Source organism: Scyliorhinus torazame, chromosome 24 (assembly GCF_047496885.1).
Source record: "Scyliorhinus torazame isolate Kashiwa2021f chromosome 24, sScyTor2.1, whole genome shotgun sequence".
Lineage (NCBI taxonomy): Eukaryota > Metazoa > Chordata > Chondrichthyes > Carcharhiniformes > Scyliorhinidae > Scyliorhinus > Scyliorhinus torazame.
Window position 1 is genome coordinate 50,975,536 of NC_092730.1, and position 71,706 is coordinate 51,047,241.

At 45.5% G+C, this 71,706-nt stretch overlaps 9 non-coding genes across 9 annotated transcripts; 2 read left to right on the forward strand and 7 right to left on the reverse strand.

The window, feature by feature from the left end:
• Nucleotides 1-21,477: 21,477 nt before the first annotated feature.
• trnal-cag (transfer RNA leucine (anticodon CAG)) lies at nucleotides 21,478-21,560 on the reverse strand. Its single transcript has one exon. It is a non-coding gene; the product is annotated as a tRNA-Leu (tRNA).
• A 580-nt stretch (nucleotides 21,561-22,140) lies between these two features.
• trnam-cau (transfer RNA methionine (anticodon CAU)) lies at nucleotides 22,141-22,212 on the reverse strand. Its single transcript has one exon. It is a non-coding gene; the product is annotated as a tRNA-Met (tRNA).
• A 1,090-nt stretch (nucleotides 22,213-23,302) lies between these two features.
• trnal-caa (transfer RNA leucine (anticodon CAA)) lies at nucleotides 23,303-23,385 on the reverse strand. Its single transcript has one exon. It is a non-coding gene; the product is annotated as a tRNA-Leu (tRNA).
• Nucleotides 23,386-26,924: 3,539 nt separating this feature from the next.
• Nucleotides 26,925-27,007, reverse strand: trnal-cag (transfer RNA leucine (anticodon CAG)). Its single transcript has one exon. It is a non-coding gene; the product is annotated as a tRNA-Leu (tRNA).
• A 580-nt stretch (nucleotides 27,008-27,587) lies between these two features.
• trnam-cau (transfer RNA methionine (anticodon CAU)) lies at nucleotides 27,588-27,659 on the reverse strand. Its single transcript has one exon. It is a non-coding gene; the product is annotated as a tRNA-Met (tRNA).
• Nucleotides 27,660-28,749: 1,090 nt separating this feature from the next.
• Nucleotides 28,750-28,832, reverse strand: trnal-cag (transfer RNA leucine (anticodon CAG)). The gene has a single exon. It is a non-coding gene; the product is annotated as a tRNA-Leu (tRNA).
• Nucleotides 28,833-29,411: 579 nt separating this feature from the next.
• On the reverse strand, nucleotides 29,412-29,483 carry trnam-cau (transfer RNA methionine (anticodon CAU)). Its single transcript has one exon. It is a non-coding gene; the product is annotated as a tRNA-Met (tRNA).
• Nucleotides 29,484-37,743: 8,260 nt separating this feature from the next.
• Nucleotides 37,744-37,816, forward strand: trnak-cuu (transfer RNA lysine (anticodon CUU)). The gene has a single exon. It is a non-coding gene; the product is annotated as a tRNA-Lys (tRNA).
• A 25,613-nt stretch (nucleotides 37,817-63,429) lies between these two features.
• On the forward strand, nucleotides 63,430-63,521 carry trnar-ucu (transfer RNA arginine (anticodon UCU)). Its single transcript is given in 2 exon segments — nucleotides 63,430-63,466; nucleotides 63,486-63,521. It is a non-coding gene; the product is annotated as a tRNA-Arg (tRNA).
• The last annotated feature ends 8,185 nt before the right edge of the window (nucleotides 63,522-71,706 follow it).

Genomic DNA, 71,706 nt, shown 5'->3' on the forward strand with positions numbered 1-71,706 from the left:
TTCTGATCGACAGCTGCAAACAAGGATGTGAATCTTCACCATTCAATGCTAACACCAACACGTTTATCACAGCTGTAATGAACAGCTCATGACAGTGGAGGTTTATTACAGGCGCTATGTTAAACTGCATGTTGCTTCAGACAGGTTTCCGACTGGACACATGGAATGAGCGGCTGTGTGAACGTCAGTAGTTCAGGGGGAAATTTCTCACTTCCCAGACTGGAGTTCCGTTTCCATTCCCAGACATTTCTCTTTCTCTTTCTGAATCCATCCCTCTCCTCTTGCTCAGTTACACTTTCATTTCTCCGCCAATGGCGGCCACGATTCAAGTTGTCTCAGCATATAGATCTTCAATTCATTTTCGAAACATCTCCAAATACCTCTCCGCCGTCCAACTGAAAAGGGAAGGAATGCAATATGATTCAATAAACTATTGAACTCGATGTTGTGTCCCGAATTCTCTGGCGTACTGAGTTACAGACGACGTAACCTTCCTCGAGGTTACGTTGATCTCTATTGGAACACTGTAACAGATCAAGGACAGAAAGGTCAGAGTAGGAGCAATGGAGATTTGAAATGACAAGTGGGAGGAAGTTCGGAGTCAGGCTGACGGACTAAACTAAGATGTCTCCAAGCGGGCAGCCAGTCTGCGATTTGGTGTGCTGAAGTAGATGAGACCAAAATGTAGGAGCAAATACAGTGGTTAAACTGAAAAAGAACTAGTGTGTTACTGTTTCACTAGGGAAGAGTGTTTGGGGCCTTGGATATTGAGAAGGGAGGAGGTACAAAGACGGTGACGGCCGAGTGGGTAAGGTGTTCCACTCAAGGTCGCACCGGGTTTCCCTGTGCAGCTTCGAACCCCCCTCGCAGTGGCTCTGTTCCAGAATATGAACTCAGTTCCATAAACAAACCACTGACCACGGTTCTCCTTTTGCCTCTCATTGATAGTTTTCAACCAATTTGGCTGTTTGGGGAATGAAAGAAAAAAATTCTCCTGTATTAGAATTATCATTTTTTAAATAAACTAAATTAAATATCGCAAAGAATTATTGATAACTGATATTTAATCAATATTAATAAGGTGAGCCGCAACGTTTGGAAGGAAAACCCCATCCCATCAGGTGAGGGAATGTTGGGAATGGACCGGTGTGAAACATTCCCAGACCATGTCCAACATGTTTCTTCTCAGCATGAAAACTCCCCGCGGAAAGACTGAAACAGACTCTCATTTGATCACATCATGATTAATATCACTCACACCTTAACCATGAGGCCACTGGTGAAGTCATGATGACTTCGAATTTCTCCTAAAATGACAACTGAACCCACTGACTGGCAGAATTACATAAACACGATATTGCCGACGCACAACCACAGGCCGACTTGTCGAGTTGTGCAAACTGACATCACTGCTTCTGATCAGCTCCAGTACAAAGAGATAAATGTCACATTGTTCATTCACATTTCTGATTTATAATTGTGTGGGGAACATATGGGCGTTAGCCTTTGGGAGGCAATCATAATTTGCATGGAGTGAAATTCAACCACCGAGTAGATCGTTGGTCTCGGGGTGTGACTCTCGCGTCGAAGATTTCATTTCTCTACAGAGCGAGATGTCCCGGATTCAAATCCCGGGCAAGCTTCGCAAAGCACCATTTAACAAATCTGTGCGATCGAGATGGAGACATTGACTTAAATTGGGAGGCGTTTGGAGCTCCAGAGAAATTCTTTCAGAGATTATCTCACTACAGCGCACGTGAACAAAGAACAAAGAATTGTACAGCACAGGAACAGGCCCTTCGGCCCTCCAGGCCCGTGCCGACCATGCTGCCCGACCAAACTACAATCTTCTACAATTCCTGGGTCCGTATCCCTCTATTCCCATCCTATTCATGTATTTGTCAAGATGCCCCTTAAATGTCACTATCGTCCCTGCTTCCACCAGCTCCTCCGGTAGAGAGTTCCAGGCACCCACTACACTCTGCGTAAAAAACTTGCCTCGTACATCTACTCTAAACCTTGAACCTCTCACCTTAAACCTATGCCCCCTAGTAATTGACCCCTCTACCCTGGGGAAAAGCCTGTGACTATCCACTCTGTCTATGCCCCTCATAATTTTGTAGACCTCTATCAGGTCTCCCCACAACCTCCTTCGTTCCAGTGAGAACGATCCGAGTTTATTCAACCGCTCCTCATAGCTAATGCCCTCCATACCAGGCAACATTCTGGTAAATCTCTTCTGCACCCTCTCTAAAGGCTCCACATCCTTCTGGTAGTGCGGCGACCAGAATTGAACACTATACCCCAAGTGTGGCCTAACTAAGGTTCTATACAGCTGCAACATGACTTGCCAATACTTATACATAATGCCCCGGCCAATGAAGGCAAGCATGCCGTATGCCTTCTTGACTACCTTCTCCACCTGTGTTGCCCCTTTCAATGACCTGTGGGCCTGTACTCCTAGATCTCTTTGACTTTCAATACTCTTGAGGGTTCTACCATTCACTGTATATTCCCTACCTGCATTAGTCCTTCCAAAATGCATTACCTCACATTTGTCCGGATTAAACTTCACCTGCCATCTCTCCGCCCAAGTCTCCAAACAATCTAAATCCTGCTGTATCCTCTGACAGTCCTCATCGCTATCCGCAATTCCACCAACCTTTGTGTCGTCTGCAAACTTACTAATCAGACCAGTTACATTTTCCTCCAAATCATTTATATATACTACAAAGAGCAAAGGTCCCAGCACTGATCCCGGTGGAACACCACTGGTCACAGCCCTCCAATTAGAAAAGCATCCTTCCATTGCTACTCTCTGCCTGCTATGACCTAGCCAGTTCTGTATCCACCTTGCCAGCTCACCCCTGATCCCGTGTGACTTCACCTTTTGTACTAGTCTACCATGAGGGACCTTGTCAAAGGCCTTACTGAAGTCCATATAGACAACATCCACTGCCCTACCTGCATCAATCATCTTAGTGACCTCCTCGAAAAACTCTATCAAGTTAGTGAGACACGACCTCCCCTTCACAAAGCCATGCTGCCTCTCACTAATACGTCCATTTGCTTCCAAATAGGAGTAGATCCTGTCTCGAAGAAGTCTCTCCAGTAATTTCCCTACCACTGCAGTAAGGCTCACCGGCCTGTAGTTCCCTGGATTATCCTTGCTACCCTTCTTAAACAGAGGAACAACATTGGCTATTCTCCAGTCCTCCGAGACATCCCCTGAAGACAGTGAGGATCCAAAGATTTCTGTCAAGGCCTCATCAATTTCCTCTCCAGCCTCCTTCAGTATTCTGGGGTAGATCCCATCAGGCCCTGGGGACTTATCTACCTTAATACTTTTTAAGACGCCCAACACCTCGTCTTCTTGGATCTCAATGTGACCCAGGCTATCTACACACCCTTCTCCAGACTCAACATCTACCAATTTCTTCTCTTTGGTGAATACTGATGCAAAGTATTCATTTGGTACCTCGCCCATTTCCTCTGGCTCCACACATAGATTCCCTTCCCTATCCTTCAGTGGGCCAACCCTTTCCCTGGCTATCCTCTAGCTTTTTATGTACGTGTAAAAAGCCGTGGGATTTTCCTTAACCCTATTTGCCAATGACTTTTCGTGACCCCTTCTAGCCCTCCTGACTCCTTGCTTAAGTTCCTTCCTACTTTCCTTATATTCCACGCAGGCTTCATCTGTTCCCAGCCTTTTAGCCCAGACAAATGCCTCCTTTTTCTTTTTGACGAGGCCTACAATATCTCTCGTTATCCAAGGTTCCCGAAAATTGCCATATTTATCCTTCTTCCTCACAGGAACATGCCGGTCCTGAATTCCTTTCAACTGACACTTGAAAGCCTCCCACATGTCAGATGTTGATTTGCCCTCAAACATCCGCCCCCACCCTATGTTCTTCAGTTCCCGCCTAATATTGTTTTAATTAGCCTTCCCCCAATTTAGCACATTCATCCTAGGACCACTCTTATCCTTGTCCACCAGTACTTTAAAACTTACTGAATTGTGGTCACTGTTACCGAAATACTCCCCTACTGAAACATCTACCACCTGGCCGGGCTCATTCCCCAATACCAGGTCCAGTACCGCCCCTTCCCTAGTTGGACTGTCTACATATTGTTTTAAGAAGCCTTCCTGGATGCTCCTTACAAGCACCGCCCCGTCTAAGCCCCTGGCACTAAGTGTGTCCCAGTCAATATTGGGGAAGTTGAAGTCTCCCATCACCACAACCCTGTTGTTTTTACTCTTTTCCAAAATCTGTCTACCTATCTGCTCCTCTATCTCCTGCTGGCTGTTGGGAGGCCTGTAGTAAACCCCCAACATTGTGATTGCACCTTCTTATTCCTGATCTCTACCCCGATAGCCTCACTGCCCTCTGAGGTGTCCTCCCGCAGTACAGCTGTGATATTCTCCCGAACCAGTAGCGCAACTCCGCCTTCCCTTTTACATCCCCCTCTATCCCGCCTGAAACATCTAAATCCTGGAACGTTTAGCTGTCAATCCTGCCCTTCCCTCAACCCGGTCTCTGTAATGGCAACAACATCATAGTTCCAAGTACTAATCCAAGCTCTAAGTTCATCTGCCTTACCTGTAATACTTCTTGCATTAAAACATATGCACTTCAGGCCACCAGACCCGCTGTGTTCAGCAACTTCTCCATGTCTGCTCTGCCTCAGAGCCCCACTGTCCCTATTCCCTAGTTCTCCCTCAATGCTCTCACCTTCTGACCTATTGCTCCCGTGCCCACCCACCTGCCATACTAGTTTAAACCCTCCCGTGTGACACTAGCAAACCTCGCGGCCAGGATAGTTATGCCTCTCCTGTTTAGATGCAACGCGTCCTTCTTATATAGGTCACACATGCCCCGGAAGAGCTCCCAGTGGTCCAGATAACGGAAACTCTCCCTCCTACACCAGCTGTTTAGCCACGTGTTTAGCTGCTCTATCTTCCTATTTCTAGAGTCACTGGCATGTAATCCCGAGATTACAACCCTAGAGGTCCTGTCTTTTAACTTTCTGACTAGCTCCCTGAACTCCTGCTGCAGGACCTCATGCCCCTTCCTGCCTATGTCGTTAGTACCAATATGTACAACGACCTCTGCCTGTTTGCCCTCCCCCTTCAAGATGCCCTCTACCCGTTCGGAGACATCCTGTACGTTGGCACCAGGGAGGCAACATACCATCCTGGAGTCTCTTTCACGTCCACAGAAGCGCCTATCTGTGCCCCTGACTATAGAGTCCCCTATTACTATTGCTCTTCTGCGCTTTGACCCTCCCTTCTGAACATCAGAGCCAGCCGTGGTGCCACTGCTCTGGCTGCTGCTGTTTTCCACTGATAGGCTATCCCCCCGACAGTATCCAAAGGGGTATACCTGTTCGAGAGGCGGGCAACCATAAGGGATTCCTGCACTGACTGCCTGCCCTTTCTGGTGGTCACCCATTTCTCTGCCTGCACCTTGGGTGTGACCACATTTACATAACTGCGATCTATGACGCTTTCCGCCACCTGCATGCTCCTAAGTGCATCCAATTGCTGCTCCAACCGAACCATGTGGTCTGTGAGGAGCTCCAGTTGGGTGCACTTTCTGCAGATGAAGCCATCCGGGACGCTGGAAGCCTCCCGGACCTGCCACATCTCACAGTCAGAGCACTGCACCCCTCTAACTGACATTGCGTCATATAATAAAAATGAAAATTAAAAAAAAAACATTTTTTAATATATATATTTTTTAATTTCAAAGTTACTGTTAACTATCTGTTTCCTAGCAGTAGATTTCTAATAGAAAGGCGAAAGCTAAATATAGTACTCTCCGATCTCTGGCTTAGATACCCCTCTAAATTATAATTAAGTAATTATGTTTAATTAGTTACCAATGCTTAATTTTTTTTAATTTAGTGTAGATTCCCAACCAGCCACTCAGGCCACAGCTTTTCTGTGATGTCACTTCAGTCCCCCCCCCCCCCCCCCCCCCCCCCCCCCCCGACACACACAATTTGAAAAAGGTATAAAAGTAAAAATGTGTAAAAATCGCTTACTTACCTTCTTACCTTCTGAGTGTCTTAGATGTTCTCAGGTTCTCTCCCTGACAGAGACTGCTCTCCACCTCCGAACCTTGACCTGCACAATGCTAATAATATAATATAATAATAATATAATATGGCACTTACCTCACACCAATGGGTCTTATTATTAGGTTAGAGGAGGAGGGCGGGTGGGAGACGCTACTCGGGTTTCCTCTCCACCAGAATTTATTGGTTAGGGGCGGGGGGGGGGGGGGGGGGGGAGGGGGGCTTCCCTGAAGTCCGCGGGTGGAAAAAAATAAAACAGAAAAGAAGTGTTTTTAAAGGATAAACTTACCTCCCAGAAATCGCTTGCGCACCGCTCCCGCTGAAAGCGACTGGACTGTTCCTGTGAAGGTAAGTGTTTTTAAAGGATAAACTTACCTCCCAGAAATCACTTGCGCACTGCTCCCGCTGAAATCGACTGGCCTGTTCCTGTGAAGGTAAGTGTTTTTAAAGGATAAACGTACCTCCCAGAAATCACTTGCGCACCGCTCCCGCTGAAATCGACTGGCCTGCTCCTGTGAAGATAAGTGTTTTTAAAGGATAAACTTACCTCCCAGAAATCACTTGCGCACCGCTCCCGCTGAAATCGACTGGCCTGGTCCTGTGAAGGTAAGTGTTTTTAAAGGATAAACCTACCTCCCAGAAATCACTTGTGCACCGCTCCCGCTGAAATCGACTGGCCTGGTCCTGTGAAGGTAAGTGTTTTTAAAGGATAAACTTACCTCCCAGAAATCACTTGCGCACCGCTCCCGCTGCGGTGAACGAAACGAACACGAGATTGAAAGATTGTTTGACCGTGCCGTGTGTCTCTGAATTTATCATACACCAAATAAAGCAACCTTAAATTCACAGAGAGCACCAGGGTGAGATTCACAGAATGATACAACACAGCCACACACAGCAACAGAGACTGCAGATAGAGAATTGATCCAATATTCACATGTCACACCAGAGACTGACAGTTAAAGATTTATTTACACCCAAACGCCGAAATGCACCCTCTCCTCCACACACAGACAATGCACAATGCCACTGAAACCTTTGTGTTGATTCTGACATGCAGACATTTTAACGGACACTGGCAGACAACTGACACACACATACAATGCCCCAATCTCAGCTATTGTTATTGAGTGGATCAAATCATTATGTTGTTTCACAGTTTCGTTTAAAACGTCTGCATATCAGAATCATCACAAAGCTTTCAGTGACCTCCGGGGTCGGATGTGAGGCAAAGTTTGAAGGAATCAGTAACAGGTTGATCAATGTCCCCAGAGAGGTGAAACTGCCGCCCCGAACTTCCTTCTATAAAGGTGATTCCAGTCACTCCCCACTTTTCCATCAGAATAACGTCACAGAAGAAATCACATCACCTTCACAGAACAACCATTCAGCACGAAAGTAAAGTATCTGAACTACGCTGACCTGAATCAGTGTGCTCAAACGTGTGTTGTTGTTGAAAGAAAAAACGAGGAAGTGAATAGTTTTCTGGCTACCGCAGGGCAGTAATGTTGTAGCTCCTGGTTTAAGGAGCAGAATGCCGCAGCGGAAGCGTGCTGGGCCATTAGCCCGAGGTCGAGGAATCGAGGGTATTCTCTGCTATTTACTTTCTCCCACACACCAAAAGTAAACATAACGCACCTTCCTGTTTTTGCAGCAAATACCTATCAGGATCTTTCTTGCAGTTTCATCCCGACATTTGTCCCAGGATTGAAGGAGACAGCATGACACATTACAACATTGTACAGCTCACACATAGGGAACCACAGAGAAAATGCTGTAAAATCTCAACAGGCGTGACAGCATCTGTAGGGAGAGAAAAGAGCTAAAGTTTCGAGTCCAGAAGGCCTTTCTCAAAGCTGGACTGGAAACGTTATCCAGCAGTACCCCACAGAGGGGCAATATAGATATATAACGATATCCATAATAACTCACAGGGGCCAATAAGGAAATAAAGCTTTATCGAGCAATGGATCACAATAGAAAACGAGTTCCCAACTTCCCCTCTCGGCCGGATGTGAACCATCCAACCAGCCAGACTATTTACAACAAGATAAGACGAATGTTCCCCGGAGCCCTGGGATCAATATTAATTCCTCAACCAGAGTCACTGAAGCAGATTATCGAGTCATTAACTGGGCTTTTGCCTGTGGGGACTTGCTGTGCGTTTATAAGCAGGAATCACCTGTCCTTGAGCCCAACGCTTTTACATTGAATATTAGATATTGGATCTTCCTCCGGTTGAAAATCTTGCTGCAGAAATTTAACCTCGTGGAGGAAAAGTTACTATCAGGAGTGGAAATCGAACCCACGCCTGCAGAGGAGACTACAAAGCTTAGCGCAGCACCTTGGACCGCTCAGCCACCCTAACGCGTTGGCGTGGAAAAAAAGCTCCCTGCACAAATCGACTTAAATTGTATCTTGATCGTCATTTCATTTCAAACAAGATGTGCTTTGTCTATTTTCAAACCCCAGCCAGAGTCCTGTACCTGAGTGCTATCCCTCTCCGAGCCTCTGGGGGTTAAGGAGCTTCTCGTTGCTGCATTTATCCGTTTGCTCCAATCAAGGAGGACCGAATTCCCGATCTACCTGTTCCTCACACGAAGATATTGAGAGTCTAAGATCTGAGCGATCTGAAAACCTCATCACTATTCTTAGAATTCCCCTTATACCAGAAAAGGGTCAAGATATTCTAACAGGTGAACAGGGATTCTCACTCTCTGAATCCTGTGCAGACTTAGCTGGGTGTTATTCGGGTCAAACTAGTGTTTCAAGTCATCCGCCGGTATAACACATGTCTTCATAGAAGATTCTGTTTACTTTCCATTCAGTAGCTTCACTCACGGGTCCGGCTTTTCTAAGTGGAGTAAAGTAACCTTTTTAATAACCACTCTTTCACGTTCTCAATTTAAGTTCGTTTTAATTTCAAATTAAAAGATATAATCACTGTTTTACAGAAAAGTAATAAGACCTTTTCTTTGGACCGTCCTGGTCAGTTGTTAGGCCTTCAGGACTGCCTTGACAATCTTTCTTCTTTAACATTTGGTTTTCTCCTGATGGAGTCGCTGTTCTGCTCGGTTTCCGTGTTCAGTCCTTTCCATGACCGAGGGCAGCTATGAGATCTGACTCGCTGGATGCTGAATTATTACCATTCATAGAGCCCTTTGCGCAGCCTAACTTTCTACATGACCTTTATTGAAATGTAACTGCTGCTTGCCGACTGTAGCTAATGTAAGCTCCCAGTCTTATTTTGCTTGACAGGTAATACATTTGTTTGGCAGCTAATAAATTTATTTGTTGCTTGGTCAGCAATTTTTCTGATATCTGCCTCTAGTGATGTTTTTCTCAGTGTCAATACTGGATATGATCTCGTGTTCAACGAAGCAGTTCGCCTCTGCACTTTTACGGTTCAGCTAGTGTCGAAGCCCTCTGTAATTCTAACCTTATCTGTCTTGGACCTATACCCTATGGGCTGATTACTTTCTAAAAGTTTTTTAACGTCAAAAATGTGTAAATTATGTTATAAACGTGCCACCTCATGTGTTTTGCTGGAAAGCAGTTGTCTCATATTTAACTGGCGTCAGCAGGGTTTCACGCCTAACCTTTATCCCTCAATTTAAACCGAAGATCCTGGCTGTTCCTTTTTGAATTGTTCTATAAAATAATGCACTTCTAAAGACGTGTGAAGTACTGTTCCCTTTTATATAACTTAAACATTTAAATTGATTGAATGTCTTTTTAACTTGAAAAACAGGATGAGTTGGCTCTAGCTCTGTTCTTTAATGCCTGTGAAGCTATCTGTATTTCAAACACGCTGCGGCTGTTAACCCTTTGTGGGACCTTTCGCTTTCTTTTAAAATCTCAGGCTTTTCCAGGCTTACTTTCATGGTTCAAATGACATATTGTTCAACTTTTGCATTACACCCCCTCTTGGCATTTGAAACATGGCCCCATTCTTTTAATTCTTATCCCCCTACTCATTTTATACCATCGTATCCCATATCTGTGCTTTCAATATTCAATTTTCCTGTTTTCAAATCGTGTCCCAACCCCATCGTGTGATTTTATCCATCGCTTATACCACAGGTGACAGACAGGTCATTCTTTAATTATAATCACCGTGGACTATAGTGGCAGCTGTTCATAAAGGTAACCCAATAGCTATTTTTCGTGTGTTCCACTATCTCCAAAGCATTTTATCTCCTTGGGATAGCAGTACCGTACTAGCTGCCTCGTGTCCCTTAGGATCAGTAAGCCACTCAATACATCAGTAACCAAAAAGTTTGTTTACCTGTCACTGGCAGTCGAGTGTCCCATTCCTGTTGCATCCAAATTGCCTTATGTTCCTCATTGGTATCGTAAACGACTTTATCATGTATTAACCACTTACTCCCGTGCATCATCAATTTAAAAGGTGTCTTTGACCCCACTTCCAACCCTGATTTTCTCTCATGGGTAACTAAAATGTCCCTGAACCAAGTACGTCCGGAACCATTTGATATAGATGCTATTGTAACTGACTGCCATTTCTCTTCAAGATCCCTTTCCTCCGTTATCATCTCTTGAAACACATGACGCGTATATTTGCCCTTATAACAGTCGCCACATAACCAACCAAAAATGGTTGACAACCCTGTTTCTATTGCAAGGAGCAATACATTTAATACATCCAACTGGTGGGGGTCCAACTCAATTGAGCCCACTTTCTTCACATCGAATCATCACTTTATCGTCTTCCATATAAACATTATTCCTCCCTGTTGTCAAGTACAAAGTTACAAAAGTAAGCCTTATCTTAACACTTTGCTATGCAACTAATCACACAAACAGTTTGTGTGTTACATCTTCACATATTTTTTAGCAATCACAATCTGTAAGACAAAATTTAATATCAACACATCGTTTCCTGGTCTTAACAGAGTGATTTTTAAGCCAGAACTTGTGCCCAATAATGAGAGTATATAAATCACACATGGTATTAACAACATCAATATTCCCCGTGATATGATATGTGCTGGTACTTTGGTAAATTACCCACGAGATTACCCATACTACTCTTTAAGTGAACCCTTGTTTAACCCCTTTGTATTAAAACAGTCCCATTTTACAGAAAACTCACACCCTTTGTGGATGTTGAGTAAACTAAATTTGTTCAAACTGTTGAGCAGCTTTAGCTCCGTCATCATCAGACAGACTGAGATTCCCTGCTGGTTTTCGCTATTGTATGACAAGTTGTGCTCCTGTCTCAAGTTCTAATTAACTCTGTCAGATTCTGTGCTGTTGCGTTTAGTTCTAAGCATGTCAATTGTATCTGTAGATGTCACTTGTTCTTTAGAATAATTCATGCTTTTGACAGCATCCAATGCTATCCTAGTTCCAATTGTTCTATTGCCCAGCTATCTGCCGCCCATTGTAGTTTAGTGCTGTAAGGCTCCCTCTAACTAAAATCAACTACCAAAGTCCTGCATTTGTTCCTTGTCAGTTGGCATCTGTTATCTCAAGCCATGTCAAATTATTTTTCATACATACATAACAATTCTTAATAAGATGCACGACATTTAAAAAAAAATAATTATCATAATGCCTCAAGGAAACTTCGTTTAAAACATTGGTTGTAAATTTCGCACTGCAACATCAAGCTCAAACAAACAAAAATGTCTTAATACTATTGTCTCGTAAACTGTGGGGGTTCCTCGTCAGTCGCTGCTGTCTGTCGCGACCCTTAAAAAATCCATCATGTAGTACACGTCCCGTGGAGAACTCAGATCATCCATCAGCTGGTGTCCAGGCCACATGTCCAGTCAGAGAAGTGTGACCGAAGGTTTCACTGCTCAGTAATCATTTGATACTTCGGTTTATTCCCAACTCGAAAAGATTTCTTCCTGGCTTTGTCAGTTACGGTCCTCAAATATGTAACCAATTATATCATTTTTCTCTCTTTCCGTTGAGCAATTTTATTTCAACATTTGCAACATAGGTTTTGACATAATTTAAAATTTCCCAATTTCCACAGCAATGCGGCGGCAATTACTCCTCCCGCAATTGATACAAACAAGTACCAATTGTTTTGAACCAAGGTTAACGTAGTCCAAAACCATTTAAATGGACTTGCTATAATTTTAATTGCTGTTTTAAATGTTTCTTTAATTTTTAAGCCCACGTCTATCAAATCGTTTCCCAAATTACTCCTACTTGTGGTTTTGTTTTGCAACGCATTTCTTATCTTAACTTGCCCTTTCTCGGGGTCCCAGTTAGTATCATTAGTTTTCCCCGAATACTGTCTAAAAATCTTTAACCGATCTGATAATTTTAGTACGTATTCCAGGCTGCTTGCAAGTGCTCCCAACATTCTACTGAATATGTTGTTACTGACACTGTTGCTTGATTCTAACAGACTGCTGTTGAGCCTATCTCCTGGATGATTTGGAAATTAATGATTTCTTCCGTTATATTTAAACATTTGCTTATTCTTATTTTTATTATGTGTTTTATCTGACTGAAGCTAGTATCTATTTTTCCATATCCCATTACTTCACCTGATTCCCCTAATGCAATTAGAATACTAATATTCCGAAACTAATCACGGCAATCCCCATTAACATTGTTGCCCCCCATTTTAACCAATCTAGCTTACTCCTAATCCTAGCTTCTTCCATTCCTTCTTTAAACCCGATCCTTGTATCCCTCTTGATTGTAGTCCCTTTTCTCCTTCCAAACAAATGTGTCTGTATCATTCTATCTATCTGAAAAATCAAACGAACAGGCCAAGGTTGGAGAGGGCCCTATTTGTTCATTTGTATGTTCTATTCTTGTTTGGATACTCCAGAAGTGCCCTCTCCAGGACCTCCGGAGGTCCTTTTTGTTTCTTTTTGGGTTTTTTGCTGGCTTGGTTTTTGCTCAATTATGTACATCATACAATTAAGGCCGGTTAAGCCTTCTCCTTCTATCATTGCACCCCTGAGTGAGATTCGAAGAATCTCAAACTCCTCCTCTTTTGCTCGCTCAGTGGTCCAATCTGGTTGAAACTTACCCTGATACATTTCGGATATTGCTACTGACTTAACTCCAATTTCTTTATTTCTGATTATGACAGGATTTTTATGAAAGGTAAGTTCTGAACATGACATTTTATCTTCATCATCTGTCCTATCAATGCTGCTAACAGGTTTTAATTCACTGTCATCCCACTCTACTTCATCACATAATACTAGTGAGTGCAGTAATTCACTGACACTCATAACTAAACATTCCTTTCCTCTAAAGCCTGTCCATTGCCTGGGGGTTTCAATTTATCCACAGAAACCCCTTCCCTGTATCGGGAAAGTTTTGGTTCATATTTTTTCCAAATCCATATCCCGGGTCAATCATTAATTTCGTACAACATTCCTTTTCTCCTTGTCCAACCGGTTTGGGGGTATGGTCTACCCTCTGGCACGGCACCATTGCGGTGATACAGTCTCTGAACACTGTTAGGCTAATTTTATGTCCCCGGGTCATCCCAACATCTTTTAAACTATATACTCCCTCACTAATTGGGATAATAAGTTTGTCACTTCTCCACAATCCTGCACATCATTTCAGAATTACATCATCGTTAGCTAGGTTTTCTCTGCAGTAATGACATTTTGTCACTTTCATACCATCCCATATACAATCCTTGCTGATTACGTTTCTTCTTTGCTGCCGAAAGGTTGCCTATGGATTATCATAATCCCTTGGTTATTATTTAGCTGGGTCAGATGTTTCATTTCTGATATAATTCTTTTTGCTCCAGACGCCATGCTTCTCTAATTCAACTATATGTTCACCCAAATTCTGAACGATCTTTTCTTTACCTTTTACCTAGTTTTAGTTGGTAGCTTCACCCAAACTGCCTCTGTGCTATCGATTGGTATTTAATATCCTAATTTTTCCTGCATCAAATTTTATTGAATATTTCCCTGCCATCAGATTCTCATTTCCTGATACTGAAAGTAATTCTCCTAATCTAACTTCTGGTCTAATATCTTTATTCCCTAAAGCTCCTTCTACCATGTATTTAACATTCTAAACATCATTTTTCCTGCTCCTGACTATCTTTTGAGTCTTCGGGCACGAGGAACCTGCTGGAGCTGTGCCGTGTCAATTTCAACGGGTTAGTTTCAAAGTACTTTCCTGCACAGAGCTCTGACTGAGTAAAACCTCTTTTTCTGTTTATGCTGTGACCAATTTAGTTCTGAACATACTGATTTACTACCTCATAATATTGGTCACATTTCTACCTGCCGTTTATAACTTCTAATTGATGTGAAACTCGGTTTTGCAAAATACAACATTTTAAAAACTTGAAACACCAAAGGGAAATTCACAAATCCTTATTAAACACACACACACTCATTTATCCACCGAGACCTTGGATGTCTATTCCATCGGGTTTTAGGCATTCTAACAAAAATGAGACCCCTCCGTTCTGATAAGCCTCCCTTATCAAGGAGTTTTTTTTGCCTCTTTTAATCTCTTCCACTCGCCCCGTTGCTTCACATCTCTTGACCGTGTTTCAGAGCAAGAGGATTACCCTAATTGCCATTTTCTGGATTCTAAATTTCTGTTCCTGGTTGTCCCTTTCAGGTGCACTCCGACATTCAGGATATGCACCCTATCTGGGACCTATCCAGGGGTACTGAGGCACTGTCTTCTTGTTTTAGTTAACGGTCGATTGATCTTGGTTTCTAAAGTTTTCTCGGCGTCCCTATTTCTCTAGGCTTTCCCTCATAATCTGCTTGACTCCAAGGAAGATTTATTTTTGTCCTCCTTCTACCAGTAATGGATGCAAGAATCCCAGTACTTTTACTAAGATGTCTTGCAGACTTTTACTCAGGGTCAGTATCTTCTAGTCTTCTGACGCTCGCACCCAACTAAGTTTTAGGTCCCCCCGATCGACAGAATATCCTTCCAAAAGTCAATCACACATGACTTTCCGCATTAAACTCGGCAGGTAAAGTTCGCCTCACACATATACTAGAAACTTCTAATATTCTAACAATTATTTGGGAACTAGAATCGTCTAATATTCCATTCCCTGTGTAGGTTAGAAACTTCTAATATTCAAACCTCCACCTGCTTAACTAGAAACTTCTAATATTCTAGCCTCGCTTTACCCAGAAACTTCTAACATTCTAGCCCTCCACGTTGCGCGACATGAAGTTAAAACCTCACCACTATTCTTAGAATTCCCCCTGTACCAGAAAAGGGTCAAGATATTCTCAATGATGAACAGGGATTCTCACTCCCTGACTCCTATGCAGACTTAGGTGGGCGCTATTCGGGTCAAACCAGTGTTTCATGTTATCCCACGGCATAACCCATGTCTTCAGAGAAGATTCTGTTTACTTTCCACTCAGGTGCTTCACTCACGGGTTCGGCTTTTCTAAGTAGAGTGAAGTAAACTTTCGAAAAACACTCTTTCAGGTTATCAATTTAAGTTCGTTTTAATTTCAAATTAAAAGATGTAATCACTGTTTTTACAGAAAAGTAATAAGATATTTTCTTTGCATCTTCCTGGTCAGTTGTTCGACCTTCAAGTCTGCCTTGACAATTATCTCCTGTAACTTTTGTTTTTTTCCTGATGGATTCGCTGTTCTGCTCGGCTTCCGTGTTCAGTCCTACCCATGACCGAGGGCAGCTATGAGAGCTGGCTGCTGAATTATTAGGTATTATATAGCCCTTTGCGCAGACTTAGTTTCTACATGGCATTTATTGAAATGTAGCTGTTGCTTGCTGACTGTAGCTAATGCAATCTCCCTGTCGTTGAACTAGCTTATTCTGCTTGACATGTAATACTTTTGTTTGGCAGGTAATACATGTATTTATTGCTTCGCCAGCAACTTTTCTGATATCTGTCTTTACTGATGTGTTTTCTCAGTCTCAATACTAAATATGAACTCGTGTTCAACGAAGCAGTTCGCCTCAGCACTTCTACTGGTCAGCTGGTGTCAACGGCAGGTCGCCCCCTATATTTCTAACCTTATCTGGCTTGGACCTATACCCTATGACCTGATTATTTGCTAAAAGATTTTTAACGTCAAAAATGTGTAAATTATGGTAGAAACGTGCCACCTCATGTGTTTCTTAGCTGGAAAGCAGTTGTCTCATATTTAAGTGGCGTCAGCAAGGTTTCCCGCTTAACCTTCTCCCCCAATTTAAATCTAAGATCCTGGTTGTTCCTTTTTTAATTGTTCAGTAAAATAATGCACTTCTCAGGAAGTGTGAAATACTGTTCCCGTTTATATAACTTAAGATTTTAAATTGATTGAATGTCTTTTTAACTTTAAAACCAGGTTGATTTGTCCATATCTGTTTTCTTTAACGCCTGCGAAGCTATCTGTATTTTAAACAACCTGCGGCTGTTAACCCTTTGTGGGACCTTTCCATTTCATTTCAAATCTCAGTCTTTTCCAGGTTCACATTCATGGTTCAAATGATATATTTTTTCATTATAACCTGTTCCTCACACGAAGGTATTGAGAGACGAAGATCTGAGCGACGTGAAGTATCCAATTGGAGAGATGCATCCTGGCGACTGGAATCTCTCTCCACAGCTGCTTCCGGTGCTGCTTTCACAGCCGAAGAACCCCTCCAGTGTCCAAACAGGTGAAAGTTCATCCAGTAGAGGCGGCAGAAGGGAGTTCTGGGAGAAGTCAACTTAGTCACCTCGACTATACTGTGGGTAGCTGAAGAACAGGTGTCAAGGAGCAGATCATACTGAAAGGAAAATGTTGATACTAATAAAGAAAAAGGCAGATGTGCTGCTGGGAGATAGCGCCTTGTTTGCTTTTGGTGTGAGTGAGAATACAAATAGCAGACGATGGTTTTGTTCCAGCGACTGCTGGGCTATGGGCCCACCACCCTCCCGCTGCGCCAGTCCGCTCGTGGTTGAGCTATTCGCGGTCGGACATAAGGCAAAGTTTGAAGTATTCGGTAACAGCTTGATCAACGTTCCCAGGGAGGTGAAACTTCCGGCCCGAACTTCTTTCTGTAAAAGTGATGCCAGTCACTCCCCACTTTCCCATCAGAACAACGTCACAGAAGAAATCACATCACCTTCACAGAACAACCATGCAGCACGAAAGCAAAATATACATTCTTCCTCACGCCAAAAGTAAACATAACGCACGATCCTGTTTGCTTTGCAGCAAATTTCTATTGTAGTCAAAACTCTATTGTACTCTCATCCCGACATTAGTCCCAGGAATGAAGGAGACAGCATGACAAATTACAACATTGTAAATGTCACAAATAGGGAACCACAGAGAAAATGCTTTAAAATCTCAGCAAGTCTCCCAGCATCTGTAGGGAGAGAAAAGAGCTAATGTTTCGAGGCCAGGAGAACCTTTGTCAAAGCTGGACTGCAAACGTCATCCAGTAGTACCACACACAGGGGCAATATAGAGATATAACGATATCCAGTAATACCTCACAGGGGGGCAAAACGTTAATAAAGCATTAACTAGAAATAAATCACAATAGATACCGTGTTCCCAACTTCCCGTCTCGGACGGATGAGAACAACCCAACCAGCCAGACCGATGTACAACAAAAGAAGATTAATTTTAGCCGGAGTCCTGTGATCCATTTGAATTCCTCAACCAGAGTCATTAAGCAGATTATCGAGTCGTTACATGGGCTTCTGCCTGGAGGGTATTGCTGAGCGTATTTAAGCAGGAATCGCATGTCCTGAGACCAACACTTTTCCGTTGAATGGGAGGGATTGGATCTTCCTGAGGTTGAAATATTGCGGGGGAAATTTAACCTCGCGGAGGAAAAGTCAATATCAGGAATGGGATTCAAACCCACGCCTCCAGCAGAGACTGCGACCTCAACGCAGACCGCTCGGCCATCCTAATGCGTTGTCTTCGAAGCGAAGATCCGTGCACAAATCGACTTAAAGTCTATCTTCATCGTTATTTCATTTCAAACAAGATATGCTTTTCCTACTTTTGAACACCTGCCAGAGTCCTGTGTCTGAGTGCCATCCTTGTCCAAACAGCTGGAAGTTTAAGGAGCTTGCCATTGCTGTATTGATCAGTTTGCTGTCATCAACAAGGCCCGAATTCCCGCTCTACCTGTTCCTCACACGAAGGTATTGAAAGTCTAAGATCTTAGCGAATGAAGTATCTAATTGGAGAGTTGCGCTCTGGCGACTGCAATTCTCTCCACAGCTTCTTCCGGTTCTGCTTTCACAGACAATTAGCCGAAGAATCCCTCCAGTGCCCAATCAGGTGAACGTTAATCCAGTAGAGGCGGCAGAAGAGTGTGCTGGGAGAGGTCAACTTGGTCACCTCGACTGTACTGTGGTTAGCTGAAGAACAGGTGTCAAAGAGCGGATCAGACTGAAAGCAAAACTTTGATACTAATAAAAAAATTGGCATCTGTGCTGCTGACAAGTAGCATCTTTTTCCGTTTGGTGTGAGTGAGAATACGAATAGCAAAGGATGGTTTCGATCCATCGTCATCTGGGTTTTGAGCCCAGCACACTCCCGCGGTGCCATTCGGCTCGTAGCAAATAATTTTCGTGGTCGGACTTGAGGCAACGTTTGAGGAAATCTGTAATAACGTGATCAATGTCCCCAGAGAGGCGAAACTGCCGCCCCGAACTTCAGTTTATGAAGGTGATTCCAGTCACTCCCCACTTTCCCATCAGAACAACGTCCCAGAAGAAATCACATCACCATCACAGAACAACCATTCAGCACGAAAGTAAAGTATCTGAACTATGCTGACCAGAATCAGTGTGCTCAAACGTGTGTTCTTGTTGAAAGAAAAAAATGAGGAAGTGAATAGTTGTGTGGCTACCGCAGGGCAGTAATGTTGTAGCTCCTGGTTGAAGGAGCAGAGTGCCGCAGCGGAAGCGTGCTGGGCCATTAGCCCGAGGTCGAGGATATTCTCTGCTTTTAGCATTCTCCCTCACACCAAAAGTTAACAAAACACACGTTCCTATTTGCTTTGCAGAAAATAGCTATCAGAAACTTTCTTGCAGTCTCATCCCGACATTAGTCCCAAGAATGAAAGAGACAGCATGACACATTACAACATTGTAAAGCTCACACATAGGGAACCACAGAGAAAATGCTTTAAAGTCTCAGCAGATCTGACAGCATCTGGAGAGAGAGAAATGAGCTGACGTTTCGTGTCCAGGTGACTCTTAGTCAAAGCTGCTCGGGAAACGTTATCCAGCAGTACCCCACAGAGGGGCAATATAGATATATAACGATATCCAGTAATAACTCACAGGGGGCCAATAAGGAAATAAAGCTTTATCGAGCAATGAATCACAATAGAAACCGAGTCCCCAACTTCCCCTCTTGGACGGATGTGAACAATCCAACCTGCCAGATTATTTACAAGAGAAGACGAATTTTACCCTTCTCTTGCGATCAATATTAATTCCTCAACCAGAGTCACTGAAGCAGATTATCGAGTCATGAACTGGGCTTCTGCCGGTGGGGTCTTGCTGTGCATATTTAAGCTGGAATCTCATGTCCTGAGACCAACGCTTTTCCATTGAAAGGGAGGTATTGGACCTTCCTGAGGTTGAACATCTTGCTGGAGAAATTTAACCTCGTGGAGTAAAAGGCAATATCAGGAGTGGGATTCGAACCCACGCCTCCAGAAGAGACCGCTCGGGTACCCTGATGCGTTGAAACCGAAGCTAAGATCCGTGCACAAATCGACTTAAAGTCTGTCTTCATCTTTATTTCATTTCAAACAAGATATGCTTTCCCTACTTTTGAACCACAGCCAGTGTCCTGTATCTGAGTGCCATTCTTGTCCAAACCGCTGATGGTTAAGGAGCTTCTCATTGCTGCATTGTTCAGTTTGCTCTAATCAACAAGGTCCGATATCCACTCTACCTGTTCCTCAGTCGAAGGTATTGAAAGTCTAAGATCTGAGGACGTGAAGAATCCAATTGGAGAGTTGCATTCTGGCAACTGCAATATGTCTCCACAGCTGCTTCCGGTGCTGCTTTCACAGACAAGTAGCCGAAGAACCCCTTCAGTGTCCAATCAGGTGAACGTTCATCCAGTCGAGGCGGCAGAAGAGTGTTCTGGGAGAAATCAACTTAGTCACCTCGACTGTACTGTGGTTAGCTGAAGACCAGGTGTGAAAGAGCGGATCAGACTGAAAGCAAAACTTTGATACTAATAAAGAAAAAGGCCCATGTGCTGCTGACAAACAGCAACTTGTTTCCGTTTGCTGTGAGTGAGAATACGAATAGCAGAGAATGATTTCGATCGATCGACCTCTGGGTTATGGGCACAGAACACTCCCGCTATGCTGCGCGGATCGTGGCTCATTCTTTCCGTGGTCGGTATTGAGGCAAAGTTTGAAGAAATCTCTAACAGTGTGATCAATATTCCCAGAGAGGCGAATCCACCGCCCCGAACTTCATTCTATGAAGATGATTCCAGTCACTCCACACTTTCCCATCAGAACAACGTCACAGAAGAAATCACATCACCTTCACAGAACAACCATTCCGCACGAAAGTAAAGTATCTGAACTATGCTAACCAGAATCAGTGAGCTCAAACGTGTGTTCTTGTTGAAAGAAAAAAATAAGGAAGTGAATAGTTGTGTGGTTACTGCAGGGCAGTAATGTTGTAGCTCCTGGTTTAAGGAGCAGAGTGCGCAGCGGAAGCGTGCTGGGTCATTAGCCCGAGGTCGAGGAATCGAGGGTAATCTCTGCTATTTACATTCTCCCTCACACCAAAAGTAAACATAACACACGTTCCTGTTTGCTTTGCAGAAAATAGCTATCAGAAACTTTCTTGCAGTCTCATCCCGGCATTAGTCCCAAGAATGAAAGAGACAGCATGACACATTACAACATTGTAAAGCTCACACATAGGGAACCACAGAGAAAATGCTTTAAAGTCTCAGCAGATCTGACAGCATCTGGAGGGAGAGAAATGAGCTGACGTTTCGTGTCCAGGTGACCCTTAGTCAAAGCTGCTCGGGAAACGTTATCCAGTCGTACCCCACAGAGGGGAAATATAGATATATAACGATATCCAGTAATAACTCACAGGGGGCCAATAAGGAAATAAAGCTTTATCGAGCAATGAATCACAATAGAAGCCGAGTCCCCAACTTCCCCTCTTGGACGGATGTGAACAATCCAACCTGCCAGACTATTTACAAGAGAAGACGAATTTTACCCTTCTCTTGGGATCAATATAAATTCCTCAACCAGACTCACCGAAGCAGATTTTCGAGTCATGAGCTGGGTTTTTCCCGGTGGGGTCTTGCTGTGCGTATTTAAGCGGGAATCTCATGTACTGAGACCAACGCTTTTCCATTGAAATCTTCCTGAGGTTGAAAATCTTGCTGGAGGAATTTAACCTCGTGGAGTAAAAGGCAATATCAGGAGTGGGATTCGAACCCACGCCTCCAGAAGAGACTGCGACCTGAACGCAGCGCCTTAGACCGCTCGGCCATCCTGATGCGTTGACGCAAAAACTAAGATCCGTGCACAAATCGACTTAAAGTCTGTCTTCATCTTCATTACATCTCAAACAAGACATGCTTTCCCTACTTTTGAACCCCAGCCAGAGTCCTGTATCTGAGTGCCATCCTTGTCCAAACCACTGGTGGTTAAGGAGCTTCTCATTGCTGTATTGATCAGTTTCCTCTAATCAGCAAGGTCCGATATACCGCTCTATCTGTTCCTCAGACGAAGGTTTTGAAAGTCTAAGATCTGAGGACGTGAAGTATCTAATTGGAGAGTTGCATTCTGGCGACTGCAATCTCTCCCCACAGCTGCTTCCGGTGCTGCTCTCACAGACAAGTAGCCGAAGAACCCCTCCACTGTCCAATCAGGTAAACGTTCATCCAGTAGAGGCGGCAGAAGAGTGTTCTGGGAGAAGTCAACTTAGTCACCTCGACTGTACTGTGGCTAGCTGAAGAACAGGTGTCAAAGAGTGGATAAGACTGAAAGCAAAACTTTGGTACCAATAAAGAAAAAGGCAGATGTGCTGCTGACATATAGCAACCTTTTTCCGTTTGGTGTGATTGAGAGTACGAATAGCAGAGGATGGCTTCGATCCATCGACCTCTGGGTTATGGGCCCAGCACGCTTCCGCTGCGCCACTCTGCTCGGTGCTCATTTTTTTTGTGCTCGGACTTGAGGCAAAGTTTGAGGAAGTCTGTAACAGCGTGATCAATGTTCCCAGAGAGATGAAACTCCTGCCCCGGGCTTCATTTTATAAAGGTGATTCCAGTCACTCCCCACTTTCCCATCAGAACAACGTCACAGAAGAAATCACATCACCTTCCACAGAACAACCATTCCGCACGAATGTTAATTATCTGAACTGTGCTGACCAGTATCTGTGTGCTCAAACGTCTGTTCTTGTTGAAAGAAAAAAATGAGGAAGTGAATAATTGTGTGGTTACTGCAGGGCAGTAATGTTGTAGCTCCTGGTTTAAGGAGCAGAGTACGCAGCGGAAGCGTGCAGGGCTATTAGCCCGAGGTCGAGGAATCGAGGGTCTTCTCTGCTATTTGCATTCTCCCTCACAACAAAAGTAAACATAACACACGTTCCTGTTTTCTTTGCAGCAAATAGCTATCAGAAACTTTCTTGCAGTCTCATCCCGGCATTCGTCCCAAGAATGAAAGAGACAGCATGACACATTACAACATTGTAAAGCTCACACATAGGGAACCACAGAGAAAATGCTTTAAAGTCTCAGCAGATCTGACAGCATCTGGAGGGAGAGAAATGAGCTGACGTTTCGTGTCCAGGTGACCCTTAGTCAAAGCTGCTCGGGAAACGTTATCAAATCGTACACCACAGAGGGGCAATATAGATATATAACGGTATCCAGTAATAACTCACAGGGGGCCAATAAGGAAATAAAGCTTTATCGAGCAATGAATCACAATAGAAACCGAGTCCCCAACTTCCCCTCTTGGACGGATGTGAACAATCCAACCTGCCAGACAATTTACAAGAGAAGACGAATTTTAACCTTCTCTTGGGATCAATATGAATTCCTCAACCAGACTCACCGAAGCAGATTGTCGAGTCATGAGCTGGGCTTTTGCCGGTGAGGTCTTGCTGTGCGTATTGAAGCGGGAATCTCATGTACTGAGACCAACGCTTTTCCATTGAAAGGGAGGTATTAGATCTTCCTGAGGTTGAAAATCGTGCTGGAGAAATTTAACCTCGTGGAGTAAAAGGCAGTATCACGAGTGGGATTCGAACCCACGCCTTCAGAAGAGACTGCGACTTGAACGCAGCGCCTTAGACCGCTCGGCCATCCTGATGCGTTGACGCAAAAACTAAGATCCGTGCACAAATCGACTTAAAGTCTGTCTTCATCTTTATTACATTTCAAACAAGACATGCTTTCCCTACTTTTGAATCCCAGCCAGAGTCCTGTATCTGAGTGCCATCCTTGTCCAAACCGCTGGTGGTTAAGGAGCTTCTCATTGCTGCATTGATCCGTTTCCTCTAATCAGCAAGGTCCGATATACCGCTCTATCTGTTCCTCAGACGAAGGTTTTGAAAGTCTAAGATCTGAGGGCGTGAAGTATCTAATTGGAGAGTTGCATTCTGGCGACTGCAATCTCTCTCCACAGCTGCTTCCGGTGCTGCTCTCACAGACAAGTAGCCGAAGAACCCCTCCACTGTCCAATCAGGTAAACGTTCATCTAGTAGAGGCGGCAGAAGTGTGTTCTGGGAGAAGTCAACTTAGTCACCTCGACTGTACTGTGGCTAGCTGAAGAACAGGTGTCAAAGAGTGGATAAGACTGAAAGCAAAACTTTGGTACCAATAAAGAAAAAGGCAGATGTGCTGCCGACAAATAGCAACTAGTTTCCGTTTGGTGTGATTGAGAGTACGAATAGCAGAAGATGGTTTCAATCCATCAACCTCTGGGTTATAGGCCCAGCACGCTTCCGCTGCGCCACTCTGCTCGGTGCTCCTTTTTTTTGTGGTCGGACTTGAGGCAAAGTTTGAGGAAGTCTGTAACAGCGTGATCAATGTTCCCAGAGAGATGAAACTGCTGCCCCGAACTTCATTTTATAAAGGTGATTCCAGTCACTCCCCACTTTCCCATCAGAACAACGTCACAGAAGAAATCACATCACCTTCCACAGAACAACCATTCCGCACGAAAGTCAATTATCTGAACTGTGCTGACCAGTATCAGTGTGCTCAAACGTCTGTTCTTGTTGAAAGAAAAAAATGAGGAAGTGAATAATTGTGTGGTTACCGCAGGGCAGTAATGTTGTAGCTCCTGGTTTAAGGAGCAGAGTACGCAGCGGAAGCGTGCAGGGCTCTTAGCCCGAGGTCGAGGAATCGAGGGTATTCTCTGCTATTTGCATTCTCCCTCACAACAAAAGTAAACATAACACACGTTCCTGTTTTCTTTGCAGCAAATAGCTATCAGAAACTTTCTTGCAGTCTCATCCCGGCATTCGTCCCAAGAATGAAAGAGACAGCATGACACATTACAACATTGTAAAGCTCACACATAGGGAACCACAGAGAAAATGCTTTAAAGTCTCAGCAGATCTGACAGCATCTGGAGGGAGAGAAATGAGCTGACGTTTCGTGTCCAGGTGACCCTTAGTCAAAGCTGCTCGGTAAACGTTATCCAATCGTACCCCACAGAGGGGCAATATAGATATATAACGGTATCCAGTAATAATTCACAGGGGGCCAATAAGGAAATAAAGCTTTATCGAGCAATGAATCACAATGGAAACCGAGTCCCCAACTTCCCCTCTTGGACGGATGTGAACAATCCAACCTGCCAGACTATTTACAAGAGAAGACGAATTTTACCCTTCTCTTGCGATCAATATTAATTCCTCAACCAGAGTAACTGAAGCAGATTATCGAGTCATGAACTGGGCTTCTGCCGGTGGGGTCTTGCTGTGCATATTTAAGCTGGAATCTCATGTCCTGAGACCAACGCTTTTCCATTGAAAGGGAGGTATTGGACCTTCCTGAGGTTGAACATCTTGCTGGAGAAATTTAACCTCGTGGAGTAAAAGGCAATATCAGGAGTGGGATTCGAACCCACGCCTCCAGAAGAGACCGCTCGGGTACCCTGATGCGTTGAAACCGAAGCTAAGATCCGTGCACAAATCGACTTAAAGTCTGTCTTCATCTTTATTTCATTTCAAACAAGATATGCTTTCCCTACTTTTGAACCACAGCCAGTGTCCTGTATCTGAGTGCCATTCTTGTCCAAACCGCTGATGGTTAAGGAGCTTCTCATTGCTGCATTGTTCAGTTTGCTCTAATCAACAAGGTCCGATATCCACTCTACCTGTTCCTCAGTCGAAGGTATTGAAAGTCTAAGATCTGAGGACGTGAAGAATCCAATTGGAGAGTTGCATTCTGGCAACTGCAATATGTCTCCACAGCTGCTTCCGGTGCTGCTTTCACAGACAAGTAGCCGAAGAACCCCTTCAGTGTCCAATCAGGTGAACGTTCATCCAGTCGAGGCGGCAGAAGAGTGTTCTGGGAGAAATCAACTTAGTCACCTCGACTGTACTGTGGTTAGCTGAAGACCAGGTGTGAAAGAGCGGATCAGACTGAAAGCAAAACTTTGATACTAATAAAGAAAAAGGCCCATGTGCTGCTGACAAACAGCAACTTGTTTCCGTTTGCTGTGAGTGAGAATACGAATAGCAGAGAATGATTTCGATCGATCGACCTCTGGGTTATGGGCACAGAACACTCCCGCTATGCTGCGCGGATCGTGGCTCATTCTTTCCGTGGTCGGTATTGAGGCAAAGTTTGAAGAAATCTCTAACAGTGTGATCAATATTCCCAGAGAGGCGAATCCACCGCCCCGAACTTCATTCTATGAAGATGATTCCAGTCACTCCACACTTTCCCATCAGAACAACGTCACAGAAGAAATCACATCACCTTCACAGAACAACCATTCCGCACGAAAGTAAAGTATCTGAACTATGCTAACCAGAATCAGTGAGCTCAAACGTGTGTTCTTGTTGAAAGAAAAAAATAAGGAAGTGAATAGTTGTGTGGTTACTGCAGGGCAGTAATGTTGTAGCTCCTGGTTTAAGGAGCAGAGTGCGCAGCGGAAGCGTGCTGGGTCATTAGCCCGAGGTCGAGGAATCGAGGGTAATCTCTGCTATTTACATTCTCCCTCACACCAAAAGTAAACATAACACACGTTCCTGTTTGCTTTGCAGAAAATAGCTATCAGAAACTTTCTTGCAGTCTCATCCCGGCATTAGTCCCAAGAATGAAAGAGACAGCATGACACATTACAACATTGTAAAGCTCACACATAGGGAACCACAGAGAAAATGCTTTAAAGTCTCAGCAGATCTGACAGCATCTGGAGGGAGAGAAATGAGCTGACGTTTCGTGTCCAGGTGACCCTTAGTCAAAGCTGCTCGGGAAACGTTATCCAGTCGTACCCCACAGAGGGGAAATATAGATATATAACGATATCCAGTAATAACTCACAGGGGGCCAATAAGGAAATAAAGCTTTATCGAGCAATGAATCACAATAGAAGCCGAGTCCCCAACTTCCCCTCTTGGACGGATGTGAACAATCCAACCTGCCAGACTATTTACAAGAGAAGACGAATTTTACCCTTCTCTTGGGATCAATATAAATTCCTCAACCAGACTCACCGAAGCAGATTTTCGAGTCATGAGCTGGGTTTTTCCCGGTGGGGTCTTGCTGTGCGTATTTAAGCGGGAATCTCATGTACTGAGACCAACGCTTTTCCATTGAAAGGGAGGTATTGGATCTTCCTGAGGTTGAAAATCTTGCTGGAGGAATTTAACCTCGTGGAGTAAAAGGCAATATCAGGAGTGGGATTCGAACCCACGCCTCCAGAAGAGACTGCGACCTGAACGCAGCGCCTTAGACCGCTCGGCCATCCTGATGCGTTGACGCAAAAACTAAGATCCGTGCACAAATCGACTTAAAGTCTGTCTTCATCTTCATTACATCTCAAACAAGACATGCTTTCCCTACTTTTGAACCCCAGCCAGAGTCCTGTATCTGAGTGCCATCCTTGTCCAAACCACTGGTGGTTAAGGAGCTTCTCATTGCTGTATTGATCAGTTTCCCCTAATCAGCAAGGTCCGATATACCGCTCTATCTGTTCCTCAGACGAAGGTTTTGAAAGTCTAAGATCTGAGGACGTGAAGTATCTAATTGGAGAGTTGCATTCTGGCGACTGCAATCTCTCCCCACAGCTGCTTCCGGTGCTGCTCTCACAGACAAGTAGCCGAAGAACCCCTCCACTGTCCAATCAGGTAAACGTTCATCCAGTAGAGGCGGCAGAAGAGTGTTCTGGGAGAAGTCAACTTAGTCACCTCGACTGTACTGTGGCTAGCTGAAGAACAGGTGTCAAAGAGTGGATAAGACTGAAAGCAAAACTTTGGTACCAATAAAGAAAAAGGCAGATGTGCTGCTGACATATAGCAACCTTTTTCCGTTTGGTGTGATTGAGAGTACGAATAGCAGAGGATGGTTTCGATCCATCGACCTCTGGGTTATGGGCCCAGCACGCTTCCGCTGCGCCACTCTGCTCGGTGCTCATTTTTTTTGTGCTCGGACTTGAGGCAAAGTTTGAGGAGGTCTGTAACAGCGTGATCAATGTTCCCAGAGAGATGAAACTGCTGCCCCGGGCTTCATTTTATAAAGGTGATTCCAGTCACTCCCCACTTTCCCATCAGAACAACGTCAAAGAAGAAATCACATCACCTTCCACAGAACAACCATCCCGCACGAATGTTAATTATCTGAACTGTGCTGACCAGTATCTGTGTGCTCAAACGTCTGTTCTTGTTGAAAGAAAAAAATGAGGAAGTGAATAATTGTGTGGTTACTGCAAGGCAGTAATGTTGTAGCTCCTGGTTTAAGGAGCAGAGTACGCAGCGGAAGCGTGCAGGGCTATTAGCCCGAGGTCGAGGAATCGAGGGTCTTCTCGGCTATTTGCATTCTCCCTCACAACAAAAGTAAACATAACACACGTTCCTGTTTTCTTTGCAGCAAATAGCTATCAGAAACTTTCTTGCAGTCTCATCCCGGCATTCGTCCCAAGAATGAAAGAGACAGCATGACACATTACAACATTGTAAAGCTCACACATAGGGAACCACAGAGAAAATGCTTTAAAGTCTCAGCAGATCTGACAGCATCTGGAGGGAGAGAAATGAGCTGACGTTTCGTGTCCAGGTGACCCTTAGTCAAAGCTGGTCGGGAAACGTTATCCAATCGTACCCCACAGAGGGGCAATATAGATATATAACGGTATCCAGTAATAACTCACAGGGGGCCAATAAGGAAATAAAGCTTTATCGAGCAATGAATCACAATAGAAACCGAGTCCCCAACTTCCCCTCTTGGACGGATGTGAACAATCCAACCTGCCAGACAATTTACAAGAGAAGACGAATTTTAACCTTCTCTTGGGATCAATATGAATTCCTCAACCAGACTCACCGAAGCAGATTGTCGAGTCATGAGCTGGGCTTTTGCCGGTGAGGTCTTGCTGTGCGTATTTAAGCGGGAATCTCATGTACTGAGACCAACGCTTTTCCATTGAAAGGGAGGGATTGGATCTTCCTGAGGTTGAAAATCGTGCTGGAGAAATTTAACCTCGTGGAGTAAAAGGCAATATCAGGAGTGGGATTCGAACCCACGCCTCCAGAAGAGACCGCGACCTGAACGCAGCGCCTTAGACCGCTCGGCCATCCTGATGCGTTGACGCAAAAACTAAGATCCGTGCACAAATCGACTTAAAGTCTTTCTTCATCTTTATTACATTTCAAACAAGACATGCTTTCCCTACTTTTGAACCCCAGCCAGAGTCCTGTATCTGAGTGCCATCATTGTCCAAACCGCTGGTGGTTAAGGAGCTTCTCATTGCTGCATTGATCAGTTTCCTCTAATCAGCAAGGTCCGATATACCGCTCTACCTGTTCCTCAGACGAAGGTTTTGAAAGTCTAAGATCTGAGGGCGTGAAGTATCTAATTGGAGTGTTGCATTCTGGCGACTGCAATCTCTCTCCACAGCTGCTTCCGGTGCTGCTCTCACAGACAAGTAGCCGAAGAACCCCTCCAGTGTCCAATCAGGTGAACGTTCATCCAGTTGAGGCGGCAGAAGAGTGTTCTGGGAGAAGTCAACTTAATCACCTCGACTGTACTGTGGCTAGCTGAAGAACAGGTGTCAAAGAGTGGATAAGACTGAAAGCAAAACTTTGGTACCAATAAAGAAAAAGGCAGATGTGCTGCTGACAAATAGCAACTTTTTCCGTTTGGTGTGATTGAGAGCACGAATAGCAGAGGATGGTTTCGATCCATCGACCTCTGGGTTATGGGCCCAGCACGCTCCCGCTGCGCCACTCTGCTCGGTGCTCTTTTTTTTTTTGTGGTCGGACTTGAGGCAAAGTTTGAGGAAGTCTGTAACAGCGTGATCAATGTTCCCAGAGAGATGAAACTGCTGCCCCGAACTTCATTTTATAAAGGTGATTCCAGTCACTCCCCACTTTCCCATCAGAACAACGTCACTGAAGAAATCACATCACCTTCCACAGAACAACCATTCCGCACGAAAGTTAATTATCTGAACTGTGCTGACCAGTATCAGTGTGTTCAAACGTCTGTTCTTGTTGAAAGAAAAATTGAGGAAGTGAATAATTGTGTGGTTACCGCAGGGCAGTAATGTTGTAGCTCCTGGTTTAAGGAGCAGAGTGCGCAGCGGAAGCGTGCAGGGCTATTAGCCCTAGGTCGAGGAATCGAGGGTATTCTCGGCTATTTGTATTCTCCCTCACAACAAAAGTAAACATAACACGCGTTCCTGTTTGCTTTGCAGAAAATAGCTATCAGAAACTTTCTTGCAGTCTCATCCCGACATTAGTCCCAAGAATGAAAGAGACAGCATGACAAATTACAACATTGTAAAGCTCACACATAGGGAACCACAGAGAAAATGCTTTAAAGTCTCAGCAGATCTGACAGCATCTGGAGGGAGAGAAATGAGCTGACGTTTCGTGTCCAGGTGACCCTTAGTCAAAGCTGCTCGGGAAACGTTATCCAGTCGTACCCCACAGAGGGGCAATATAGATATATAACGGTATCCAGTAATAACTCACAGGGGGCCAATAAGGAAATAAAGCTTTATCGAGCAATGAATCACAATAGAAACCGAGTCCCCAACTTCCCCTCTTGGACGGATGTGAACAATCCAACCTGCCAGACTATTTACAAGAGAAGACGAATTTTACCCTTCTCTTGGGATCAATATGAATTCCTCAACCAGACTCACCGAAGCAGATTGTCGAGTCATGAGCTGGGCTTTTGCCCGTGGGGTCTTGCTGTGCGTATTTAAGCGGGAATCTCGTGTACTGAGACCAACGCTTTTCCATTGAAAGGGAGGTATTGGATCTTCCTGAGGTTGAAAATCTTGCTGGAGAAATTTAACCTCGTGGAGTAAAAGACAATATCAGGAGTGGGATTCGAACGCACGCCTCCAGAAGAGACTGCGACCTGAACGCGGCGCCTTAGACCGCTCGGCCATCCTGACGCGTTGACGCAAAAACTAAGATCCGTGCACAAATCGTCTTAAAGTCTGTCTTCATCTTTATTACATTTCAAACAAGACATGCTTTCCCTACTTTTGAACCCCAGCCAGAGTCCTGTATCTGAGTGCCATCCTTGTCCAAACCGCTGGTGGTTAAGGAGCTTCTCATTGCTGCATTGATCAGTTTCATCTAATCAGCAAGGTCCGATATGCCGCTCTACCTGTTCCTCAGACGAAGGTTTTGAAAGTCTAAGATCTGAGGGCGTGAAGTATCTAATTGGAGAGTTGCATTCTGGCGACTGCAATCTCTCTCCACAGCTGCTTCTGCTGCTGCTCTCACAGACAAGGAGGCGAAGAACCCCTCCAGTGTCCAATCAGGTGAACGTTTATCCAGTCGAGGCGGCAGAAGAGTGTTCTGGGAGAAGTCAACTTAATCACCTCGACTGTACTGTGGCTAGCTGAAGAACAGGTGTCAAAGAGTGGATAAGACTGAAAGCAAAACTTTGGTACCAATAAAGAAAAAGGCAGATGTGCTGCTGACAAATAGCAACTTTTATCCGTTTGGTGCGATTGAGAGTACGAATAGCAGAGGGTGGTTTCAATCCATCGACCTCTGAGTTATGGGCACAGCACGCTTCCGCTGCGCCACTCTGCTCGGTGCTCTTTATTTTTGTGGTCGGACTTGAGGCAAAGTTTGAGGAAGTCTGTAACAGCGTGATCAATGTTCCCAGAGAGATGAATCTGCCGCCCCGAACTTCATTTTATAAAGGTGATTCCAGTCACTCCCCACTTTCCCATCAGAACAACGTCACAGAAGAAATCACATCACCTTCCACAGAACAACCATTCCGCACGAAAGTAAATTATCTGAACTGTGCTGACCAGAATCAGTGTGCTCAAACGTGTGTTCTTGTTGAAAGAAAAAAATGAGGAAGTGAATAATTGTGTGGTTACCGCAGGGCAGTAATGTTGTAGCTCCTGGTTTAAGGAGGAGAGTGCGCAGCGGAAGTGCTGGGCCATTAGACCGAGATCGAGGAATCGAGGGTATTCTCTGCTATTTACATTCTCCCTCACGCCAAAAGTAAACATAACACACGTTCCTGTTTGCTTTGCAGCAAATACCTATCAGAAAATTTCTTGCAGTCTCATATCGACATTAGTCCCAAGAATGAAAGAGACAGCATGACACATTACAACATTGTAAAGCTCACACAGAGGGAATCACAGAGAAAATGCTTTAAAGTCTCAACAGATCTGACAGCATCTGGAGTGAGAGAAATGAGCTAAGGTTTCGAGTCCAGGTGACCCTTAGTCAAAGCTGCACAGGAAACGTTATCCAGTAGTACCCCACAGAGGGGCAATATAGATATAGAACGATATCCAGTAATAACTCACAGGGGGCCAATAGGGAAATAAAGCTTTATCGAGCAATGAATCACAATAGAAACCGAGTTCCCAACTGCCCCTCTTGGAGGGATGTGAACAATCCAACCTGCCAGACTATTTACAAGAGAAGACGAATTTTACCCTTCTCTTGGGATCACTATTAATTCCTCAACCAGAGTCACTGAAGCAGATTATCGAGTCATGAACTGGGCTTCTGCCGGTGGGGTCTTGCTGTGCATATTTAAGCTGGAATCTCATGTCCTGAGACCAATGCTTTTCCATTGAAAAGGAGGTATTGGATCTTCCTGTTATAAAGAAGAAGGCATGTGTGCTGCTGACAAATAGCGCCTTGTTTCCGTTTGGTGTGAGTGAGAATATAAATAGGCTTGGAACTTGCTGGCGAGGCCGTCGCCGGTGATGATGACGTGGCGTGGACTCGCTGAACCAGGTTCAGGAGCTCGAGCATCGAGCAGGGACGCTCTATCAGGCCCGACGATTTCAAACCACAGCGTTGCCGTGTCGCCTTGTTGGATACCCCTAGTTGACAGGAACCACTGGCAGCTATGGCATTGCCATTGTAGTCAAGGAACTGGCAGGCCGGTGGAAGAATGCTTGGTCTGGCGCGCATGGTGTTGAGGCCGGATTTTGAGATGAGGTTCGCTGATGCGCCGGTGTGAAGTTTGAATCGGATGCAAGCCTTGTCTCATTTCATTTCATTTCGTTTTCATTTCATTAATTGTGTGGACAGCACACCACTCGTCGATCCACACTGAGGATCGAGAGGCGTTTCTCGTTGTGGTGGAAGGCAGCGCATGTGTAGTTATGATGCCCACCCGGTATGGGGACCTAACGCACTCAGCATCAGGGTCTGTTGGGCTGTCGGGATCGGAATCTGGCATGCCTTGTTGTATTGAGCGGACACTTCTGCGCCGCAGCTGGGATCGCTGGCTGCTGAGCGGTGGAGCAGATCTGCAAAGGGCTGCATAGTGGCCAAGCTTGCCACACTGTAGACACCGGCGTCCTTTTGCCGGACATTTCCGCTTTAAGTGGGTGGAGCCACAATTCGGAGATGTCATGACGCCGACGGCAGGGCATTTCGTGCGCCATCGTGCATGCGCAGTGCGATCGGTCGACGTACGCACCTGTGCAGTCATGTTTTCGGCCTCGTCGTCCACTCGGTCATGACGCACATGCGCAGGGACCCGGGAAAAGCGCACAAAGCGACCACTCTCCTCGATGCTCAGGCCGTGCATTTGAACAATGGCCTGCACCCGTTCCACCTCATGGGAGGCCAGTTTTGCAGTTTCTGCCGCCCTGATGTGGGAGTAACGATTCTTAGCATGCTCATGGATAACGCATGTCTCGATAGCAACTGAGAGGGTCAACTGTTTGACTTTCAGGAGCTGCTGCCGAAGGGAGTCGGAGTGGACACCGAAAACGATCTGATCCCGGATCATGGAATCTGCCGTCGAGTCATAGTTACATGACTGCGCTAGGATGCGGAGATGGGTCACGCAGGACTGAAAAGTTTCATTCTTACCCTGAAGCCTCTAATGGAAAAAGTACCATTCAAAGCTCTCATTCACCTCAGTGTCGCAGTGGCTGTCAAACATCAGCAGGACTGTTTCAATTTTGTTTTGTCTTCGCCGGCAGCGAATGTAAGGGAGTTGTAGATGTGGATGGCGTGGTCCCCCACGGTGGAGAGAAATAATGTGATCTTCCTGGCATCCGATGCTGCTTCGAGGTCCGGGGCCTCGATCTGCAGGAGGAACTTTTGCTTGAAGATTTTCCAATTGGCGCCAAGGTTGCCGGAGATGCGGAGCTGCGGAGGAGGCTGGTGTTTTCCATTTCACCGGATGGCTGCTTCCTGGTCAATGCTGATTCACCCGAGATAGGTCCGTCAAGATCAGTATCACTCTGGTACCATGATGTGTTAGGCAGGTAGGCTCAATGTGGACTGCACTCGATGCAGGGAAGCTAAAAACAGACGTCGAACACTGGAGAAAATCCAACACTGTTTTATTCAACGATAGAACTGATACACATATTCAGCTGTGGGTCGACACTATACTGAACTGACTGGAGACCTTGTAGTAGCCTGATCAGACTTACTAGCTACCGCATGGTGTTTGCACTTGCTAGCTCGTGGACTCTGACTGTCTCCGTGGCAGGGTCCAGAGAGAGCGGGAAACCTAGTGCCCTCTGGCTTTATAGTGGTACTGTCCTGTTTGGTGATTGGCTGCACTGTGTTGTGCTTACTGGTCATCCTGTGTGTCCATCACTGACTGTCTGCATCTCATTATATACATGAGTGGATATTATGACAGACTCCAAATCCAATGGTCTTTTTCCACGGATATTCTATCCCTTCTCACAGACAGACTGGGAGACCCGCCATCGCATGAAAGCAATAACTTCCTGGAGTGATTCCAGGTTGGGTTTATATCGCATAAATTGTCAATGAATGTCTTGTTAAACGTAGTTCAGTTAGCGGAGTGGCTGTGGCTTGGTACTTGCAGTCAAATGGGGTTCCTCCGCACAGATTCGAAACCTACTCACACTGTAGGCAGCACGGTAGCACAGTGGCTATCACAGTTGTTTCACAGCTCCAGGGAGCTGTCTGTGCAGTGTCTGCGTAGGTTTCCTCCGGGTGCCTCCGGTATCTTTCGGAAGTTCGGTGCAGACTCAAGAGGCCGAATGTCCTGCAGGGATTCTCTGGATAACAAATTAGAATCGTCAGAACTCCGACATTGACGGGATGTTTAAGGCGTCTGACTGATCATCATCATGATGCGATCAAATGTTTGTATCTTTCAGTCTTTCCGCGGTGTTTTATTTACAATGTGTAGAAACATGTGAAACATGGTGTTGAAGTGTTTCCCATCAGTCCATTCAGAACAATCCTTCAGCTGATATGATGGAAATGTAATTTGCTGACAGAAACAACATTCCCAACACTTCACATCTGGCTGCACATCTGGACCAATGCACACAGACGACCTTCTTCCGTTAGTTATTGTGCACATTAAATATCCATGAGGTGGTTTGGTGAAGTCAGGTCATATGGCGAGTTGGCCGAGGGGTGATGGCGATGCGCTGCTAATCCATTGTGCTTTCCATCTGCGGGTCTGAATCCATTCTCGTCGATGATCCATTTCCTGCGTCTCCGCGTTGGGCCACTTATTGAGGGTGACCTGATGATTCATTCAGTGTCTCAGGAACTAGGATGGAGTTTAGATTCGGAGTTCAACAGGCCTGAGGAGTGAATCTTCTTGCACCAATCTCTATACCGATATTCCGAATCCTCTGTCTGATAATCGATTTAAATCACGACACCAGCTTTGGGCAGGAGTTGGCACCATGAAAACTTGCGGCTTCAGAAACTCCAAAACAGACGCCAGCTTCATCTGGGGCACTGCTGGCAGATTTTGTCTTTCCAGAACCGGCCGCCCAGCCGTGAAATCAACTTCATCAGATGACCTCATTACACTGTAAGACGGAGGAGCAGAAGTATGCCATTCGGCCAATCGTGTCTGCTCCACCATTCAAAGAGATTATGACTGATCTGATATAATCCTCAAACCCACTTTCCCGCCACATCCCCATAATCCTTGTTTTCTTTACTGATTAAATCTTGAACATATTAACTGACCCATCCTCGACAATCGTATTCGCTTAGAAACGATATTTCCACAGATACACTATCTCCTTAGAGAAGAAATTACTCATAATTTCTGGCTTAATTGGGCGGTCCCTTCCCCTGAGATTAATCCCTCAGGTTCCAGACTCTCCCACATGAAGAATCAAACTCTCAGCATCCCCCCTGTCAACCCCCCTGAAAAGCTATTAAATCAGTGATTTTGAATGCTAGGAATTATTCCCTGTCCCAAAGATTAGGTCAGGCCTCTGGATTCCCAATCCAGTGACATAATCTTTCATCCCTCTGAACAACAGTTGATTCGGCTCATTATTAAACATCTTGGGCCAGTGGGCCGATGAATGGCAGATGGAGTTTAATTTGGATAAATGTGAGGTGATGCATTTTGGTAGGTCAAATCAGTGATTGACCTACTCAGTTACTAGTAGGGAGTTGGGGAGAAATACAGAACCAACAGATCGAGGAGAACAGGTTCACACATCCTTGAAGGTGGTGTCGCAAGTGGAAAGGGTGGGGAAGAAGGCATTCAGCATGCTAGGTTTTAAGGTCAAAATATTGAATACAAGAGTTGTGATGTCTTGTTCAAGTTGTACAATACATGCTGGTAAGACCACAAGGGAAATACTGTGTTCAATTCTGGTCACCCTATTTCCGGAAGGATATTGTTGAACTAGAAAGTGATTTACAAGGATGCTACCAGGACTTGATGGTGTGAGTGAAAAGTAGAGGCAGGATAGGCTGGGACTTTTTTTTCCTGGAGCGTAGGAGGCTTATGGGTGATGTCATAGAGGTCTATTAAATAATGAAGAGCATAAATAAGGTAATGAGGAGCATCTGGAACGGGCTGCCAGAGACAGGGGCAAAGGCAGTTATCATTTTGTCTTTTAAAAATCAGTTAGACAGTTACATGGGCAGGGTGGGTGTAGATGGATATGGGCCAAATGCGGGCAAGTGGGACTAGCTTAGCGATAGAAACTGGGCGGCATTGACAAGCTGGGACGAAGGGCTGTTTCCATGCTGCCAACATCCAATACTCTTTGACTCTGTCTGTCTTCCTGATGATATTAGAATTTCCTCCACAGAATTGTATTGAACCGATTGATACATAATATTTTATTCTATATTTTATCCAAGTCAAACAGATTCATCAGGGGATAAATAAAATACTAAGATGAAAGCGAATTGAATGAACAATGTTCCAAAAAATTATATTCCAAAAAGAGCCCTGCAACGTTTGGATGGAAAGGTGAAACTTTGAGCGGAGGAAGGAAAACTCGGCTGACAGCAAGTTGCACCGGATTTCTATATCAAACGATCGCGGTGGGACTCGAGCCTCCAATCTTCTGAAAGCTTCATTAGGTTCACAGAAATCAGACGCCTTAGCCATTAAGCCACGCGACCACCGCATGGGACATACGGGCTGATGTTTATCGCATGTGAATAAATACTGTGATTCTCTCTGTTTCCCTAGAAACCAGTACAATGCAGAAGGAGGCCATTCGGCCCATCGACTCTGCATGACCCTCCAATCCTGCACCCCACTCATGCTTTAATTTGGATCTAGACTGGGAGGTTCTGTGCTGTTCCATGTAAAGCAAAAATGAACTTCGAGGATATTTCCAATGCAACTGTTTTTCTTACGCAAACAATTGAATTCGTGAAATTGTGCGTTTCGGGAGCTGGGATTTTCGAGTCTCTCAAGGCTTCTCTCCAAATCCAATGGTCATTTTAAGGTAGATTCAACCGCTCCTCACATAAACACCGGGGCACCGTTCATCGCAGGAATGCAAGAACTTCCTGGAGTGATTCCAGGCCGGTTTTATAATGTTTTGTATGTTTTATAATGTTTAATGAATGACCTATTGAACACAGCTGCGATGATCGAGTGGTTAAGGTGTTGGACTTTCCCCAGTAGGTTCGAGCCATGCTCCCAACGACTGTGACTGAAGAATTAATCGATTTTTAGCAAACGGTTTGACACAAAGTTCGTTGCTTAGCAAATTCTAATCTCCTCAGGAAGAGGGTTAATGGTAATTTGGACATCAGCCCGGCTAGTTCAGTCGGTGGAGCATGGGACTCTTAATCCCAGGGTCGTGGGTTCCAGACCCACGTTGGGCGCTTCCATATTGTAATCTGAGAGTGTTGAGCTGATCGGACTGATTTGATAACAGGAACACAAGGATATGTTCCTGAACTGGGACTCCAGAGGCCTGAACTGATCTTTCGTGACAAAATTTACTTAATCTGGAATTGAAATTTCGTCTCAGTAATGGCGCAGAAAGGTTCTGCTTCAGACGGATCATATTTCCACAACTGGGAACACATTTACACAACAGGGAATGATCTGACACAATCACAGTGAAGATCTGTCACCGGCACAGTCACGGTTCCAAGAGAGAGAACAGTTACACAGCAGAGAGCTCAGTTACACAGCAGACAGCAGAGAGCACCGTTACACAGCAGGAAAAACATTTAATTGCCTATCTTTGTGGAACAGAAAATCCCTTTTTCCTAAATAACCAGTTTTTCCATTTCAGTACCTTGCTGGTTTGCTCGGCACCTTTTCTGTGTGTCATTGTGTGTGTGTCCTGATAGTCTCTTCCTGCTTTACTGTGTGTCTTTCTCTGTCTGTTACAGCCGTGCTGATGTTCCGTGTTATTGTCCAGCCAAGGTGAGCTTCACAACACGTGGTTCTCGTTTAAGAGTAAAATAGTTATGTGGCTGCCGCAGAACAGCAATTGCGAACACAGTGGGTCTAAAAAGCAGAGTGGCGCAGCGCAGCGTGTTGGGCCCATAACCCAGAGGTCGATGGATCGAAACCATCCTCTGCTATTTATATTCTCAGTCACCCCAAAATTAAACATGACTCTATCACCCTGCGGCACATCCGCCTTTTATTTTCAGTAGATTAGTATCAAAGTGTTGCATCCAGTGTGAACGGGACATTTTCCCCAGGAATGAAGCAGACAGCATTACATCACTGTGAAGCTCAAAGTAACAAAATAGGGAAGCTCTTCAATTGACTCTCTCTGAGGAAAACAGACAACATCTGCTGTGGTGTGTGAGTATTATTGGTGCCAATATCACATCTCCACTGACTGGAATGAGTTATGTTTGATTAACACAGTCATGTCATTTGGTAAAGATCAAACCGGGAGTTTTTTTAGTGTTTTCAAATCCTTTAACAGCGAGAAGGGGAAAAGTTTATATAATAACTTCCAGGAATACCCCACAGAGGGGCAATAAGCATATATAACAATATCCAATAATAAACTACTATAGAAACCGAGATCACACTTTCGCCACTCGGACGGACGTGAACAATCCAACCAGACTATTTAGAACAAGCGAAGATTCCTGCCTCCAGCTACCTCATTTTCTCCAGCTCTCTTCCTCAGCTCGAAACACACGAAATCACGCAAACGCCTCCGATCAAATTATTATTGCGATGGCCGGGAATCGCACCCGGATCAACTGCTTGGAAGGCAGCGATGCTCACCAGTATCCCCCCATCACATACCGCCGAAGGTTGAGTCCTTTTGATGCTTTGCATTAGTTTGATAAATTGTTTCGTAAACGATGTCTTACTATGTTTATGTTATTTCACTCCAATTTGAAATGCTCCTGAAAGAAAGTGTCCGTGTCGCACTGCTCCCTGTCAGCCAGGAGATGGCACCAGTCCACAATAAATGTATTTATTTCTGATGTTCTGTGTGTCATTACATAGGACTCTTGCTCTGGCCTGAGACCTTACCTATTCCTTGTGGCCTGATGCTGCCGTTTGCACCCTGGTTAAGTAATCATAGAATGCCTCCAGTGCAGAAGTAGACCATTCAGCCCATCCAATCTGCACCGACGCACGGAAAGATCACCCCAACACGGCCCAATCATCTCCGAACCGTTTGGATACATCAGGTGTCAGTCTCCTCTGGAGACCAGGGTTCAATCCCACTCCTGACATTGACATTGATTCTCAGCTGCGATAAAATGCCAGATGTCCCGGGTTCAAAAATCCGGGCGAGCCCGGATGGTGTCACTGACTGAAATCGGGAGGAGGTTTGATCTCCCGGGAAGTTATTGCAGCGAATATATCAGTGCAGAACACGTGAAGAAACGGACAGGGTATTTAAAGGTCGTTTGATCATGGTGTGGGATTCTGAATTTCTCCTCAAGTAAAAGCAGACGCACGCTTTTGAATCCGCGCAGCTGGCTGAATACAATGGTTATTTGTACCTGATAAGCCTTTGATTTGATCAATGCGCTTTCGGGGTGAGGTGGCCGAGTGGTTAAGGGGACGGTCTGCTAATCCATTGTGCTCTGCATGCGTGGGTTCGAAACCCATCATTGTCGATTTTCCATCCTGCTTTCTCCCAGTGGGACTCATTTTTCCAAAGTTTCTGCAATCACCGATGTGACAATCCAGTCCAAGTTGTGAGGCCGGATTGCATCGAGTTAGAACATAGAACATAGAACGGTACAGGCCCTTCGGCCCACGATGTTGCACCGAAACGAAAGCCATCTAACCTACACTATGCCATTATCATCCATATGTTTATTCAATAAACATTTAAATGCCCTCAATGTTGGCGAATTCACTACTGTTGCAGGTAGGGCATTCCACGGCCTCACTACTCTTTGCGGAAAGAACCTACCTCTGAACTCTGTCCGATATCTATTACCCCTCAGTTTAAAGCTATGTCCCCTCGTGCAAGCCATTTCCATCCGCGGGAGAAGGCTCTCACTGTCCACCCTATCTAACCCCCTGATCATTTTGTATGCCTCTATTAAGTATCCTCTTCTCTCCAACGAAAACAACATCAAGTCCATCAGCCTTTCCTCATAATATTTTCCCTCCATAGCCAAATATTCCGCATTCCTGTTATTCCTGCCAAAGTGAATCACCTCACACTTCTCTACATTAAACTCCATTTGCCACCTTTCAGCCCAGCTCTGCAGCTTATCTATATCCCTCTGTAACCTGCTACATCCTTCCACACTATCGACAACACCACCGACTTTAGTATCGTCTGCAAATTTACTCACCCACCCTTCTGCGCCTTCCTCTAGGTCATTGATAAAAATGACAAACAGCAACGGCCCAAGAACAGATCCTTGTGGTACTCCACTTGTAACTGAACTCCATTCTGAACATTTCCCATCAACCACCACCCTCTGTCTTCTTTCAGCTAGCCAATTTCTGATCCACATCTCTAAATCACCCTCAATCCCCAGCCTCCGTATTTTCTGCAATAGCCTACCGTGGGGAACCTTATCAAACGCTTTGCTGAAATCCATATACACCAACATCAACTGCTCTACCCTCGTCTACCTGTTCAGTCACCTTCTCAAAGAACTCAATAAGGTTTGTGAGGCATGACCTACCCTTCACAAAGCCATGCTGACTATCCCTGATCATATTATTCCTATCTAGATGATTATAAATCTTGTCTCTTATAATCCCCTCCAAGACTTTACCCACTACAGACGTGAGGCTCACCGGTCTATAGTTGCCGGGGTTGTCTCTGCTCCCCTTTTTGAACAAAGGGACCACATTTGCTGCCCTCCAGTCCTCTGGCACTATTCCTGTAGCAAATGCTGGAATGGGTATTAAGGGCGCTGGTTACATCACTGCTAGAGTTTTCCATATCACTTGACATGTGCGACATGATTGACAAAATTTAACTACATCTTTATGTAGTCCAGGCCAATAAAAATGTTTCTGGATTTTAGCTTGAGTTTTCCCTTTTCCCAAATGACCTCCCACTGGTACCTCATGTGCAACTCGCAACACCTCTTTTGTATACCCGACCGGCAATACTACTTGATGAACTTCTGCCCACTTTTCTTCCGCCTGCATATGTACACGTCTCCATTTTCTCATTAGGACATCATTTTTACGGGAATAACACTCTGGTATACTCTCAGATTCCTCTTCCGTTTATGCTTTCTGATATATCCGTTTCATTTCTACATCTTTCCGTTGTAACTCCGCCAATTTTCCTGAACTAAAAATATCCGCCTCATCCTCCACCTGTTCTTGTTCTTTTTCAACCATCTGATCAAATATCGTTTCGGATAATTGCACTTCAACTTCATCTTCACTCTTTGATTTCTCATCTTGTCTTAGCCTGTGACTTTGCGACCTTGTTACTACACAATCCGGAAAAATCCCAGGATCTTCGTCCTTCAACACTTCAGTTGTCTGATTTTCCACTGGTTTATCAACCACGGTAGGCATCACTCCCATCTGCGATGCAGCTATACATTACCCAAGATAAACTGTATTCCTGGACAAGATAGTTTATCTATTACTCCGACTAGCACTTCCCTTCATTGGACTTTCCAACCTTACCTTATATAATGGAACACTACTCCTCTCACACTGAATTCCACATATCACCACCTTTTCTGGCAACATTCTTCCCAAACTACATAATTCCTCATCTGTTACAATTAAAGATTGACTAGCTACTGTATCTCTTAAAATTGTGACTTATTTACCTGCTCCTCCTGATACACAGGAGTAAACTTTACCCAGACAACTAAATTATTTAAATACATCTGGCACCTTCTTAACAATTACTTCCTTAACAGGCTGTACAATTGTTTGCACCTCCTTCACTTCCCTTGGGCTTTCCTTTACCACTCTAACAAACCCCACCGTCTTATCCTGTTTTACCACATCAACCTTCTCAGTGCTTTTCTTCAACCATCAACACTGTGACTTTACATGGCCTAGTTTATCACAGTGAAAACATTTGAAACTTTTCAGTTCTTTTCCAACTTCCTGGATGTCTTTTTTAATCTGAGGTACTCTCTCTTTAGTGTCTGCCATCAGATCACCTTTACCTTTACCACTTGAGTATTTCTCATGTCCCCAGTTTCTATCCCTCACCGGCTGAAACTGATGTCGGAAACCAATCTTTGATTTATGAACAAATTCATAATCATCTGCCGTTTCCGCTGCTAATCTCGCAGTTTTAGCCCCCTGTTCTTCCACATGAGTTCTCACTACATCAGGAATTGAATTTTTAAACTCCTTCAAACGTATTATTTCTCTGAGAGCTTCATACGTTTGATCTATTTTCAAAGCCCTTATACACCTATCAAAATTACTCTGTTTCAGCCTTTCAAACTCCATGTATGTTTGACCAAATTCTGTCCTTAAATTTCTAAACATTTGTCTGGAAGCTTCCGGCACTAGCTCATATGCACTCAAGATGGGTTTCTTCATCTCCTCATACGTTCCAGATACCTCCTCCGGGAGTGATGCAAACACTTCACTCGCTCTACCTACCAGCTTTGTTTGAATCAGTAACACCCACATGTCCTGTGGCCATTTCATTTGTTTCGCTACCTTCGCAAATGAAATGAAAAAGGCTTCCACTTCCTTCTCGTCAACGGTTGGTAATGCTTGGACATATTTAAATAGATTCCCACCAAGCCTTCGACTATGACGCTCTTTCTCACTATCCTCATCGCTATCATCCAACTGTACGTTTCCCTTCACATCTGCCAATTTTTACAGATTGTCAAGTTTCATGGCCATTTTCTGAAGTTCAAACTCCCTATCTTTATCTTTTTCCCTGATCTGTATTTCCCTTTCCTTTTCTTTTTGTTCTGCTAGGGCTATTCTTGCTTTTCTTCTTTCTTCTCGCTCCCTTTCTTTTTCCTTTCACTCTCTTTCTCTTCCTTTTTCCTCTCTCTCACTCTCGTATTCAAGCCGCTTTAATTCGTTCTCATGTTCCATTTGTTTCATTAGCAACTGAATTTTTGCCATTTCCAATGAGTCAAACTCTATCTCAGGCAACTTTAAATGCTTAACCACCGTCATAACTACCTCATCTTTTCGCATTTTGTCAGGTAATGTTAACTGCAATGTTCTTGCCAAATCTAACAGTCTGCTTTTCGTTCCTGTCCGTAAAGTAGTACGTGTGACATTCTCCACATCCAAAAACTTCTGGGCCTCTGAAAGAGCCATGGTTCACAACACTCTCCCCACTTAAACTAAAATACCACAGCGGAAAAGCAACAATCCTTCACTGTCTTTAAGTTCACAAAAGCCAATCCAATAGATAGACTTTTATCCCGGATGAGCCCCCAATTGTTATGGGCGAGGCGTTTTCAGAACCCCAAGATGTATCATGAAGTTCAACCAATCTCTCCCTTCAATGGATTTGTTGCTTTTCTTAGCATCTTAGCACATGGCTTTTTCCCTAGGTGTGGGATTACAATTATGGACACGTGGGTTTTTAAACACAAAAAACTGTTTATCCCATGAACTCAACTTAACATCTTAAATAAACATTGGATCTCTTAACACCCCTTACTTCAAAGATCACTCAGAAAATATTGCAATGGTAAATAATTCCTTAAAATGTGCCTTCAAACTTCCAAGCGACTTAACACCTTTAAACAGAATCACATCAGGCTAAAGGCTTTCCAATTATGAATTTAAATCTCCCAAATAATCCAGAGATCGTCCTTTATGTCAGAGGCCCAGATCCCTGCAAACACAGACGCTCCCAAGCTCTTTTCAAACTTGCAGCTCTCTGGAAACACACAGACACACACAAGCTGCTTTTAAACTGAAACTAAAAACCTACAAAATGGCTGACCTAAAGCCCAGCTCCAACCACTCTCTGACATCACTGTTTTCTTCAATGTACATTGCTTAAATGTCCATGTCTTGAAGGTAAAGTCACATAACAGTACACTATGAAACCATGTGATTTATCTACCTTCTGTATCTGATTCGTCATTGTATGCGATAAGACTTACCACAGTGGTATCATCCACAAACTGAAAGATTGAGTTGGAGGTAAATCCTGCCACACAGGATTTCCCTCCATATTCAGCGGGTCCGTTCATGACAAGACTGAAGAACGATCACTCGTCTATCCAATCAGTGAGGTTTGCCTCACTGTGAGACAAGATTAACAGAGAGAAAACCAGACGAATTAGTTTCAGATCACACGGCTATAATAGAACTGAATCATGAAAACCCCGCCTTCTCACAATTCCCGTTCCAGCCTCCCGGAACAGGCGCCGGAATGTGGCGAGTCGGGCTTTTCACAGTAACTTCATTGAAGCCGACTTGTGACAATAAGCGATTATTATTATTATTATTGCTCCTCGCCTGAGGTATGGTGATCCTCAGGTTAAATCACCACCAGTCAGATCTTACCCTCAAAGGGCCGATGGTGATCAGGGACTTAATTTACTTTAGGACTGGATCAATGTATGACATTTCCAGGATGTGACTTCCCTCAGATTGGCCAAATGATTGACAGCCGGGAAATTAACGACCATTGCGGAGTTACTGCTACCTGAGGCTTGGTTGGAATGTTGGTTTTAAAGATTCATCATGAAATGTAGAGAGAAAAAGTCGGGAAAGTGGACATGAGGATTATCATGAAATCATTAAAATGTAAAAGGAGGCCATTCTGCCAATCGACTCTGCAACGATATTCTGAAAGAGCCCCTGTGTCCCCATCACATCCCTGTAACACTACCCACCTTTCTGAAGACTAAGGGGCAATTTAGCATGGACAGTCTACCTAACGCGCACACATTTGGACTGTGCGAGGAAATCGCAGCACCCGGAGGAAACCCACACAGACACGGAGAGAAAGTGCAAACTCCACACAGTCAGTGACCAAAGGTTGGAATTGAACCCGGATCGCAGGCGCTGTGAGGTAGCCACTGTGACAACGTGCCACCGTATGAGGTCATAACACGTCATATATCAGGTCAAGCATGATCTCATTGAAATACGGAGCATATTCGATGGGCTGAATGGCCTACTTCTGCTCCAACGTCTTATACCCTGATATTGTGTAAATGTGGACCGGGTCTTGTGTAAAACTCTTGTTAAACCAACACAGACACCGCGTGTCGACTGCATCTGATTATCTGGCGCAGAGAAGGTGAGTGTGGAACACGTGTCGTACCCATCAAACTCTGCTACTCACCTGACTGAGATTTGTTCTGTATCTGTAAATCACAGGTAGTGTTCGCGAGTGGAGGGAACACTCTGCACCTCAGTCTCTGGAACAGTTTGTGAGAGCAGGATTCCTTCATTATGAGTCAATATCTGGTACTGTATGTGAGGGCGGGATTCAGTTTCTATCAAACATTGGTACTGAATGTCACTGTGGAAATCTTTCTGTATCTATCAATCACAATTACTGTTTGGGAAAAGTGAGATTAATGCGTAACATCAGCACGGCTGTGACAGACAGAGAAAGACACACAGAAAAGCAGGAAGAGACTATCAGGCCACACACACAATGACACAGAAAAGGTGCCGAGATGGAGAAAAAGGTGATTTCGGAAAATGTGTTTTCTGCTGCACACAGAGAGGCCCTGCTTGTAAATGTATATCCTGCTGTGTAACTGTTCTCTCTGCTGTGTAACTGTGCTCTATGCTGTGTAACCGTGCTCTCTGCTGTGTAACTGTGCTCACTGCTGTGTAACTGTGCTTGCTGCTGTGTACCTGAGCTCTCCGCTGTGTAACTGAGCTCTCTGCTATGTAACTGAGCTCCCTGCTGTGTAACTGTGCTCTCTGCTGTGTAACTGTGCTCTCTGCTGTGTAACTGTGCTCTCTGCTGCGTAACTCTGCCTGCTGCTGTGTAACTAAGCTCTCTGCTGTGTAACTGTGCTCTCTGATATGTAACTAAGCTATCTGCTGTATAACCGTGCTCGCTGTTGTGTAACTGAGCTCTCTGCTATGTAACTGAGCTCTCTGCTGTGCAACCGTGCTCTCTGCTTTGTAACTGTGCTCACTGCTGTGTAACTGTGCCTGCTGCTGTGTAACTGAGCTCTCCGCTGTGTAACTGAGCTGTCTGCTGTGTAACTGAGCTCCCTGCTGTATAACTGTGCTCTCTACCGTGTAACCGTGCTCTCTGCTTTGTAACGGTCCTCTCTGCTGCGTAACTGTGCCTGCTGCTGTGTAACTGAGCTCTCCGCTGTGTAACTGAGCTCTCTGCTATGTAACTGAGCTGCCTGCTGTGTAACTGTACTCTCTGCTGTGTAATTGTGCTCTCTGCTGTGTAACTGTGCTCTCTGCTGCGTAACTCTGCCTGCTGCTGTGTAACTAAGCTCTCTGCTGTGTAACTGAGCTCTCTGTTATGTAACTGAGCTATCTGTTGTGTAAACGTGCTCGCTGTTGTGTAACTGAGCTCTCTGCTATGTAACTGAGCTCTCTGCTGTGCAACCATGCTCTCTGCTTTGTAACTGTGCTCTCGGCTGTGTAACCGGGCTCTCTGCTGTGTGACCGTGCTCGCTGCTGTGTAACCGTGCTCTCTGCTGTGTAACTGTCCTCTCTGCTGTTACTGTGCTCTCTGCTTTGTAACTGTGCTCTCTGATGTGTAACTGGGCTCTCTGCTGTGTAACTGAGCTCTGTGCTGTGTAACCTTGCTCTCTGCTGCGTAACTGTGCTCTCTGCTGTGTAATCGTGCTCTCTCCTATATAACTGACCTCTCTGCTGTGTAACTGTGCTCTCTGCTGTGTAACTGAGCTCTCTGCTGTGTAACAGTGCTCTCTGCTGTGTAACTGAGCTCTCTGCTGTGTAACTGAGCTCTCTGCTGTGTAACTGAGCTCTCTGCTGTGTAACTGAGCTGTCTGCTTTGTAACCGTGCTCGCTGCTGTGTAACTGTGCTCTCTGCTGCGTAACCTTGCTCTCTGCTGTGGAACCGTGCTCTCTGCTGTGTAACCGTGCTCTCTGCTTTGTAACTGTGCTCTCTGCTGTGTAACCGGGCTCTCTGCTGTGTAACTGAGCTCTCTGCTGTGTAACTGAGCTCTCAGCTGTGTAACTGAGCTCTCTGCTTTGTAACCGTGCTCTCTGCTGAGTAACTGAGCACTCTGCTGTGTAACTGAGCTATCTGCTTTGTAACCGTGCTCTCTGCGGTGTAACTGAGCTCTCTGCTGTGTAAACCTGCTCGCTGCTGTGTAACTGTGCTCTCTGCTGTGTAACTGGGCTCTCTGCTGTGTAACTGAGCTCTCTGCTGTGTAACCGTGCTCGCTGCTGTGTAACTGTGATCTCTGCTGTGTAACCTTGCTCTCTGCTGTGGAACCGTGCTCTCTGCTGTGTAACCGTGCTCTCTGCTTTGTAACTGTGCTCTCTGCTGTGTAACCGGGCTCTCTGCTGTGTAACTGAGCTCTCTGCTGTGTAACTGAGCTCTCTGCTTTGTAACCGTGCTCTCTGCTGAGTAACTGAGCTCTCTGCTGTGTAACTGTGCTCTCTGCTGTGTAACCGTGCTCGCTGCTGTGTAACTGTGCTCTCTGCTGTGTAACCTTGCTCTCTTCTGTGTAACTGAGCTCTCTGCTGTGTAATTGTGCTCACTGCTGTGTAACTGTGCTCTCTTCTGTGTAACTGAGCTCTCTGCTGTGTAATTGTGCTCACTGCTGTGTAACTGTGCTCTCTGCTGTGTAACTGTGCTCTCTGCTGTGTAAACGTGCTCGCTGCTGTGTAACTGTGCTCTCTCCTGTGTAACTGAGCTCTCTGATGTGTAACTGAGCTCTCTGCTGTGTAACCGTGCTCGCTGCTGTGTAACTGTGATCTCTGCTGTGTAACCTTGCTCTCTGCTGTGGAACCGTGCTCTCTGCTGTGTAACCGTGCTCTCTGCTTTGTAACTGTGCTCTCTGCTGTGTAACCGGGCTCTCTGCTGTGTAACTGAGCTCTCTGCTGTGTAACTGAGCTCTCTGCTTTGTAACCGTGCTCTCTGCTGAGTAACTGAGCTCTCTGCTGTGTAACTGTGCTCTCTGCTGTGTAACCGTGCTCGCTGCTGTGTAACTGTGCTCGCTGCTGTGTAACTGTGCTCTCTGCTGTGTAACTGTGCTCTCTGCTGTGTAACCTTGATCTCTGCTGTGTAACTGTGCTCTCTGCTGTGTAATTGTGCTCACTGCTGTGTAACTGTGCTCTCTGCTGTGTAACTGTGCTCTCAGCTGTGTAACTGTGCTCTCTGCTGTGTAACTGTGCTCTCAGCTGTGTAACTGTGCTCTCTGCTGTGTAAATGTGCTCTCTGCTGTGTAACCTTGATCTCTGCTGTGTAACTGTGCTCTCTGCTGTGTAACTGGGCTCTCTGCTGTGTAACCGTGCTGGCTGCTGTGTAAATGTGCTCTCTGTTGTGTAACCTTGCTCTCTGCTATGTAACTGCACACTCTGCTGTGTAACGGAGCTCTCTGCTGTGTAACTGTGCTCTCTGCTGTGTAACTGTGCTCTCTGTTGTGTAACTGAGCTTTCTGCTGTGTAAGTGTGCTCTCTCTGTGTAACTGTGCTCTCTGCTGTGTAACTGTGCTCTCTGCTGTGTAACTGTGCTCTCTGCTGTGTAACCGTGCTGGCTGCTGTGTAACTGTGCTCTCTGCTATGTAACTGTGCTCCCTGCTGTATAACTGTGCTCTCTGCTGTGCACTGTACTCTCTGCTGTGTAACCGTGCAGTCTGCTGTGTAACTCTGCGCTCTGCTGTGTAACAGATCTCTCTGCTGTGTAACTGAGTTCTCTGCTGTTTAACCGTGCTCCCTGCTGTGTAACCGTACTCTCTGCTGTGTAACAGAACTCTCTGCTGTGTAACTGAGGTCTTTGCTGTTTAACCGTGCTCTCTGCTGTGTAACCGTGCTCTCTGCTGTGTAACTGTGCTCTCTGCTGTGTAACAAATCTCTCTGCTGTGTAACTGTGCTCTCTGCTGTGTAACCGTGCTCTCTGCTGTGTAACCGTGCTCTCTGCTGTGTAACTGTGCTCTCTGCTGTGTAACTGAGCTCTCTGCTGTGTAACTGAGCTCTCTGCTGTGTAACCGTGCTGTCTGCGGTGTAACTGTGCTCTCTGCTGTGTAACTGAGCTTTCTGATGTGTAACTGTGCTCTCTGCTCTGTAACTAAGCTCTCTGCTGTGTAACTGAGGTCTTTGCTGTTTAACCGTGCTCTCTGCTGTGTAACTGTGCTCTCTGCTGTGTAACTGAGCTCTCTGCAGTGCAACCGTGCTCTCTGCTGTGTAACTGTGCTCTCTGCTGTGTAACCATGCTCTCTGCTGTGTACCTGTGCTCTCTGCTATGTAACTGTGCTCTCTGCTGTGTAACTGAGCTCTCTGCTATGTAACTGAGCTCTCTGCTGTGTAACTGTGCTCTCTGCTGTGTAACTGAGCTCTTTGCTGTGTAACTGAGCTCTCTGCTGTGTAACCGTGCTCGCTGATGTGTAACTGTGCTCTCTGCTGTGTAACCGTGGTCTCTGCTTTGTAACTGTGCTCTCTGCTGTGTACCCTGGCTCTCTGCTGTGTAACTGAGCTCTCTGCTGTGTAACTGAGCTCTCTGCTGTGTAACTGAGCTCTCTGCTTTGTAACCGTGCTCTCTGCGGTGTAACTGAGCTCTCTACGGTGTAACTGAGCTCTCTGCTGTGTAAACGTGCTCGCTGCTGTGTAACTGTGCTCTCTGCTGTGTAACCGTGCTGTCTGCTGTGTAACTGTGTTCTCTGCTGTGTAACTGTGCTCTCTGCTGTGTCACTGAGCTTTCTGCTGTGTAATTGTGCTCACTGCTGTGTAACTGTGCTCTCTGCTGTGTAACTGTGCTCTCTGCTGTGTAACTGTGCTGTCTGCTGTGTAAATGTGCTCTATGCTGTGTAACCTTGACCTCTGCTGTGTAACTGTGCTCTCTGCTGTGCAACTGTGCTCTCTGTTGTGTAACCGTGCTGGCTGCTGTGTAAATGTGCTCTCTGCTGTGTAACCTTGTTCTCTGCTGTGTAACTGTGCTCTCTGCTGTGTAACCGTGCTGTCTGCTGTGTAACTGTGCTCTCTGATGTGTAATTGTGCTCACTGCTGTGTAACTGTGCTCTCTGCTGTGTAACTGTGCTCTCTGCTGTGTAACCGTGCTCTCTGCTTTGTAACCGTGCTATCTGCTATGTAACTGTGCTCCCTGCTGTGTAACCGTGCTGTCTGCTGTGTAACTGTGCTCTCTGCTGTGTAACCGTGCTGTCTGCTGTGTAACTGTGCTCTCTGCTGTGTAACTGTGCTCTCTGCTGTGTAACTGAGCTTTCTGCTGTGTAACTGTGCTCTCTGCTGTGTAACCGTGCTCTCTGCTGTGTAACTGTGCTCTCTGCTGTGTAACCGTGCTCTCTGCTGTGTAACCGTGCTCTCTGCTATGTAACTGTGCTCTCTGCTGTGTAACTGAGCTCTCTGCTGTGTAATTGTGCTCTCTGCTGTGTAACTGAGCTCTCTGCTGTGTAACTGAGCTCTCTGCTGTGTAACTGATCTCTCAGCTGTGTAACTGAGCTCTCTGCTTTGTAACCGTGATCTCTGCTGTGTAACTGAGCTCTCTGCTGTGTAACTAAGCTCTCTGCTGTGTAACCGTGCTCGCTGCTGTGTAACTGTGCTCTCTGATGTGTAACCTTGCTCTCTGCTGTGTAACTGTGCTCTCTGCTGTGTAACCGTGCTCTCTGCTGTGCAACTGAGCTCTCTGCTATGTAACTGTGCTCTCTGCTGTGTAACTGTGCCCTCTGCTGTGTAACTGTGCTCTGCTGTGTAAATGTGCTCTCTGCTGTGTAACCGTGCTCTCTGCTGTGCAACTGAGCTCTCTGCTGTGTAACTGTGTTCTCTGCTGTGTAACTGAGCTCTCTGCTGTGTAACTGTGCTCTCTGCTGTGTAATTGAGCTCTCTGCTGTGTAACTGAGCTCTCTGCTGTGTAGCCGTGCTCGCTGCTGTGTAACTGTGCTCTCTGCTGTGTAACCTTGCTCTCTGCTGTGTAACGGTGCTCTCTGCTGTGTAACCGTGCTCTCTGCTGTGTAACCGTGCTCTCTGCTATGTAACTGTGCTCTCTGGTGTGTAACTGAGCTCTCTGCTATGTAACTGAGCTCTCGGCTGTGTAACTGAGCTCTCTGCTGTGTAACTGAGCTCTCTGCAATGTAACTGAGCTTCTCAGCTGTGTACATGAGCTCTCTGCTTTGTAACCGTGATCTCTGCTGTGTAACTGAGGTCTTTGCTGTTTAACCGTGCTCCCTGCTGTGTAACCGTGCTCTCTGCTGTGTAACTGTGCTCTCTGCTGTGTAACAGATCTCTCTGCTGTGTAACTGTGCTCTCTGCTGTGTAACCGTGCTCTCTGCTGTGTAACCGTGCTGTCTGCGGTGTAACTGTGCTCTCTGCTGTGTAACTGAGCTTTCTGATGTGTAACTGTGCTCTCTGCTCTGTAACTAAGCTCTCTGCTGTGTAACTGAGGTCTTTGCTGTTTAACCGTGCTCTCTGCTGTGTAACTGTGCTCTCTGCTGTGTAACTGAGCTCTCTGCAGTGCAACCGTGCTCTCTGCTGTGTAACTGTGCTCTCTGCTGTGTAACCGTGCTGTCTGCTGTGTAACTCTGCTCTCTGCTGTGTAACTGAGCTTTCTGATGTGTAACTGTGCTCTCTGCTGTGTAACAGAGCTCTCTGCTGTGTAACTAAGGTCTTTGCTGTTTAACCGTGCTCCCTGCTGTGTAACCGTACTCTCTACTGTGTAACTGTGCTCTCTGCTGTGTAACTGTGCTCTCTGCTGTGTAACTGAGCTCTCTGCTGTGTAACTGAGCTCTCTTCTGTATAACCATCCTGTCTGCTGTGTAACTGAGCTCTCTGCTGTGTAACTGAGCTCTCTGCTGTGTAACCGTACTCGCTGCTGTGTAACTGTGCTCTCTGCCGTGTAACCTTGCTCTCTGCTGTATAACTGTGCTCTCTGCTGTGTAACCGTGCTCTCTGCTGTGCAACCGTGCTCTCTGCTATGTAACTGTGCTCTGTGCTGTGTAACTGTGCTCTCTGCTGTGTAACTGTGCACTCTGCTGAGTAAATGTGCTCTCTGCTGTGTAACCTTGATCTCTGCTGTGTAACTGTGCTCTCTGCTGTGTAACTGTGCTCTCTGTTGTGTAACCGTGCTGGCTGCTGTGTAAATGTGCTCTCTGCTGTGTAACCTTGTTCTCTGCTGTGTAACTGTGCTCTCTGCTGTGTAACTGTGCTCTCTGCTGTGTAACTGAGCTCTCTGCTGTGTAACTGTGCTCTCTGCTGTGTAAATGTGCTCTCTTCTGTGTAACCTTGCTCTCTGCTATGTAACTGCACACTCTGCTGTGTAACTGAGCTCTCTGCTGTGTAACTGCGCTCTCTGCTGTTGAACTGTGCTCTCTGCTGTGTAACTGTGCTCTCTACTGTGTAACCGGGTTCTCTGCTGTGTAACTGAGCTCTCTGCTGTGCAACTGAGCTCTCAGCTGTGTAACTGAGCTCTCTGCTTTGTAACAGTGATCTCTGCTGTGTAACTGAGCTCTCTGCTGTGTAACTGAGCTCTCTGCTGTGTAACCGTGCTCGCTGCTGTGTAAGTGTGCTCTCTGCTGTGTAACCTTGCTCTCTGCTGATTAACTGTGCTCTCTGCTGTGTAACCTTGCTCTCTGCTATGTAACTGCACACTCTGCTGTGTAACTGAGCTCTCTGCTGCGTAACTGTGCTCTCTGCTGTTGAACTGTGCTCTCTGCTGTGTAACTGTGCTCTCTGCTGTGTAACCGGGCTCTCTGCTGTGTAACTGAGCTCTCTGCTGTGTAACTGAGCTCTCAGCTGTGTAACTGAGCTCTCTGCTTCGTAACCGTGATCTCTGCTGTGTAACTGAGCTCTCTGCTGTGTAACTGAGCTCTCTGTTGTGTAACCGTGCTCGCTGCTGTGTAACTGTGCTCTCTGTTGTGTAACCTTGTTCTCTGCTGTGTAACTGTGCTCTCTGCTGTGTAACCGTGCTCTCTGCTGTGTAACCGTGCTCTCTGCTATGTAACTGTGCTCTCTGCTGTGTAACTGAGCTCTCTGCTATGTAACTGAGCTCTCTGCTGTGTAACTGTGCTCTCTGCTGTGTAACTGAGCTCTCTGCTGTGTAACTGAGCTCTCTCCTGTGTAACTGAGCTCTCTGCTGTGTAACTGTGCTCTGTGCTGTGCAACTGTGCTCTCTGCTGTGTAACCGTGCTGTCTGCAGTGTAACTGTGCTCTCTGCTGTGTAACTGTGCTCTCTGCTGTGTAACTGAGCTTTCTGCTGTGTAATTGTCCTCACTGCTGTGTAACTGTGCTCTCTGCTGTGTAACTGTGCTCTCTGCTGTGTAACTGTGCTCTCTGCTGTGTAAATGTGCTCACTGTTGTGTAAACTTTATCTCTGCTGTGTAACTGTGCTCTCTGCTGTGTAACTGTTCTCTCTGTTGTGTAACCGTGCTGGCTGCTGTGTAAATGTGCTCTCTGCTGTGTAAACGTGTTGTCTGCTGTGTAACGGTGCTCTCTGCTGTATAACTGTGCTCTCTCCTGTGTAACTGAGCTCTCTGTTGTGTAACTGTGCTCTCTGCTGTGTAAATGTGCTCTCTGCTGTGTAACCTTGCTCTCTGCTATGTAACTGCACACTCTGCTATGTAACTGTGCTCTCTGCTGTGTAACTGAGCTTTCTGCTGTGTAACTGTGTTCTCTGCTGTGTAACTGTGCTCTCTGCTGTGTAACTGTGCTCTCTGCTGTGTAACCGGGCTCTCTGCTGTGTAACGGAGCTCTCTGCTGTGTAACTGAGCTTCTCAGCCGTGTACATGAGCTCTCTGCTTTGTAACCGTGATCTCTGCTGTGTAACTGAGCTCTCTGCTGTGTACCTGAGCGCTCTGCTGTGTAACCGTGCTCGCTGCTGTGTAACTGTGCTCTCTGCTGTGTAACTGAGCTTTCTGTTGTGTAAATGTGTTCTCTGCTGTGTCACTGTGCTCTCTGCTGTGTAACTGTGCTCTCTGCTGTGTAACTGAGCTCTCTGCTGTGTAACTGAGCTCTCTGCTGTGTAACTGTGCTCTCTGCTGTGTAACTGTGCTCTCTGCTGTGTAACCGTGCTCTCTGCTGTGTAACTGAGCTCTCTGCTGTGTAACTGTGCTCTCTGCTGTGTAACTGAGCTCTCTGCTGTATAACTGTGCTCTCTGCTGTGTAACCGCGCTGTCTGCTGTGTAACTGTGCTCTCTGCTGTGTAACTGTGCTCTCTGCTGTGTAACTGAGCTTACTGCTGTGTAATTGTGCTCACTGCTGTGTAACTGTGCTCTCTGCTGTGTAACTGTGCTCTCTGCTGTGTAACTGTGCTCTCTGCTGTGTAACCTTGATCTCTGCTGTGTAACTGTGCTCTCTGCTGCGTAACTGTTCTCTCTGCTGTGTAACCGTGCTGGCTGCTGTGTAAATGTGCTCTCTGCTGTGTAACCTTGTTCTCTGCTGTGTATCTGTGCTCTCTGCTGTGTAACTGTTCTCTCCGCTGTGTAACTGTGCTCTCTGCTGTGTAAATGTGCTCTCTGCTGTGTAACCTTGCTCTCTGCTATGTAACTGCACACTCTGCTGTGTAACTGAGCTCTTTGCTGTGTAACTGTGCTCTCTGCTGTGTAACTGTGCTCTCTGCTGTGTAACTGAGCTTTCTGCTGTGTAACTGTGTTCTCTGCAGTGTAACTGTGCTCTCTGCTGTGTAACTGTGCTCTCTGCTGTGTAACTGTGCTCTCTGCTGTGTAACCGTGCTCTCTGATGTGTAACTGTGCTCTCTGCTATGTAACTGAGCTCTCTGCTGTGTTACTGTGCTCTCTGCTGTGTAACTGTGCTGTCTGCTGTGTCACTGTGCTCTCTGCTATGTAACTGAGCTCTCTGCTGTGTAACTGTGCTCTCTGCTGTGTAACTGTGCACTCTGCTGTGTAACCGTGCTCTCTGCTGTGTAACTGTGCTCTCTGCTATGTAACTGAGCTCTCTGCTGTGTAACTGTGCTCTCTGCTGTGTAACTGTTCTCTCTGCTATGTAACTGAGCTCTCTGCTGTGTAACTGAGCTCTCTGCTGTGTAACTGAGCTCTCTGCTGTGTAACTGAACTCTCTGCTGTGTAACTGAACTCTCTACTGTGTAACTGAGCTCTCTGCTGTGTAACCGTGCTTTCTGCTGTGTAACTGTGCTCTCTGCTGTGTAACTGAGCTTTCTGATGTGTAACTGTGCTCTCTGCTGTGTAACTGAGCTCTCTGCTGTGTAACTGAGCTCCCTGCTGTGTAACTGTTCTCTCTGTCGTGGAATCGTGACTCTGCCGGTGACAGAATTTCACTGTGGTTGTGACAAATCATTACCTGTTGTGTAAATGTGTTCCCAGTTGTGGAAATATGATCCGTCTGAAGCAGAACCTTTCTCGGCCATTACTGAGACGAAATTTAATTTCCAGAGTTATTAAATGTTGTCACGAAAGGTGAGTTCAGGCCTCTGGATTCCCATCCAGCGACATAACCTTGTGTTCCTGTTATGAATACAATTCATTCAGCGTCAATATTTTCATGGAAGCGCCCAACACCCTAGGATTAAGGATCCCATGCTCCACCGACTGAGCTAGCCGGGCTGGTGCTGCACTATCTCTTAAACCTCTTCTGGAAGAGAGTTGCTGCGGTGCTCATTCGGAGTGTCAGTGCTGACTGGTTGGGCCGAATGGCCTACTTCTGAGCTGGATATTCTACGATTCTATGATACAAGGAGGTTGATACGGTGGTGTCCTTCTGCCATACTGCCCACTCCTGACACCATGTAGAAATGCTGCTCTCTCAATGACTGGCGACCAAGGAGTTGTAATAAAAAATAACTGATTTAATAATTGAGCAGGTCCTCCTGGCTTGTGCTCTGACCGCGATCCGGGGAACTGCCGGAATCCCGACACGTGACCATGTTAGATGCGTCATCAGGTCATCATGTGACCATTCGGCCTGCACAGGTCTCCTTCTGTGCTGTAATTTCTAGATTTCATAATTTAAAATTTCTTCCAGAATGGAAAGTGTGGTCCTGTTCCATTTGAATTTCTAATAGATTTCCAATCAGTGGAATTGTGCGTTTAGGGAGCTGAGGTTTTCGATTCTCTCAAGGCTTCTCTCCAAATCCAATGGCCATTTTCCACGAAGATTCAACCCCTCCTCACGTAAACCACGGGGCCCCGTTGATCGTTTGAATACAACAACTTCCTGGAGTGATTCCAGGCTGGTTTTAGAATGTATTCCATCGACCAAATTAATAATGAATGACTCACTGGACCCAGCTGCGATGGCCGAGTGGTTAAGGCGTTGGGATTGAAATCTATTAGCGTTTCCCCGCGCAGGTTCGAGCTCTGTGATTCGAGATGTTTGTTGAATTCCCCGCGCCAGCCGTTGAGTCGGGAATGAATCGGAATGTTTGTAAATGAACGGTTTGAACCTATATCGAGTTTAGTCAGATATTTAACATTTTTTGGGAAACTGAACGAAATATAAAGAATCTCGCACTCAAAACAACAATCAATAAATAATAACGTTTCCTGCAACGTTTGGAAGGAGAAGCAGCAACGGCAGCGAATGGAAACGTGGTTTGGTTTCATTCAGGTGAATGTATTTCTGGGAAAAAAGATCGTGGTAGAAATGGAACATATTTTATCTCTCTATCTGTTTCTTTGTTTCTTTCTCTCTCCCTCACTCACTGTTTTTGTGCTTCTCCGGGGACTGATTGGATACACAGTGAAACTCAGCCCCATCTCATCCCAACTCTTTTGGACGAATACGTCCTGGTGATGGACGGTCCTGAATCAGTGGAAGAATCGACAAACTATTCCATTCTTGGCTCTGTGAGAAGTTCCATTCCTGGTTGTGAGGTGGTTCTGGGATAAAGGGATCGAGAGAGAACGAAGTGACTGCAGTCTGACTCTTACTCTGAAAACCAGTTAGTGCGCCCTTGTACAAAGTGGATGTATCTGAGAACAGGAGGAAAGCAGATCATGGGCCTGTGATTGATTTTATTGAGCCGGACCTTGAAAAGTGAAGCTGCCTGTCTGAGAACTGGTAAGGAATTACGGCTGACATTGAAGCGGTTCATCTTGAATTAGTTACAGCAAATCGATTCTTTCAGAGGTGTTGGTGTATTGTTTTCAGAGACACTGTCATAGTTTCTGAAAATATGATTTCTGCTTGTTTTTGTTTTGTTCAGTAATTAGGGGAATCTATTTGGAGCGGCTGCAGTTGGTCAATATCTGTGCCTCTTGCTTGGCAGCTCCCGGGAAGCAGCAGCTCCATTCCTATCGAGATCTGTGGACATAATCAGGAGACCCAAACTATTGCGCACTGCTGCCATCTCCTGGCTGAAAGCAAGTTGTGCAACAAGGTAACGATGTCTTCGTGACACGTTTCAATTGGAGCAAAATAACATTAACATGGTTAAATATTATCATTGTAGTAATCACATTTAAATCCCCAGATATCTGATTTCTGACTGAGCGACCCAGCTCATCCCGATCTATCGGAAAATGAAAGATTCCCATTACAGCCCTATTGGTTACAAGAATATCCAATCTCTGATTTCAAACATTTCCCCGCTTCATTGTTTGTGTATTCGTTCTGTAAATACCGAGGGGGTGACATTACCCGGGGACAGGTGGTGGTATAGTGGGGACTGTCCCAGCATTTGACCCAACTTCAGTTCCTGGCCATCACATTGGTGAATTATTTAATTAAATATCGCAGGTCAGGACGGAAAAGGAGGGGACACTCCTCATATAAAATTCACCAACTGTTCTCATCACCCATGGGTTTCTTATCTAATAACCAGCATCAATTTGTTTTGCGTGGAAACATGGTTTAAATAAACAACAATCTTCAACATTAATAACTAAGTTCTCAGTCTGAAACAAGAGTAAATAGGTGGGTTAAAAGGGCCAGAATACGAGCCACGCAAAGTTCCGTTTACAGAATGAGCTTAAAACACTCCTAGTGGCTGAATAAATAAATCACTAAGTAAGTTACATAATTAATACCAGTAAATAGTTATTACTGAATCAGGATGAAAAGAGCAGCACCAGGACACAAGGACAAGGTAAGGTCTCAGATCAGAGTAAGAGTCCTATGTAAGGACACACAGATCATCAGAAATAAATTGCATAAATACATTTATTGCGGACTGGTGCCATCTCCTGACTGAACGGGAGCCGTGTGACACGGACACTTTCATTCAGGGGCGTTTTCAATTGGAGTGAAATGCACGCAAACAACATGAATTTCTTTCTGCTCACTGTGCCCAGTTATAGTGATCTGTATTAAACAGCAGGAGCGGGACCCGCAGTCTTCACCTTCTTTTAAAAGAATTTAGAGTAACCAAATCATTTTTCCCAATTAAGTGGCAATTTAGCGTGGCCAATCCACCTGGTTTGCACATCTTTGGATTTGGGGGACGGAACCCACGCAAACACGGGAGAATGTGCAAACTCCTCACGGACAGTGACCCAGAGCTGGGATCGAATCTGGGACCTCGTCGCCGCGAGGCAGTAGTGCTAACCACTGTACCACCGTGCTGCCCACGCAGTCTTCACCTTCCCGGTGAGTCTGAATTTCAGTTTGGGGGTTTCAGAGAGAGCGGATGATATTGTGCAAACTGAAGTCACTTTTCCTGTGAATGGAGCCGGTTAAAGAACCGTGGCCGGCCTGAGAGTCCCCGAACCCTGGGTCAGTGGGATCCTGGAGACAAGGCAGATCCCAGAGAAAGGGAAATAGATTAGAGCTAGAGGGCGGATAGGAAAAGCGAGGAAGGGTGAGAGGGGGGAAAGGAGGTGAGTGACACAATGGGTGATATTGTGAGAGGAACAGATGGAGGGAACTGGAGGTAGGGAGGCAGCTGGAGGCAGGATTCCCCTTTATTTATCCTGATCATTACCACTTCAAATAATTCGAAAAGATTGTCATGCATGATGTGCCCTTCTTGAAGCCATGCTGAATCTGTTTCATTATGTTATATATTGCTAAATGTTCTGCTATTATATCCTTTATAATAAGAACATAAGAACTAGGAGCAGGAGTAGGCCATCTGGCCCCTCGAGCCTGCTCCACCATTCAATGAGATCATGGCTGATCTTTTGTGGACTCAGCTCCACTTTCCGGCCCGAACACCATAACCCTTAATCCCTTTATTCTGCAAAAATAATGTACTCTAACAGTTTCCACATGACAGATATTATGCTAACTAGCATTTAGTTATCTGTTTCTGTCTCCCTCCCTTTTCGAATAAGGGTGTTATGTTGGCAGTTTTCCATAAAGAACAGTACAGCACAGGAACAGGCTCTCCGGCACTACCAGCCTGCGCTCATTATGATGCCTGTCTGAAGTAAACACGCTGCGATTTTCCAGAATTTAAGGATTCATGGAAGATTTGCACCAGTGCATCCTTTTCATCGATGAGAAGTTGGTAAGAAGGTTCTGAATGTGCAGCCTGGTTTGCAATATTGGAAATACATCTTCCGGAAGCACACTCTTCACCACTGATACCACTCCAGTCAATCTCCACTGCACAATCTCCTCGGTCTTGGCGGTTTTCCGAAGGATTTGTTTGAACCCTCGCAATGATCTAACAATCCACAGGAATGCCATATGACTCCAATTCTTTGAATCCCATCTATCAAAGCAATTTTGATAAAAGGAGGTAATGACACATTATAGACAACGACATGCTTCCTTCAATGTTAATCTCCTTAATGACATCAAATACAATTGGCCTGAAATCTCTATTGAATAAATAATCAGCAAATTCTGCAGTCAGTCCAGGAACAACCCGCGCCTTCATTCCACATATTGTTACTTTCATTTCCCCGATCCCACTTCTTTATCACAAAGGTTTCTTTAAACTCCCTTCAATAAAAGTGCCCACTGTCCTCATCGACCATTCGTAAATGTTTTCTTTTGTCTCAAACTTATGTCAAAGAGGAACGAGAACGACTGGCTGTAGGTAATGTTCACATGTCATGTGGACGAGATGTAATGCAGCTGAGGATGCTGAGTGATGTAATAGTGGACATTGTGAAGTTACTGGCCAGAAAAGTCCGAATTCTATTTGTTTTTTTAATGGACAGCTACAATCCACTTGTTTATTCCAGGAAACAACAATGAATAAAGTGAATCAGTGCTGAACAGTTTCTAACATCCCAATCCTCCAGCGTGTTCTTATTGACAAACCGGTCCTGGATTGAAGTTTTTTGCTTAAAGAATGAGACCACCGCCTCCTGGGAATACAGGAGCGATCCCTCGAGGACCTGAGCTGTAAATGTGAAATTCAGTGAAAGGATTTCACCCTCCGTACGGAATCTGATCACCACCTCAACCCCAACATTCAGCTTGAGTGGGCAGGCAAGACAATTTCCTTCCCCCAGCCCCCCACACAGACTGGGTAATATCCCAAACTCGTATCCTGCTATTATCACATTGCTCCACAACATCGCTCTCTTCCCAAAACTCCAGGAATCTCACCCCAAATCCTCAAACCTATTATTCTGTATTCAAACAACATTTTGTCCCCTGACTAAGTTCATCCTGGGAAGAGAGGTTTGGTATTCCGAGTTCCTCTGCAGATATCCGGTTTTTGTTTAATGACCAAAAGAGGCCTAAAACCTGAAAGAAAGCCTCTATCATAGCCCTGTGAGCATGTCTCAAATAGACGGTGCAGTCAATACCTGCAGAGTAGATAACAATGGAGAGAACTGTGAGGAATTTCAGCGTCAACATTCGGTGGAAATAAAGGATTCAAAAGAAAACATTATTTTAACTACTGAACAGATTCTCTGGGAGCAGGACTGAAGTCAAAGGGAAAAATCCAGCTGATTTCTAGTCGAAAGCATTTACCATTGGACTGAATTCAGTCCTTGTGTTAAAATGTCTGTAAATTATCCACTGGAAAGTGAAGGACAATTTAAACCTGCAATTCTGGAAGAAAGACAGATTTTGCGCTGTTGTATTCTTTGTGGAGAATTACAGAACAACGAGATCTAGGGGTACAAGTTCGGAGCGCCTTGTAGGTAAAGTCGCAGGTGGACAGGGTGGTGAAGAAGCCAATCAGCAGGCTCGGTTTTATTGGTCAGGATATTGAATATTGACGCTGTACAATACTTTGGTAAGGGCACACACGAAATACTATGTTCAGTTCTAGTCACCCTATTATGGGAAGTATATTGGTAAACTAGAAAGAGTCCCGAAGAGATTTACGAGGATGCTACCAGGACTTGGTCCCCTGGGTTATAAGGAGAGACTGGACAGGCTTGGATTTTTCCCCTGGAGCGTCGGAGGCTTCGAGGTGAACTGATAGAGGTCTATAAAACAATGAGGAGCATAGATCAGGCAGATAGTCAACATATTTTCCCAAAGGTAGAGGAGCCTAAAGGGCATAGGTTTAAGGTGAGAGGGGAGAGATGCCAAAGAGACCAGAGAGGATTTGCTTTCACGCGGATGGTGGTGAGCATCCGAAATGGGCTGCCAGAGGCAGTGTAGAATCGGTACAATGTTTTCCTGTAAAATACAATGAGATATTTACCTGGGCAGGGTGGATATAGAGGGACATGGATCAAATATGGGCAAGTGGGACTAACATGGTGATAGAAACTGGGCACCATGGACAAGCTGGGCCGAAGGACCTGTTTCCATGCTGTAAACATCTATGACCCTGTGACTTTATGGAGGAAGTGTTCAATCACACAGATCAGGTCAAACGCAGTGACACTCTGCTGGGATTGATCTAAGCTACAGAGTGTGAGGATGTTTAGCTGAACAAACCGGAATGCTTGAAATATTTTACGGTTCCGTGGTATCACTGACAAGAGAAATAGTTAACATTTCAGATCCTGACCTTTCAATGGAACGACCTATTCCACCGTCCACAGAAGCTGCCGGATCAGCTGAATATTTGCTGCATTTTCTGTCTTTGTTCCAGATTTGCAGCATCCGCAGTATTTTCCTGTTGGGCCAAAGGACAATGAGTTGTCTTTCCTGCACTGAGGGTTATTGCAGGTCTCTCTGGCTGTGATTATCGCTGATTATCCATCTCTGGGACCTTTATTAATCAATAGGACTGCCGTTTGTGGAGGGTTTCTGAAATCCTGTCAGGGAGCTGGAGTTAAAATACACGGAGCCCTTACTCAATCTAAATGTAGGGCAGAACAGTCTCGAGGTGCTCAACGACCAGCCCAGTTTGTTTGTTCCTGTGAATACAACAGGATATAAACATAGACAGCTGCAAACACATGTTGCATTTCATTCATAAAGTCATCGAATCAGACAGCAGAGAAATGGCCCTTCAGCCCATCGCATCTGTGCCGGTCAAAAACAACCACCGAACCATTCTCATCCCATTCCCCAGCACTTGGAACATCGCCTCGTGTACCCTGGGATCGCAATTGCCCATCTGAACACTTCTTAGATATTATGAGGGTCTCTGCTCCACCAGCCTTTCAGGCAGCGAGTTCCAAACTCCCGCCTCCCTCCAGGGAAAGAGGTTTTCCAACAAACGGTTTCACAAGAAAAGCCTCTGCAGTCAGGAGCTGAAAAGGGAGAGATGACCCCTCTGTCATCTTGTACTCTGTGCCGCTATTAATAAAGTCATGACACTGTTTGATTTATAAACGACTCTTACAGCCTGCCCTGTCACCTTCAATGATTTGTACACATGTCCCGCTGTTCCTGCACTCTTTCTTGTAAATAGACACTTTATTTTATATTGTTCTCTTCTGTTCTTCCTACAAAAATAAATCACTTCATTCCTTGTCTGCTACATGTCCTCCCATTGCACCAACCTGGCTGTGTCCTTCCGGAGTTTTAGTAGAATTTCTGTCGCGCTTTTTTACAACCATAGGGCGGCCCAAAACATTTCCAGGCAATGAAGTAGTTTTGAAATGTCGTCACTGTGCGAATTACTGAACTTTTGAACTGCCTGTTGGACAACTACAGAAATCCTCATATGGGGAGGGGAAAGCGCTGCAGGTGTGGCTCTGTGGCGCAACGGATAGCGCGTTAGACTTCTAGTCACTGACGTGATGAGACATTCAAAGGTTGTGGGTTCGAATCCCATCAGAGTCGGATTTTCGATTTGAAGAAATCAGTAACAGGTTTATCAATGTTCCGAGATAAGTGTAACTGCCGTCCCGAACTTCCTTCTGAAAAGTGACTCCAGTCACTCTCCGCTTTCCCATCTGAGCAAAAAATATTTGTAAGCTGCTGACCAGAGTCAGTCTGTTCCCTCCTCAGACAAATATACGCGCGGGCAGTTTGTTCCTCACAGGCAGCTCCAAACAAGGATGATGTGAATCGACACCACTGAATGCTCACACCAACACGTTTATCTCAGCTGTAATGAACAGCTCATGTTACAGCTTTAGATCAGACAGTGGAGTATTATCACAGGCGCTCTGTCAGACTGCATGTTCCTTCAGACAGGTTTCCGACTGGACACATGGAATGAGCGGCCGTGTGAACATTAGTGGTTCAGGGAGAGATTTCTCACTTACCAGACTGGAGTTTCGATTCCATTCCCAGACCTTTCTCTTTCCTTGTCCTCTTGCTCATTTGCACTTTTCATTGTTCCATCAATGGTGGCCGCGTCTTCAGCTGTCTGAGCCTTGAGCTCTACAATTCATTCTAGAAAAATCACCAGCTGTCTCTCCGCCGTCCAAGTGCAAAATGAATGAATGCAATTAGAAGCAAAAGACAAACAAACGGACGGGCAAGACACACTCCAAACAAAATGGAGAGAGATTTTATAATCTAAAATTACTGAGCTCGATGTTGAGGACGGAATTCTGTGGGGGGCTACTTAAATGTTCAGGTGGTTTTACTCGAGTTTCCGTTAATCTATATTGGAACACGGATGACCAAGGACAGAAAGGTGAGAGTGGGCAGGTGGAGAATTGAAATGACAAGTGGCAGGAAGCTCAGAGTCAGGATTGTGGATTGACAGAGATTTCTCAAAGCGGTCACAGACTGTTATTTGACCTGTTGAAGTCGATGAGACCAAATTGTGGCAGCAAATACAGAAGCTTAAACTGAAAAGCACAAGTGTCTCACTGGTTCACTTGGGATGAGTGTTTTGGGCCCTTGGATAATGAGGAGGCAGGAGGTAAAAAGGCAGGAGTTGCATCTCCTGCACTTGCAAAGAAAGTTGCAGATAGAAAGTGAGCGGATATTGGCGGTGGAGCAGCGGTGCGGAGGGGATTGTCCCTTCAGTCTGGTGAATGGGGAGAGCAGGGGAGGGTGTTTTTGATGATGTCATAAATGGTCCCTGGAATACGGAGACTGACGGGCTGCAAGGTGAGAACAAGCGGCACCAAATCAGTTCAGCTCGACTTACACAGGACACAACAATGTCAGTAACGGAAAGATCTTTTGGGATAAGAGCAAGAGTTTTGCAATATCGTTCACTTTTATTTCCATTTCCCACCTTAGCCGCTTTTCCTACAAATGTTGGCAGCGGTTGGACTTCCACCCGCATCCTCGAAGAGACTGAAACCTAAACCCATCTCCTCAGACCGCTCGGCCTCGCTATCCTAAAGGTTCATTGTTTCTGATACTGGTGACTGGTGATTGGCATCTTGCTGTTTATCAGCTGAGTCCAGGATTTCACATTGAGAGAGAAGGAAATGATCCAATCACAGAGCTGGAACGCTGCTTCCAGTTTTCTCCCCACAGATGACGTTTCATTTCTGAGCGTTTCCAGCATTTCCTGTGTTTATTATTTATGATTTTCAGCATTTGAAGTAATTTGCTTTGTGTTTTGTGAACATTCTGAGCTGAGTTCAGGGGACTCGGTTTCCAAAATATTTTAAAAGTTATTTGACGGGATGTGGGTGTCGCTGAATCCGTCAACATTTATTGTCCAAAATTAATTACCCTTAAGAATTTGGCGGTGAAGTGAATCTTGAGCCACTGCAAGTCCATGTGGTGTATGTACACACACAGTGCTGTAAGGGAGGGAGTTCCGGGATTGTGAACCAGCCACAGAAAGGGTGATATATTTCCCAGGATGGTATGTGTCTCGGAGTGGAACTTGCAGGTGGTCGCTGTTTCTCTGTATCTGCTCCCCTTGTGTTTCCAGGTGAGAGGTCCCGCGGGTTTGGATGGAGCCTCACGGAGGAAAAGTCAATATTAGGGGTGGGATTCGAACACACGCCTTCAGAAAAGTCTGCGACCTGAACACTCGGCCACACTGGGAAAAACATGGGTAACAGCAAATTCCTGCGGATACTGGAATCTGAAACGAAAGAGAAAGTGCTGGAAAATCTCAGCAAGTCGAGCAGCATCTGCAGGGAGAGAAAAGAGTTAACGTTTCGAGACCAATGACTCGGCTTTGACAAAGGGTCATTGGACTCGAAAGGTTAGGTCTTTTCTCTCCCTACAGATGCTGCCGGACCTACTGAGATTTTCCAGCATTTTCTCTTCCGGCCACGCTGACACACTGATGTGATCAACCGGTGAAGTGGGGATTGGGCCAAGCCGACTCGATGAGCCTCCTCTTGCACTGGAGGGGCTATGTGATAACTTAAACATGGTGAAAGCGGCAGCATCCGGACACAAGGACAAGGTAAGGTCTCAGGCCAGAGTAAGTGTCCTATGTGATGACACACAGAACATCAGAATTAAATTGGAGAAATACATTTATGGTGGACTCGTGCCATCTGGTGGCTGAACGGTAGCAGTGCGACACGGATACATTCATTCAGGAGCATTTTAAATTGGAGGGAAATAAGCTACGCAGAGATCCGTCAGTGAGCGTTGGTGGTATAGTGGTGAGCATAGCTGCCTTCCAAGCAGTTGACCCGCGCTCGATTCCCGGCCATTGCAGTAGTAATTTGGAAGCGAACTTTTGCGCGACTTCGTGTGTTTCAAACCGAGAAAGAGAATCGGTTTCTAACTCAGAATGTCGGCGCAATTAGGGAGTGGAGTGAAATAAGTAACTTTCTCATCATTTTTAATATTGTTTCAATATGGACAGTGTTCCACTATTCACCCACAAGCCGTCAAACAACAGCTAAAAGCCGCAGCTTTTTCACTTCACCCTCATGAAGTGGACCAAACAGAGACACAACAGACACGTTACAGACCAGGATGGGATTTGAAGCCACGTGTACAGAGCACAATGGATTATTGTGCATCGCCTTAACCACGTGGTACAGCTGCTTTACTTCAGGGCCCTTTAATAACCCTCAATCTAACTTCCTTGAGTTTGTTTCGCACAGTTGCTGATGTACAGAACACAGTCAAAGTGTAAATAAATAAAAATAATCTCTGAGTTAATTTGCGCTTGCGGCGCAACGGGAGCGCGCCTGACTCCAGATCAGAAGGTTGCGTTGAAATCACATCAGGCGCACGGAATTTTTCTGCAGCCGGTTGCAGGAATTTCTCTCTGTGTGGGAATGTTCTCGAAATGACTCCATTCAAAAGCACGATGCAGGTAATATATTTCATATTTACCCGCTTGAGCAAATTTCTCAAATATCAGGAGATTCAAAGTCGTCCTGTTGAAGCAGAATGACAGTGAGTTCAGGAAGAAATGTTGACAAACAACAGCAATTTCTTTCTGCTCACTGTACACAGTTATAGTGATCTGTATTAAACAGCAGGAGCGGGAACCGCAGTCCGCAGTCTTCACCTTCACGGTGAGTCTGAATTTCCGTTTGGGGGTTTCAGAGAGAGTGGATGTCATTCCGGAAACTGAAGTCACTTTTCCTGTGAATGGAGGCGGATAAAGAGCCCTGGCCGACCTGAGAGTCCCCGAGCCGCCATGAATCTTCACAGCTCACAGGGTGAAGGGCTTTTCCACTTTGAAAATGACCATGTCCGGCAGCTGGAGCTTTCCCTTGTATTTTCTGGGATCTGGGAAAGAGCGGATCATCAAAAGACAGAAATGAAACACAAATAATCGCAGTATTTTTTCACGTGGGCTAAACATCAGCTCAGATGTTACAGCCGGTGGCCGCGTGGCCTAATGGATAAGGCGTCTGACTTCGGTGGTTCTATTGATGATGTGGAGATGCCGGCGTTGGACTGGGGTGAGCACAGTAAGAAGTCTTACAACACCAGGTTAAAGTCGAACAGGTTTGTTTCGATGTCACTAGCTTTCGGAGCGCTGCTCCTTCCTCAGGTGAATGAAGAGGTATGTTCCAGAAACATACTATCATCTATTGATGATATCAGACGATTGCAGGTTCGAGTCCTTCCGCGGTCGTTTTATACAGACATCCGGTGGAACTTGTGCTGACAATCCAGTTTTCCCTCCTCTCTCATCTTAGTCTTTCGTTTACCCCCGAATGAATCTACAATATCTGATTGATTTGGATAAAGAATTGAATAAAATATTATGTATCAATCGGTTCAATACAATTCTGTGGAGGGAATTCTAATGTCCTCAGGAAGATGGTTACAGCCATAGATGTTTCAGCATGCACACTGGCCCTTCGGCCCAGCTTGACCATGCCGCCCAGTTTCTATCACGAAGCTAGTCCCACTTGCCCGCATTTAGCCCACATCCCTCTATATCCACCCGGGGGGGAGGGTCTTGACAGGATAAATGCTGAGATGCTGGTTCACCATGTGGGAGGGTCTAGGACCAGAAGGAATAATCTCAGAGTAACTGGCCGCCCATTTCAACCAGAAATGAGGAGTAGTTTCTTCTCTAGGAGTATAGAGCATCTGTAGAAATGTTTGTATGAACCGAATATGGCTGTAGAGGGTGAATCATAGAATCATAGACGTTTACAGCATGGAAACAGGCCCTTCGGCCCAACCAGTCCATGCCGCCCAGTTTTTACCATTAAGCTAGTCCCAGTTGCCCGCACTTGGCCCATAACCCTCTATACCCATCTTACCCATGTAACTATCTAAATGCTTTTTGAAAGACACAATTGTACCCGCCTCTACTACTACCTCTGGCAGCCCATTCCAGACACTCACTACCCTCTGAGTGAAGAAATTGCCCCTCTGGGCCCTTCTGAATCTCTCCCCTCTCACCTTAAACCTATGCCCTCTAGTTTTAGACTCCCCTACCTTTGGGAAAAGATGTTGACTATCTACCTTATCTATGCCCCTCATTATTTTATAGACCTCTATAAGATCACCCCTAAGCCTCCTACGCTCCATGGGAAAAAGTCCCAGTCTATCCAGCCTCTCCTTATAACTCAAACCATCAAGTCCCGGCAACATCCTAGTAAATCTTTTCTGCACTCTTTCTAGTTTAATAATATCCTTTCTATAATAGGGTGACCAGAACTGCACACAGTATTCCAAGTGTGGCCGTACCAATGTCTTGTACATCTTCAACAAGACGTCCCAACTCCTATATTCAATGTTCTGACCAATGAAACCAAGCATGCCGAATGCCTTCTTCACCACCCTGTCCACCTGCGACTCCACCTTCAAGGAGCTATGAACCTGTACTCCTAGATCTCTTTGTTCTATAACTCTCCCCAACGCCATACCATTAACTGAGTAGGCCCTGGCCTGATTCGATCTGCCAAAATGCATCACCTCACATTTATCTAAATTAAACTCCATCTGCCATTCGTCGGCCCACTGGCCTAATTGATCAAGATCCCGTTGCAATCCTAGATAACCTTCTTCACTATCCACTGTGCCACCAATCTTGGTGTCATCTGCAAACTTACTAACCATGCCTCCTAAATTCTCATCCAAATCATTAATATAAATCACAAATAACAGTGGACCCAGCACCGATCCCTGAGGCACACCACTGGTCACAGGCCTCCAGTTTGAAAAACAACCCTCTACAACCACCCTCTGCCTTCTGTCGTCCAGCCAATTTTGAATCCAATTGGCAACCTCACCCTGGATCCCGTGAGCTTTAACCTTCTGCAACAACCTACCATGCGGTACCTTGTCAAAGGCTTTGCTAAAGTCCATGGAGACAATGTCTACTGCACTGCCCTCATCTACCTTCTTGGTCACCCCCTCAAAAAACTCAATCAAATTTGTGAGACATGATTTTCCACGCACAAAGCCATGCTGACTGCCCCGAATCAGTCCTTGCCTCTCTAAATGCTTGTAGATCCTATCTCTCAGAATACCTTCGAGCAACTTACCTACTACAGATGTTAGGCTCACCGGTCTGTAGTTCCCAGGCTTTTCCCTGCTGCCCTTCTTAATCAAGGGCACAACATTCGCCACTCTCCAATCTTCAGGCACCTCACCTGTGGCTGCCGATGATTCAAATATCTCGGTTAGGGGACCCGCAATTTCCTCCCTAGCCTCCCACAACATCCTGGGATACATTTCATCAGGTCCCGGGGATTTATCTACCTTGATGCGCTTTAAGACTTCCAGCACCTCCTCCTCTGTAATATGCACACTTCTCAAGACATCACTATTTATTTCCCTTAGTTTCCTAACATCCATGCCTTTCTCCACCGTGAATACCGATGAGAAATATTCATTCAGGATCTCACCCAACTCTTGTGGCTCTGCACATAGATGTCCTTGTTGATCCTTAAGAGGCCCGACTCTGTCCCGAGTTACTCTTTTCCCCTTTATGTATCTGTAGAATCTCTTTGGATTCTCCCTTGCATTATTTGCCAAAGCAATTTCATGTCCCCTTTTTGCCCTCCTGATTTCCCTCTTAACTCTATTTCGACAATCTCTATACTCTTCAAGGGATCTACTTGATCCCAGTTGCTTATGTACGTCATATGCCTCCTTCTTCTTTTTGACCAGAGTCTCAATATCTCGAGTCATCCAGGGTTCCCTACTTCTACCAGCCTTGCCCTTCACTCTAAAGGGAATGTGCTTACCCTGCACCCTGGTTAACACATTTTTAAAAGCCTCCCATTTACCAGCCGTCCCTTTGTCTGCCAATAGTCTCCCCCAATCTACGTTTGCAAGTTCCTGTCTGATACCATCAAAATTGGCCTTGCCCCAATTAAGAATTTTAACTCTTGGGCCAGACCTATCATTCTCCATAGCTATCTTAAAACTAATGGAATTATGGTCACTTGTCCCAAAGTGATCCCTCACTAGCACTTCTGTCACTTGCCCTTCCTTATTTCCCAAGACGAGGTCAAGTTTTGCCCCCTCTCTAGTCGGTCCATCCACATACTGAATGAGAAATTCCTCCTGAATACACTCAACAAATTTCCCTCCATCCAAGCCCCTAATGCTATGGCTGTCCCAGTCAATGTTGGGAAAGTTAAAGTCCCCTACTACTACCACCCTATTATTCTTGCAGCTATCTGTAATCTCCTTACATATTTGCTCCTCAATTTCCCGCTGACTATTTGGGGGCCTGTAGTACAGTCCTACCAAGGTGATCTCTCCCTTCTTATTTTTCAGTTCCACCCATATAGACTCAGTGGGCGAACCCTCGGATATATCCCCTCTAAGTACTGCCGTGATGTTCTCCCTAATCAAAAACGTCACTCCCCCTCCTCTCTTACCTCCTGTTCTATCCTTTCTATAGCATCTGTACCCCGGAACATTGAGATGCCAGTCCTGCCCCTCCCTTAGCCATGTTTCAGTCATAGCTATAATATCCCAGTCCCATGTGCCCGTCCATGCCCTGAGTTCATCCGCTTTGCCCGTCAGGCCCCTTGCATTGAAATAAATGCAGTTTAATGTAGACCTTCCTTGCTCTCTGCCCTGCTTTCTCTGGTCATGCTTTACACACTCTCCCTTCCTGCCTTTTGTTTCTGTCCCCACTGACTTCCTACATCGGTTCCCATCCCCCTGGCACATTAGTTTAAACCCTCCCCAACTGCACTAGCAAACACCCCCCCGAGAACATTGGTTCCAGTCCCACCCAGATGCAGACCGTCCGATTTGTACAGGTCCCACCTCCCCCAGAATCGGTCCCAATGTCCCAGGAATTTGAAACCCTCCCTCTTGCACCATCTCTCAAGCCACGTATTCATCCTAGCTATCCTGTCATTCCTACTCTGACTATCACGTGGCACTGGTAGCAATCCTGAGATTACTACCTTTGAGGTCCTACGTTTTAGTTTAACTCCTAACTCCCTAAATTCAGCTTGTAGGACCTCATCCCGTTTTTTACCTATATCGTTGGTGCCTATATGCACCACGACAGCTGGCTGTTCACCCTCCCCCTCCAGAATGCCCTGCAGCCGCTCCGAGACATCCTTGACCTTTGCACCAGGGAGGCAACATACCAACCTGGATTCTCGTTTGCGTCCGCAGAAACGCCTGCCTATTCCCCTTACAATTGAATCCCCTATCACTATAGCTCTGCCACTCTTTTTCCCGCCCT